This window comes from Sapajus apella, unplaced genomic scaffold (genome assembly GCF_009761245.1).
Source record: "Sapajus apella isolate SASKATOON/1434 unplaced genomic scaffold, GSC_monkey_1.0 scaffold75, whole genome shotgun sequence".
NCBI lineage: Eukaryota > Metazoa > Chordata > Mammalia > Primates > Cebidae > Sapajus > Sapajus apella.
In genome coordinates this window covers 5927750-5999838 of record NW_022437015.1, presented here as the reverse complement: position 1 = coordinate 5999838, position 72089 = coordinate 5927750, and the positions used below count along the sequence as shown (strand labels likewise).

Genomic DNA, 72089 nt, shown 5'->3' with positions numbered 1-72089 from the left:
AAATTAGTTCAGCCATTGTGGAAGACAGTGTGGCAATTTCTCAGGGATCTGGAACGAAAAATACCATTTGACCCAGCAATCCCATTATTGGATATACACCCAAAGGATTATAAATCATTCTACTATAAAGACACATGCACACATATGTTTATTGCAGAACTGTTCACAACAGCAGACTTGGAACCAACCCAAATGCCCATCACTGATAGACTGAATAAAGAAAATGTGGCACATATACACCATGGAATACTATGCAGCCATAAAAAATATGAGTTCATGTCCTTTGCAGGGACATGGATGAAGGTGGAAACCATCATTCCCAGCAAACTAACACAGGAACAGAAAACCAAAGACCACATGTCCTCACTCGTAAGTGGGAGTTGAACAATGAGAACACATGGACACAGGGATGGGAGCATCACATACCAGGGCCTGACAGGTGATGGGGGGTTAGGGAAGGGATAGCGTTAGGAGGAATACCTAATTTAGATAACAGGTTGATGGATGCAGCAAACCATCATGGCACATGCATACATATGTAACAAACATGCACATTCTGCATATGTGCCCCAGAACTTAAAGTATATATATACTGGGATACATTTTATATGTATATATATGATATCTGCACTCCTAAGTAACCAAGATTTGGAATCAACCTGAGTGTCCATCAGCAGATGAATGGACAAAGAAAATGTGGTACACATATACAATAGAGTACTATTCAGCTATAATAAGGAATAAAATTCTGCCATTTGCAACAGCATGGATAGAACAGGAGTTTATTATTTTAAGTGAAATAAGTGAGACAGAAAGGCAAACTTTGCATGTTGTCACTTATTTAAGCAAAAAATTAAAACAAATTCATGGGGATAGAGAACAGAAGGATGGTTAACAGAGGCTGTGAAGGGTAGTGGCAGTGTGGGGGTAAAGTTTTGTGGGCTAATGTACAAAGAATATTTAGAAAGAATAAATAAGACCTAGTATTTCCTAGCACAACTGGGTGACTATAGTTAAAAATAACTTAATTGTAAACTGTTAAATAACTAAGAGAGTGAAATTGGATTGCTTTTGAAACAAGGAATTAATGCTTCAGGTGATGCATTTACCTGTATATCTCATTTACTCTGATGTGATTAATATGCATTGCATACCTGGATCAAAATATTTCATGTAACCTGTAAATATACATAGCTACAATTTGTGGACCTGCAAAAATTAAAAATAAAAGAGAAAAAGAAATTATATATATATATATATATATGTATATATATATATATATATATACACACACACACACACACATATATAAGAAAAAATGGTAACATTATCTCTAGGTGCAAATGACACGATCCTATATGTAGAAACAAAAACAAAAAAAATTCTCAGAAATAATAAAATAGTAAAGTTATAGAATACAAAATTAACATACAAAAGTCAGCAGCACTTTTATACACAAATAACGAGCTAACTGGAAAAGAAATTTTTAAAAATCTCATTTATAGTATCATCATAAAACTATCTAGGAATAAATTTAACCAAGATAATGTTTCCAGTTTTTGATTGTTATGAATAATGTTAAATTGAACATTTATGTACAGGTTTTTATTTAGATATGTACTTTTACTTCTCTTTGGCAAATATCTAGGAGTAAAATCCCTGGGTCATATGGTAACTCTGTGTTAAATTTTCTGTTTCTATATTTTCTATTTTAATTATTCTTGCTCTAATCTTTATTATTATTTTTTCTTTTTTAAATATAAAGTATTACAGCTATGATGTCCTCTCTCCCTTCCTTCCTTCTCTCCTTGCTTTCCTCCCTCCCTCTCTCTCTTCCTCCCTCCCTCTATCCCTTCCTCCCTCCCTCCCTCCCTTTTCTTCCTTCCTTCCTTCCTTCCTTCCTTCCTTCCTTCCTTCCTTCCTTCCTTCCTTCCTTCCTTTCTTCTTTCCTTCCCTTCTTCTCATCTTCCTTCCCACCTTCTTTCCCACCTTCCTTCCTGTCTTTCCTTCTTTTTTTCTTTCAGACAGCATCTTGCTCTGTCACCCGGGCTGGAGTGCAGTGGCGCAATCTCAGCTCACTACAGACTGGACGTCCCAGTCTCAAACAATTTTCACACCTCAGCCTCCTGAGTAGCTGGAAATACAAGCACACAGTACCAAGCATTGATTTTTTTTTTTTTTTTTTTTCGTATATGTGAGGTTTCTCTATGTTACCAAGGCTGGTCTTGAACTCTTGAGCTCAAGTGGTCCTCCTGCTTCTGTCTTCCAAAGTGCTGGGATTATAGGCATAAGTCAGCGCTCTCAGCACTGCTATAATTTTTATAGCACTATTTTATCTGCACTCTGTAAGTTTTACATTTTGAGTTTGTTTTTAAAGTATTTTCAAATTTTCCTTGTGATTTCTTTATTTACTTATTGATTATTTAGTGATGGGTTGTTTTATTTCCACATATCTCTGATTTTTCTAATCTTGCCTGTTACTAATTTCTGTTTTAATTCCATTATGGTTATGGAACATGATTCCTGTGATTTCAAAAATTTTTATTTTATTAAAACATTTTGTGGATGAAACAAACATGTAGTTACTTCTGGAGAAAGTTTCAAGACTCTTGTGAAGAAGATATACTTGCCTATTTTTGGATACAGACTTCTATAGATGTTGACAGTGGTTTATAGAACTGTTTGTCTTCTAGTTCCTAGCTGATATTTTGTCTAGTTCTCTTCATTATAAAATATGAGATATTGGAATCTCCAACTATTATTATTAAATTGTCTATTTCTTCCTTCAATTCTCTCAGTTGTTTTATGCATAATTGCATTCTGTTTTCAAGTATATATGTGTCTATAATTGTTATATCTTCTTAAGAGATTGCCTCTTTTATAATTTCAAAATGACCTTTATTTTTTCTAGTAAGAATTTTTGTCTTAAAGTCTATTTTGTCTGATACAACTATAGCTAGCCCAGCTTTGGTTTTGTTACGGTTTGCATAGTATCATTTTGCATATAATTTTTCATCCTTTTGGTCTTTTGGCTTTCCTGGTTTCTGATGATAAATTATCTAGCACTATTACTGAAGAATCTTGTATATGATGAGTCATTTATCTCTTGCTGTTTTCAAGGTTATCTCCTTGACTTTGGATTTTGTTAAGTTTATGATGATTTCTCCCAGTGGTAGTCCCTTTGAATTTATATGACTTGGAGCTTATTGAGCTTCTTAAATATGCTGTGGCATGTCTTCAACACTCAGGAAGGCAGTTTACACCTCTGCGTTAGCCTTTGCTTTCTGCTTTGCATAGTTTAAGCATACATACAACCCTGGGCATGTGGATAGTCCCGCATATGTATATGAACATCTAATTTCTGACAAATATGTCCAAATTATTCAAAGCACCCTTTAGACATCTTTATTTCACAGGTTTTTCTTTTACATTTTTTGTTCAGCTTGCTGATTGCCCCAACTGTTATCTCTGCCTCAGGTAGCTGAAATATTAAACAATTGTCACTGATTGTTTTCAGCAGAAGACCCCAGAAAAGCCTGTGTCTACTCCGTGAGCTCTGAATCAAGTCAAATAAAGACATTGTTTGTGAATGGACCATTTTTATTTATTTCTGCTAAGATCAATAAAATGACAGAGCCACAATTTTTATTTGGATAATCTATATAAAATCAGAGATGGTCAGAGTTATAGGGACCTTAAGATTATTCATTCCACTGCCCTCATGTTACAGATGATAAAACAGGTCCAGGGAAGAAAAAGAGCTTTCACAAGACCATCCTTTAAAATGGTAACAAAAATACTGGGAGGCCTTTTTGCCTCTAAGATGGAAAATAGTGTGGTTCCTAGTGTTTAATTTTCATAATCAAAACCTACTCTGTCCAAAATCTATCTACCAGTGTGGCATATGTGCTTGGTGTAAAATGAAACTTTTAACTACCCACAGTATCTGGGACTCAGTTGGAGTTCCAGCTCTTATGCCTTTTTACTTCAATTTCTAGATGGGAATATAACATAGCTCACAGGTCATGTCTATGCTCTGACAAGTGGCTTCAAGCCCCAGGTGAACATACACAGGGTTTGCATGCTTTTCTAGTTCAAATGATTATGAAACAATTGATTATGAGGCATAAAAAAGAGAGCCAAATAGCCACATTTAGGATTACATCGTTTACTAAGGGCATAAAAGGCAACAGATACTGTGGAGTGAGATAGAAATATGAACACTGGGGAGGGATAACCTAAAAGTCCTGGCATCCTAAGGGCCTCCTGGCCTGTGGGGAAATCGGAAAGAAGCCAGGCTTAAAATCAGAGCTCACCCCCCTCTAGCTCCTTTATGTCCTTCCATCATAAAAAAAAAGTGGCCTCATAAACTCCGTTACTCTAAGAGACGAAGAAAAATATGTTTCTTTTTTGGGTGACTGACATTTGCAAAGAGACCACTGGGCCAGGACAAGAGGTAATTCAATGAAATGGCTCCCCAAAGCAAATTTTAGGCATTAGTCAGTGAGATGTTTGGAGGAAAGAAGATTTCTTTTTTTTTTTTTTTTTAATTGTACTTTAGATGCAGGAGTACATGTGCAGCTCATGCAAGCTTGTTGCATAGGTACATTCATGGCAAGGTGGTTTGTTGCCACCATCCCCCCGTCATGTATACCTGACATTTATTCCCACATTATCCCTTCCCCACCCTCCCTACCACTATCCCTCCCATAACCACCCCCAATAGACCCCAGTGTGTGATTCTCCCCTCTTTGTGTCCAAGTGTTCTCATTGTTAAACACCTGCCTATGAGTGAGAACATGCAGTGTTTGACTTTCTGTTCTTGTGTCAGCTTACTGAGAATTATGGTTTCCAGGTTCATCCATGTCCCTATAAAGGACACAAACTCATTGTTTTTTATGGCTGCATAGTATTCCATGGTGGATACATGCCACATTTTCTTTGTCCAATATGTCATTGATGGGCATTTGGGTTGGTATCAACTCTTTGCTATTGTAAAGAGTGCCACAATGACATACATGTGCATGTGTCTTTATAATAGAATTATTTAGAGTCCTTCAGGTATATACCCAATAATGGGATTGCTGGGTCAAATGGAATTTCTATTTCTAGGTCCTTGAGGAATCACCACACTATCTTCCACAATGGTTGAATTAATTTGCACTCCCATCACCAGAGAAAAAGTGATCCTATTTCTCCACATCCTCTCCAGCATCTGTTGTCTCCAGATTTTTTAATGATTGCCATTCTAACTGGTGTGAGATGGTATCTCAATGTGGTTTTGATTTGCATTTCTCTAATGACCAGTGATGATGAGCATTTTTTCATGTTTGTTGGCTTCATATATGTCTTCTTTTGAAAAGTGTCTGTTCATATCCTTTGCCCACTTTTGGATGGGTTTTTTTTTTTTTTTCCTTGTAAATCTGTTTTAGTTCTTTGTAGATTCTGGATTTTAGCCCTTTGTCAGATGGATGATTGCAAAAATTGTTTCCCATTCTGTTGGTTGCCAGTTCACTATAATAATTGTTTCTTTTGCTGTACAGAACCTCTGAAGTTTAATTAGGTCCCATTTGTCTATTTTGTCTTTTGTCGCCATTGCTTTTGGTGTTTTAGTCACGAATTTCTTGCCTACGCCTGTGTCCTGAATGGTTTTGCCTAGGTTTTCTTCTAGTCTTTTTATGGTGTTAGGTCTTATGTTTAAGCCCTTACTCCATCTGGAGCTAATTTTAGTGTAAGGTGTCAGGAAGGGGTCCAGTATCTGCTTTCTGCACATTACTAGCCAATTTTCCCAACACCATTTATTAAACAGGGGATCTTTCCCCATTGCTTGTTTTTGTCAGGTTTGTCAAAGATCAGATGACTGTAGATGTGTGGTGTTTCTCCAGAGGCCTTTGTTCTGTTCCATTGGTCTATATCTCTGTTTTGGCACCAGAACCATGCTGTTTTGATTATTCTTGCTTTGGAGTATAGCTTGAAGTACATCAGTGTGATGCTTCCAGCTTTGTCCTTTTTGCTTAGGATTGTCTTGGCTATGTGGGCTCTTTTTTGGTTTCATAAGAAGTTTAAAGTGGTTTTTCCCAGTTCTGTGAAGAAGGTCATTGGTAGTTTGATGGGGATAGAATTCAATCTATAAATTATTTTGGGCATTATGGCCATTTTCACAATATTGATTCTTCCTAACAATGAGCATGGAATGTTTTTCCATCTGTTTGTTTCTTCTCTTATTTCCTTGAGCAGTGGTTTGTAGTTCTCTTGAGTAGGTCCTTTATCTCCTTTGTTAGTTGTATTCCTAGGTATTTTATTCTTCTTGTAGGAGTTGTGATTGGGAGTTCCCTCTTGATTTGGCTCTCTGTTTGTCTGTTATTGGTGTGTAGCAATGCTTGTGATTTCTGCACATTGATTTTGTATCCTGAGACTCTGCTGAAGCTGCTTATCAGCTTAAGGAGAGTTTGGGCTGAGGCAATGGAGTCTCCTAAATATACAATCGTGTCATCTGCACATAGAGACAATTTGACTTCCTTCTTTCCTTATTGAATACACTTTATTTCTTTTTCTTGCCTGATTGCTCTGGCTAGAACTTCCAATGCTATACTGAATAAGAGTCACAAGAGAGGGCATCCTTGTCTAGTGCCAGATTTCAAAGGGAATGCTTGCAGTTTTTGCCCCTTATGTATGACATTGGCTGTGGATTTGTCATAAACAGCTTTCATTATTTTGTGATAGGTTCCACTGATACCTAGTTTATTGAGAGTTTTTAGCATAAAGGGCTGTTGAATTTTGTCAAAGGCCTTCTCATCATCTATTGAGATAATCATGTGTTTTTTGTCTTTGGTTCTATTTACATAGTGTATTACATTGATGAACTTGTGTACGTTTGAGGAGAGACAAAAGACAGCTTTGTTTAGTGTAAACTCCAAAGTCAGTATGTTCTAGGAAGGAGAGATAAAGTCATGCTTACAAACGTATGTCTTCTTTTCCCCTTACCGTTTCACTGCCCACTCCTTCTGCCCTCTCTACCACAGCTGCTGTGGTAATATCAGATAATAAAGCCCTCTTATCTGGGGATTATAATAATGCAAGCACAGCGTAGGTTGATAAAAATGTTTACTATCAACACCAGCACATGGGAAAAGGGTTGTCAGGTGGTATGTGCTAAATCAAAATAATACTCTCCATGTATAAATGTTTAATAGTGATGCTGTGCACTTCATGGGGGAAGATGGAGAAGGACAACTACAAACAACTCTCAACCTCTATCATCACTAATAACTTAGTCCTAGTCCTTAACCAGCAAATGCTCTTCAGCAGAACAAAAGACCTGCAGTTACCAGATCCACAATGTCAGATGTTAGTTTTTCTATATTTCTCAGCCTGCCTTGTTATTATATTGGGCTATGTGACTAGTTCTGGCCAATTTATTCTGAATGGGTTTGAAGGCTTTTAATGCTGGGCTGAGGCAGTTAAGAACCAATGTGCCTACTTAATCTTCTTCCTTCTCCTTCCATGGTAACTTTGGAGGTCACGTGTTCCAGATGGTACAGCTATATAATGGCTCATGAGGCTGGGCCCCTGATTCTGTATTGAGAATTTTGCCACTTACCACCAATGTCAACCTGTATTAGCCACTTAATGTGGGAATAAATACTACAGTGTTAGCATATTCACCATACTTAGAGGGCAGTTTACATTCATCTGTTGTTGTTTAACGTTGCCCCTGAAAAAAGTCCTTCTGCTTAAAAGACCTCTTTCTTAGCCTATCACATGTATGTAACATTAGAGACTCTCCTTAGATGTTTAATTTAGGCATTGTGTTATGTAGTTCATAACGCATTAACCATATTCACTTATCTCATTAACCCATAAAGCTACTAACATGTATCTACAAAACACAAGGACCCTGAGGAAAGCAGAGCTAGAAAAAACAAGTTAATTTTTTTTTATTATTATACTTTAAGTTCTAGGGTACATGTGCAGATCTTGCAGGATTGTAACATAGGTATACACATGCCATGGTGGTTTACTGCCTTCATCCCCCCATCACCTACATTAGGTATTTCTCCCAATGTTATTCCTCCCCAATCTCCCCACCCCCTGCAATCCCTGTACTGGCACCCCACCCCCAACAGACCCCAGTGTGTGATGTTTCCCTCCTTGTGTCCATGTGTTCTCATTGTTCAACACCCACCTATGAATGAGAACATGTTGTGTTTGGTTTTCTGTTCTTGTGTCATTTTGCTGAGAATGATGGTTTCCAGATTCATTCATGTCCCTGCAAAGGACATTAACTCCTCCTTTTTTATGGCTGCATAGTATTCCATGGTGTATATGTGCTACATTTTCTTTGTTCAGTCTACTATTGATGGGCATTTGGATTGGATCCAGGGCTTTGCTGTTATAAACAGTGCTGAAATAAATATACGTGTGCATGTGTCTTTATAATAGAATGATTTATTATTCTTTGAGTACATACCCAGTAATGGGATTGCTGGGTCAAATGGCATATCTATTTCTAGATCCTTGAGGAATGGCCACACTCTTCCACAATGGTTGAACTAATTTACATTTCTACCAACAGTGTAAAAGCCTTCCTATTTCTCCAAATCCTCTCCAGCGTCAGTTGTCTCCAGTTTTTTTTTAATGATTGCCATTCTAACTGGTGTGAGATGGTATCTCAATGTGGTTTTGATTTGCATTTCTCTAATGACCAGTAATGATAAGCACCTTTTCATATGTTTATTGGCCACATAAATGTCCTTTTTTGAAAAGTGTCTGTTCATATTGTTCACCCACTTTTTGATAGAATTGTTTGTTTTGTTTTCCTGTACATTTGTTTAAGTTCTTTGTAGATTCTGGATATTAGCCCTTTGTCAGATGGGTAACTTGCAAAAATTTTTTCCAATTCTGTTGGTTGCCAGTACACTGTAATGATTGTTTCTTTTGCTAGGCAGAAGCCCCTAAGCTTAATTAGATCTCATTTGTCTATTTTGGATTTTGTTATCATTGCTTTTGGTGTTTTAGTCATGATGTTCTTGCCTATGCCTATGGCCTGAATAGTATTGCCTAGGTTTTCTACTGGGGTTTTAATGGTGTTAGGGCTTATGTTTCAGTCTTTAATCCATCTGGAGTTAATTTTAGTGTAATGTGTCAGGAAGGGGTCCAGTTTCTGCTTTCTTCACATGGCTAGCCAGTTTTCCCAACAACATTTATTAAACAGGAAATCTTTTCCCTGTTGTTTGTTTTTGTCAGGTTTGTCAAAGATCAGATGGTTGTAGATGTGTGGCATTACTTCCAAGTCCTCTGTTCTGTTCCATTGGTCTATATATCTGTTTTGATACCAGTTCCATGCTGTTTTGATTACTATAGCTTTGTAGTATAGTTTGAAGTAAGGTAGCATGATGCCTCCATCTTTGTCCTTTTTGCTGATGATTGTCTTGGCTATGTGAGCTGTCTTTTGGTTCAAATGAGGTTTAAGGTGGTTTTTTTCCAGTTCTGTGAAGATCGATGGTAGCTTGATGGAGATAGCATTTAATCTATAAATTACATTAGGCAGTATGACCATTTTTACAATATTGATTCTTCCTATCCATGAGCATGGAATGTTTTTCCATCTGTTTGTGTCCTCTCATTTCCTTGAGCAGTGGTTTATAGTTCTTTTTGAAGACGTCCTTTACCTCCTTTGTTAGTTGTATTCCTAGGTATTTTATTCTCTTTGTGGCAATTATGAATGAGAGTTTGCTCATAATTTGGCTCTGTTTGTCTGTTATTGGTGTATAAGAATGCTTGTGATTTTTGCACATTGATTTTGTATCCTAAGATTGCTGAAGTTGCTTATCATCTTAAGGAGATTTTGTGCTGAGGTGATGGGGTCTTCTAAATATACAATCATTTCTTCCACAAATAGAGATAATTTGACTTCCTCTTTTCCTAATTGAATACCATTTGTTTTTTTCTTGCTTGATTGCTCTGGCTAAAACCTCCAATACTATGTTGAATTGGAATGGTGAGATTGGGCACTCTTGTTCAGTGGCAGATTTGAAAGGGAATGATTTCAGTTTTTGTCCATTCAGTATGATATTGGCTGTGAGGATTTGTAAATAGCATTTATTATTTTGAGATAGGTTCCATCGATACCTAGTTTATTGAGAGTTTTTAGCATAAAGGGCTGTTGAATTTTGTTGAAGGCCTTTTCTGCATCTATTGAGATAATCATGTGGGTTTTTTTTTTTTTTGGTTCAGTTTATGTGATGGATTACGTTTATAGATTTTCATTGTTGAACCAGCCTTGCATCCCTGGGATGGCACTTACTTGATCATGATGGGTAAATTTTTGATGTGCTGTTGCATTCAGTTTGCCAGTATTTTACTGAATATTTTTGCATTGATGTTCATCATGGACATTGGCCTGAAATTTTCTTTTTTAGTGATGTCTCTGCCAGGTTTTGGTATCAGGATGATATTGGTCTCACAACATGAGTTAGGGAGATTTGCATTTTTTTGTATTGTTTGGAAAAGTTTCATAAGAATTGGTACCAGATTCTCTTTATATATCTAGTAGAATTTGGCTGTGAACCAGTCAGGACCTGAACTTCTTTTGGTTGGTAGGCTATTAATTGCTGCCTCTACTTCTGACCTTGTTATTGGTCTATTCAGGGATTCAACTTCTTCCTGGTTTAGTCTTCGGAGGGTGTAAGTGTTCAGGAATTTACCTATTTCTTCTAGATTTACTGGATTATGTGCATAGAAGTGTTTGTAGTAATCTCTGATGGTGGTTTGTATTTCTGTGGAATTGGTGGTGATATCCCCTTTATCATTTTTTATTGCATCTGTTTGGTTCCTCTCTTTTGTCTTTTTTATTAGTCTGGCTAGTGATCTATCTATTTTGTTGACCTTTTCAAAAAATAATTTATTGATTTTTTGAAGGGTTTTGTTATGTCTCTTTTTCTTTCAGTTATGCTCTAATTTTAGCTATTTCTTGTCTTCAGTTATCTTTTGAATTTGTTTGATCTTGCTCCTCTAGTTTTTTTAATTGTGATAATAGGGTATCAATTTTAGATCTTTCCTCACTTCTCATGTAGACATTTAGCACTATAAATTTCCCTCTAGACACTGCTTTAAATGTGTCCCAGAGATTCTGGTACGTTATGTCTTAATTCTCATCAGTTTCAAAGAATATCTTTATTTCTGCCTTTATTTCATTATTTATCCAGTAGTCATGCAGGAGCAGGTTGTTCAGTTTCCATGAAGTTATATGGTTCTGAGTTAGTTTCTTAATCCTGAGTTCTAATTTGATTGCACTGTGGTCTGAGTGACTGTTTGTTATGATTTCCATTCTTTTGCCTTTGCTGAGGAGTGATTTACTTCCAATTATGTGGTCAATTTTAGAGTAAGTGTGATGTGGTGCTGAGAAGAGTGTATATTCTGTGGATTGGGAATGGAGAGTTCTGTAGATGTCTATTAGATCCACTTGGTCCAGATCTTTGTTCAAATCCTGGATATCCTTGTTAATTTTCTGTCTCGTTGATCAGTCCAATGTTGATAGTGGTGTGTTAAAGTCTCTGACAATTATTTTGTGGGAGTCTAAGTCTCTTCATAGGTCTTTGTGAACTTGTTTTATGTATCTGGGTGCTCCTGTATTGGGCACATATATATTTAGAATAGTTAGCTCTTCTTGTTGTATTGATCCTTTTACCATTATGTAATGCCCTTTTTTGTCTCTTTTGATCTTTGTTGGTTTAAAATCTGTTTTATCAGAAAGTAGAATTGCAACCCCTGCTTTTTTTTTGCTCTCCATTTGCTTGGTAAATCTTCTTCTATCCCTTTATATTGAGTCTGTGTGTGTCTTTGCACATGAGATGTGTCTCCAGAATGTAGCACACCAATGTGTCTTTACATTTTATCCAATTTGCCATTCTGTGTCTTTTGATTGGGTCCTTTAGTCCATTTTTATTTAAGGCTAATGTTGTTATGTGTGAATTTGATCCTGCCATTTTGATACTAGCTGGTTGTTTTGCCTGTTAGTTAATGCAGTTTCTTCATAGTGTCTACAGTCTTTACCATTTGGTATATTTTTGTAGTGGCTGGTACTGGTTGTCCTTTTTAATGTTTAGTGCCTCCTTCAGGAGCTCTTGCAAGGCAGGCCTGGTGGTGATGAAATCTCTCAGCAATTGCTTTTCAGTTTTTATTTCTCCTTCACTTATGAAGCTTAGTTTGCCTGGATATGAAATTCTGGGTTGAAAGTTCTTTTCTTTAAGGATGTTCAATATTTACCCACACTCTCTTCTGGCTTGTAGAGTTTCTGCTGAGAGATCCGCTGTGAGTCTGATGGGCTTCCCTTTATGGGTACCCGACATTTCTCTCTGGCTGTCCTTAGCATTTTTTTTTTTTTTTTCATTTCAATCCTGATGAATCTGATGATTATTTGCCTTCAGGTTGTCCTTCTTGAGGAATATCTTTGTGGTGTTCTCTGTATTTCCTAAGCTTGAATGTTGGTCTGACTTGCAAGATTGGGGAAGTTCTCCTGGATAATATCATGAAGAGTGTTTTCCAGATTGGATTCATTCTCCCCATTACATTCAGGTATACCAATCAAACTTAAATTAGGTCTTTCCATGTAATCCCATATTATGTGGCAGTTTTGTTTATTTCTTTTTACTTTTTTCTCTATTCTTGCCTTCTCATTTTATTTCATTGAGTTGATCTTCTTTCTCTGATATTCTTTCTTCTGCTTGATTGATTCAGCTATTGAAACATGGGTATCCTTTGTGAAGTTCTCATGCTGTGTTTTTCAGCTCCATCAAGTCATTTATGTTCTTCTCTAAGCTTGTTATTCTTGTTAGCATTTCATCTATTCAGATTTCTTAGTTTCTTTGCATTGGGTTTGAACATGTTCCATTAGCTTAGAGAGGTTTTTTATTACCCACCTTCTGAAGTCTGCTTTGTCAATTTGTCAAACTCATTCTCCATCCAGTTTTGTTTCCTTGATGGTGAGGAGTTGTGATTCCTTGGAGGAGGAGAGGCTTTCTGGTTTTTGCTGATTGTATTGTTTTTGTGCTGGTTTCTTCCCATCTTCATAGATTTGTCTACATTTTGTCTTTGAAGTTGGTGACTTTTGGATGGGGTCTCTGAGCAGGTGTACTTTCTGTTGATGTTGAAGGTATTTCTTTCTGTTTTTTAGTTTTCCTTCTAACAGTCAGGCCCATCTGCTTCAGGACTGCTGGAGGTCCATTCCCCACCCTGCTTGCCTGGAAATCACTTGTGGGGACTACAGAACAGCAAGGATTTGCTGCCTGGTTTTTCCTCTGGTAGCTTTGTCCCAGAAGGGTACCCACCAGATGTCAGCCAGAGCTCTACTGTATGAGGTCTGTTTTGGGATATATGGGGGCCAGTGAGCCACTTGAGGAGGGAGTCTCTCCCTTATCAGAGCTCAAGTGCTGAGTGCTGCACTGGGAGCTCTGCTGCTCCCTTCAGAGCTGCTGGGAAGAGACGTTTAAATCTGCTGCAGTGGAATCACAACTACCCCTTTTCCCAGGTGCTCTGCCCCAGGAAGGTTGGGCTTTATTTATAAGTCCCTGAAATGATGCTGCCTTTTTTCAGAGATGCCCTGGCCAGCAAGGAGGGAGCCTGGTTACAGTCTACCTATAGAAGCACTGCTGAGCTGCTGTAGACTCAATTCAGCTGCTGTGTAAACTTCCTTGCACTTTTGTTTACACAAGTAAGGTTAGAACTGCTTCGGCAATGGTGGACGTCCTTCCCCCCACTGAGCTAGACTATCCCGGATTGAGCTCAAACTGTTGTGCTTACTGCTGAACTCTCAAGTCAGAGGGTTTCAGTTTGTTGGTCTTTGTGGGGATGGGACCTGCTGAGCCAGATCACTTGGCTCTCTACCTTCAGCTCCCCATATTTCAGGAGAATGGGAGGCTCTGTCTCACAGACATTCCAGGTGTCATCCAAATGGCCACTCAGATTTGTGCTGAAAACCCACAGTGCCAGCTGAAATGGCTCTTTAATTCTGTGCTGGAAACCCATGGCACTTGTGGGCCTGGCAGAAATCTCCTGGTCTGTGGGCTGCAAAGACCATGGGAGAAGTGCAGGATCTAAACCAGAGTGTCGGAGTGGCTAGAAAAGTTCCTGATGGCCTCCGTTGGGTAGGATGAGGGTCCTCTGGCCAGTTACACTTCCTAGGTGAGGCAGCACCCCGTCCTGCCTCTGTTTGCCCTCCTTGGACTACATCCACTGTTCAACCAGTCCCATTGAGATAAACCTGGTACTCAGTTGGAAATGTGAAGATCACTCACCTTCTGTGTTTCTCTCACTGGAAACTGCACTCTGGAGCTGTTCCTATTAGGCCTTCTTGGCAGACCCCTGAATAATCAAGTTTCGTTGGAAGATTATGTGAATAGAAACCCTAAACATGGTGTAAGACAGACCAGTAGTGGGTAAGGGTAGGACATTAAGAGGCTGTGGATGCTCTGTGGGCAGTATGAGGAGGAACAGTTACTGAAAACGAGGGCAAGAGTTGGGCTGTACAGTGTGCATTGGCAGGGGTCCTCATTTCCCTTTTTCAAATTTCTTTTCCCTTGACACTGGCTTACTTCCTTTTTAATTTTATAGGTGATTGCAAGAGCTCCAAGGAAAAGGCTTGGTCTGGGTAGGGCTTGGGTTCTCCTTTACATGTCCTAAAAGTCATGAATTTCATGGCAGAGAAGATATCACCTTCTCTGGCTATCACAGGGCTATCAAAGCATAAGTACAATAATATAGGATCTAATCTTCTGTCAGGAAACAAATGGTAAATATGTGAACTAAAATGTGGACATATAGGTTTCATTTCTCATTTTAACATGAGTAAAAATTTTCAAAAGCAACACAAAACAGGCTTTGTAGGAATAATCAGAAAGTCTGACATCTACAAATTATCTACAGAGTAGCCAGTGATGATAGTGGTGAAGTGTATTTTCTCTATAATAAAGAAATTCTAGCAGGAAACCTGGGATGCCAAAGAGGAGATGAAGTAATTTGAATCTAAAGCTATAGATACCAGTGATTCCTCAAAGAGTTTGCTGGCCCTGATTAGTCAAGCCAATAAATGCACATGTTTTGTTTTGTGTGTTTGCAGCAATGGGATTCTATTTTTTGCAGTTTTTTTTTTAATAGATCTTGTGAGTTAACTACTTTTAGTGGTGACAGGTATCATTCACAGGGTTAAGTCTCTAGCTAGGCATAAACACTTTTCACAATCTGCCTCCAGCTGACCATACTTTCCTCATCTGCATTCACTTCTCTCTGGATCTAAAACTTAAGCCACACAAGATACTCATGGTTCCTTTAATATAGGTTTTGGATATCTTCTATTAATTACTCCAGCTCTAATCTCTACTCTGATCTATTTCATGCCCCCAGTAGATTGACCTGTATAGAATATAGCGAGGAATTCCTTTGACTTTAGCTTCCTATTGGCTTTAGCCAGTGGGAAGAACCAGCAAGAGATAAGAGGGAGAAAGAACAGTAAGTTTAGGACATATATTTTCACAGATCTCTTTTCATTAGGTAGCTGTTGCTATGTAACAAACTACTCCAAAACTCAGCTTAAAATACAGTTATGTGTTATGGCTCATATAATTGCACGTAAATGTGATTTAGCTTATCTGGGCTGAGTAACTGAGTGACTTTGTTTCTGACTGAAAATTTATGAATTATTAACAGAGGAGGTTCAGGTCCATGTTTGTCTCCTTTTCTTGGGTCAGCAAACCAGGCTTCTCGGGTTTCCCATTCTAATATCAGAAACACAAGAGAGCATGTTCAACCGTGAAAGTGTTTTTATGAATTTCTTTTTGTTTTTCTTTATTTTTAATTTTTGTTGGTATATAGTAGGTGCATATATTTATGTAGTACATGAGACATTTTGATACAGGCATGCAATGTGAAATAAGCACATCATGGAGAATAGGTTGTCCATCCTTCTAAGCGTTTATTCTTTGTATTGCAAAAAAATCCAGTTACACTGTTAGTTATTTAAAAATGTACCATTAAGTTATTACTGACCAAGTCATATTGTGCTTTCAAATAGTAGGTCTTATTCATTCTTTCCAAATATTCTCTTTGTAACTGTTAACCACCCCAACCTCCCTTCTAGTCTCATGTTACCCTTCCCAACCACAAATAACCATCTTTCTAAACCCCATGTTCATGAATTTAATTGTTTTAATTTTTAGATATCACAAACAAGAGAGAACACATGATGCTTGTCTTTCTGTACTTGCCTTATTTCACTTAACATAATAATCTCCAGTTCCATCCATGTTATTGCAAATTGCAAGATCTTTTTTTATGGATGAATAGTACTGTTGTGTATATGTATCACATTTTCTTTATCCATTAATCTGCTGATGAACATTTAGATTGCTTCCAAACCTTAGTGATTGTGAATGGTGCTGCAACAAACATGGGAGTGCAGACATTTATTTCATATATTGATTTCAATTTTGCAGCAGTGAGATTGTTAGGTTGTATTGTAGCTCTATTCTTATTTTCTTGAGAAACCTCTAAACTGTTGTTGATAATAGTTGTAACTAATTTGCATTCCCAGCAAAAGCATAGGAGACTTCCCTTTTCTCTACATTCTCGCCAGCATTTTTTACGGTTTTCTTTTGAATATAAGCCATTTGACCTGGGGTGAGACATCTCATTGTAGTTTTGATTTAAATTTCTCTGATGATCAATGATGTTGAGCACCTTTTTATATGCTTGTTTGCCATTTGTACTTCTTCTTTTGAGAAACACCTATTCAAATCTTTTGCCCATTTTTTCATAAGATTATTAGATTTTTTTCCTATAGAGTTGTTTGAGTTCCTCATATATTCTGGTTAGTAATCTCATATCAGATGCATAATTGGTGAATATTTTCTTGAATTCTGTGAATTGTCTCTTCACTTTGTTGAGTGTTTATTTTGCTGTGCAGAGGCTTTTTAACTTGACATAGTCACATTTGTCCATTTTTGCTTTGTTTGCCAGTGCTTCTGGGGTATTTTTCTCAGACCTCTGTCTAGGAGATTTTGCCCAATGCTTTCTTGCAGTAGTTTCATAGTTTGAGGACTTAGATTTAAGTCTTCAATACATTTCCACTTGATTTATTACATGGAGAGAGATAGAGGTCTAGTTTCATTCTTCTACTTATGGATATTTAGTTTTTCTAGCACTATTTATTAAAGAGACTGTCTATTTTTCAGCATATGTTCTTGGCACCTGGGTTGAAAATGAGTTCACTGTAAGTGTGTGGATTTTTCAGTTCTCTCTTCTATTTTATGGATAAATGTGTCTATTTTATGCCAGTACCATGCTGTTTTGTTTACTGTAATTCTGTAGTATAATTTGAAATCAGGTAATGTGATTTCTCCAGCTTTCTTCTTTCTACTTAGGATAGCTCTGGCCCTTCTGGGTCTTTTGTGGTTCCACATTAATTGTAAGATTCTTTTTTCTATTTCTGTGAAGAATGTCATTGGTATTTTTATAGGGATTGCATTAAACCTGTTGATTGCTTTTGGTAGTATGGACATTTTAGCAATATTGATTCTTTCCATCCATGAACATGAAATATGCTTTCACTTTTTGGTGTCCTCTTTATTTCTTCAGTATTTGGTAGTTTTCATTATGGAGACTTTCCACTTCTTTGGTTAAATTAGTTTCAATTTATTTATTTTTTGCTGCTATTATAAATAGAATTACTTTTTTAAAATTCAGATTGCTGACTGTTGGCATACAGAAATGCTACTGATTGTTGTATTTTAAGTTTGTAACCTGCAACTTCACTAAATTTGTTTATCCTTTCTAATAGTTTTTTCGACTAAGTCTTTAGGTTTTCACAAATGTAAAATTATACCATCTTCAAACCAGAATAATTTGATTTTTTCCACTCCAATTTGGATGCCCTTTATTTGTTTCTCTGGTCTGATTGTTCTTAGTAGGAATTCCAGAAGTATGTTACATAAAACTGGTGAAAGTGAGTAACCTTGTCTTATTCAAAATCTTAGAAGATATGCTTTCATTTTTTCCCCATTTGGTAATATACTGGCTGTTAGTCAGTTGTATTTGGTTTTTATTATGCTGAGGTATGTTCACTCTATACCAAGTTTTTAAATACTTTTTATTATGAAAATATGTTGAACTTTATTAAAAGATTTTACAGCATCAATTGAAAAGATCATATGATTTTTATTCTTCATTTTATTGATATGATGCATCACATTGATTGATTAGTGAATATTTAGCTATCCTTGCAACCCAGGAATAGATGCCACTTGGTGAAATGGCATCTTGATGCCATCAGTCATCTTGATGACTGATCTTTCTAATGTATTGTAGAATTAGGTTCACTTGTATTTTTTTGAAGACTTCTTTGTATCAACATTTATCAGAGATATTGACCTGGAGGTTTTTATTTTATTTTATTTTATTTTTTTTATGTACCTTTGTGTGGTTCGGGAATCAGGATAATACTGGCCTCGTAGAATGCTTTTTGGAGTATTCTTCTCTATTTTTCAGAAAAGTATAAGATTAAAATTAGTTGTTTAAATGTGTAGTAGAATTCAGCAATGAAGTCAACAGATTCCTCTCTCTACTCAGAAACATTTTATTATGGCTTCAATATCACTATTTGCTATTGACATGTTCAGGTTTTGAAATTCTCATTAGTTCAATCTGGATAAGTTGTATAAGTCTAATAATTTTTCCAAATCTTCTAGATTTTCCAAAGTATTGGCATACAGTTACTTATAGTAGTCAGTAATGATTCTTTGCATTTCTGCAATATCAGGCGTAATAATATTTTTTCAACTCTGATTCTTTCTTCTTAGTCTGACTAAAGGTTCATCAATTTTATATAAGATTTTAGAAAAACAACTTTTTGTTTTATTAATGTTTTGTGTTGTTTTCTTCATTTTGTATTTTATTTCTGCTCTGAACTCTCTGATTTTCATTATTTTTTTCTTATACTAATTTTGGGTTTTGTTTGCTCTTGCATTTCTAGTTCTTTAAGATGCATCATTACATTTTTTGAAGTGTTTCTTTCTTTTTGATATAGGCAATTATAACTACAATCTCCCTCTTAGTTCTACTTTTGCTGTATCCTATAGGTTTTGGTATGTTGTGTTTCTATTATTATTTGTCTCAATAAATTTTTAAATTTTCTTCTTAATTTCTTCATTGCCCCACACTGGGAATTCAGGAGTATATTGTTTAATATTTATTTATTTATATAGTTTCAAAAATTCTCCTTGATATTGATTTCTAGTTTTATTCCATTGTGTTCAGAGAAGATGCTTGATATTATTTCAATATGTTTGAAGGTTTTAAGACTTTTTTTGTGACCTAACATACATTCCATTTTTAAGAATGAATCATGTGCTAAGAAAAATAATGTGAATACTACAATCATTGGATGAGATAGTCTGTAAATAGCTATTAAATCAATTTGGTCCATAATGTAGATTATGTCTGATTTTTTGTTGATTTTTGTCTGGATAGTCTGTCCAATGCTGAAAATGGAATATTGAGGTTTTCAACTATTATCATATTGAGATTTCTCTCTCTTAATCTCTAATAATGTTTGATTTACATATATGAGTGCTCCAGTATTGGATGCATATGTATTTTAAGTTGTTATATCCTTTTCCTGAATTGACTCTTTTATCATATTAGTGTCCTTCTTTGTCTCTTCTTAGAGTTATTGTCTTGAAATCTATTTTTTCTCATATAAATATAGCTACTTCTAATATTTTTTGTTTCCATTTGTATGGAATATATTTTTTCATACTTTTATTTTCAGTCTATGTGTGTCTTTATAGATGAACTGTGTTTCTTATAGGCAATAAGTGTATAAATGGGTCTTGTTTTTTCATTCATTCAGCCATCTTATGTCTTTTGATTGGAGAGTTTAGTCTATTTACATTTATTGTTATTATCGATAAGTAAGGACTTACTTCTGCCATTGTGTTAATTTTTTTCTGGTTGTTTTGTGTTCTGCTGCTCCTTCTTTCTTTTCTTCCTATCTTCCTTTAGTGAAGGTGAATTTCTTTAGTAATATAATTTAATACTTTACTTCTTATTTTTTTGTGTATCCATTATCTGCTTTTTTGTTTTGAGTTACCTTGAGGCTACACAGGAGTTTTCAAGCTTCTTTATCACATCTGTTAATACTCCATTGATCAAAATAAGTCACATGTCTGAGCCCAAAGTAAAGGGGCAGGAAAACATTGTGTAGCTTTAGTGCAAGCATTTGAAAAATTAAAAGTAAAGAATATAAATACACGATGAGATGAAGCATTGGAGCTGAGAACACACTTACTTTACTCTCCCTCAAATTGTTCTTGGACTCTTGCTTCTCTAGTTCTTTTAATTGTGACAATAGGGTGTCAATTTAGATCTTTCCCGCTTTCTCCTGTGGGCATTTAGTGCTATAAACTTCCCTCTACATGCTGCATTAGCTGTGTCCCAGAGATTCTGGTATGTTTTGTCTTTGTTCTCATTGGTTCCAAATAACTTATTTATTTCTGCCTTAATTTCATTTTTTACCCAGTAGGCATTCAGGAGCAGGTTGTTCACTTTCAATGTAATTGTGTGGTTTTGAGTGAGTTTCTTAATCCTGAGTTCTAATTTGTTTGCACTGTGGTCTGAGAGACTGTTTGCTATGATTTCCATTCTTTTGCATTTGCTGAGGAGTCTTTTACTTCCAATTATGTGGTCAATTTTAGAATAAGTATGATGTAATGCTGAGAAAAATGTATATTCTGTTGATTTGGATTGAAGAGTTCCACAGATGTCTATTAGGTTTACTTGGTTGAGAGCTGAGTTCAAGTTCCAAATACCCTTGTTAATTTTCTGTCTCATGGATCTGTTTAATATTGACAATGTGGTGTTAAAGTATCCCATTATTATTGTATATGAGTCTAAGACTCTTTGTAGGTCTCTAAGAACTTGCTTTTGGGTTCATATTTATTTAGGATTTCACCAGGTCTTCTTGTTGCATTGAACCCTTTACCAGAATGTTTTTTTTTTTTCCTTCCATTTGTTTGGTAAATATTCCTCTATCTCTTTATTTTGAGCCTCTGTGTGTCTTTGCATGTGAGATGGGTCTTCTGAATACAGCACATCAATGGATTTTGACTCTTCATCCAATTTCCCAGAGAATTTTTTAATATGTTTGTTGGCCACATATATGTCTTCTTCTGAGAATTAGCTGTTCATATTATTCACCCTCTTTTTGAGAGCATTGTTTGTTTATTTCTTGTGAATTTTTCAATTTCCTTGTAGATTCTGGATATTGTACCTTTGTCAGATGGGCAGATTGCAAAAATTTTCTCTTATTCTGTAGGTTGCTTGTTCACTGTGATTCTATTTTCTTTTGCTGTGCAGAAGTTCTTTAGTTTAATTAAATCCCATTTGTCAATTGTAGGTTGTGTTGCATTTTCATCTTTGCCCATGCCTATGTTTTGGATGGTATTGTCTAGGTTTTCTTCGAGGCTTTTTATGGTTTGGAGTTTTACATTTAAACCATTTGAGTTAATTTTTCATAAGGCGTAAGGAAGGAATCTATTTTATTTTTCTGAGTATGGCTATAATCTCACTCCAGTCAGAATGGTGATTATTAAAATGTTAGGAAACAGGGCATGGTGCATGGATCCCAGTACTTTCAGTGGCCACCCTGGGTGAATTATTTGAGGTCAGGTGTTTGAGACCAGCATGGTGAAACCCTGTCTTTAATAAAAATGCAAAAAATTAGCCAGGAGCAGTGGTGCATGACTGTAGTCCCAGCTAATTGAAAGGCTGAGGCAGGAGAATTGCTTGAACCCAGGAGGTGGAGGGTGCAGTGAGCCGAGATTGCACCACTGCACTTGAGCCTGGGAAACAGAGTGAGACTCCTTTTTTTTTTTTTTTTTTTTTTTTTTAATAAAAATAAAGGTCAGGAAACAATAGATGCTGGTGAGGCTGTGGATAAATAGGAAAGGTTTTACACTGTTGGTGGGAATATAAATTAGTTCAACCGTTGTGGAAGACAGTGTGGTAATTCCTCAAGGATCTGTAATAAGAACTACCATTTGACCTAGCAATCTCATTACTGGGTATGTACCCAAAGTAGTATAAATTATTCTGATATAAAGACACATGCACATGTGTGTTTATTGTAGCACTATTTATAATAGCAAAGACATGGAACAAACCAAATGCCCATCAATGATCAAATAGATAAAGAAAATGATTTACATATACACCATGGAATACTATGCAGTCATAAAAAATAATGAGATTATTGCTTTTGCAGAGACATGGATGAAGCTGGAAGCCATCATCCTCAGCAAACTAATACAGGAACAGAAAACCAAACAATGCATGTTCTCACTCATAAGTGGGAGTTGAACAATAAGAACAAATGGGCACAGGGAGGGAAACAACATACACAGAGGCCTGTTGCAGGCTGGAGGCCAAGGGGAGGGAGAGCATTAAGACAAATACTTAATGCATGTGGGGCTTAAAACCTAGATGGTGGGTTGACAGGAGCAACAAACCACCACGTCACATGTATGCCTATGTAACAATTTTGTACATTCTGCACATGCATCCTGGAACTTAAAGTAAAATAATAAAGAAATAAATACATATTTTTAAATAAATAAATAAATAAAATGATGGAAAAAGGCATCCCACAGAAAGTATAAAGTGAGCTGCTGTAGCTATATCAATATTAGTAAAAATAGACTAAGTCACAAACTGTTACAAGAGAGAAAGAAGAACACTGTATATTAATAAAAGATCAATTTACCAACAGATATAATAATTATAAACAAATATTCACCAAACATAAGAATTCTGAAATATACAAATCAAACTTTGACAAAATTGAGGGGGAAAATAATAAGCTATACAATAATAGCTGAAGGCTTGAATGTCACACTTTCAATAATGGATATAACATCCAGTCAGAAGATCAATAAGTAAATAAACAATTTGAACAACATTATAAACTAACCATAGCTAACAAATATATACAGAACATTTCACCCCACAATAGCAGAATACACATTTTTCTGAAGTGAACATTTTTTCTGAAGTGAACATAGAACATTCTCCCAGTTTAGAACATACATTAGGCCACAATACAAGGCTTAGTAATTTAAAAAAATTACAATACATCAGCTATTTTTACTAATTACTACAGAATCGATGTAGAAATCAATAACAGAATATGAAGGCTAGAAAATTCAAAATTATGTGATAATTAGAAGACATACTCTTAAACAACCAATGAATCAAAGAATAAATAACAGAAAATTAGAATATATTTTGAGACCAATGAAAACAGAAACACAATGTATCAAAACCTATGGGATTCAGAAAAAGCAGTGTTAAAAGCTTTAAATCCACACATTATAAAAGAAGAAAGTTATTAACCAACAATCTTACTGTAGACATTAAGGAAGTAGAAATAGAAGAATAAACCAAATCTAAACCTAGCAGAGAGAATGAAATAATAAAGATCAGAGCAGAGTTAAATGAAAGAGAATAGGAAAACAACACAGAAAATTTGTGAAACAAAGCTGGTTGTTCAAAAAGTTCAACAAAAAGAATAAGGCTTTAGGTATATTGACTAACAACAAAAATAGAGAAAATACAAAAAAGTTAAATCAGATATTAAAATGGTGATATTGCAACCAATTTTACAGAAATAAAATGGACTACAAGAGATTAGTATGAACAATTATAAATCGACAAGTTGGAAAACCTAGGTAAAAATTCCAAATGTCTAAAAGCACACAACCTACCAAGAATAAATTATGAAGAAATAGATAATCTGAATAGGCCTATAGCTATTACAGAGATTGAGTCCATAATCAAACACCTCACAACAAAAGAAATTCCTGGACCATGTAGCTTTACTGATAAATTTTACCAAACGTTTAAAGAAGAATTTACACAAATTTTTATGAAACCCTTTCAAAAAGTAGAAAAGGAGGGAATATCCCCTAACTCATTGTATGAGGCCAGCATTAACTTGATACCAAAGCCAGACAAAGTAACCATAAAACTGAAAACTACTGAAAAATAATCTTTGTGAATATATATGTAAAATTATGTAACAAAATACTAGTAAAACATACTCAGCAACATATTAAGAAGATTATATGCCATAAAGTAATAGGATTTACTTTGGTACGGCAAGAGCAGTTCAACACACAATAGTCAATCTTTTTAACCAAAATGATCTACAGATTCAATTAAATCCCTATAAAAATCCCAATGGCATTTTCTGCAGAAATGGAAAAATCTGTGCTAAAATTTGTATGCAATCTGGAGAGATCCAAATAGCCACAACAATCTTGATAAAGAAGAACAAATCTGGAAATCTCACACTTTCTGATTTGAAAAAAAAAATTACAGAACTACAGTACTCAAAACAGTGTGGTACAGGGATAAAGACAGACAAATAGGCTATATTAGAAAGCTTAGGAATGAACTCTCATGTATATAATCAAATAATTTCAGAAAAAGGTGGAAAGAACACTCAGTGGGGAAAGAACAGCTCTTCAACAAATGGCTTTAGGAAAACTGGATATGTACACACAAAAGAGTGAATTTGGATCCTGATCTTATATAATATTAATATGTAAGAATTAATCCTAAATTGATCAAAGGCAAATACATGAAACACAAAACAATAAAACTCTTAGAATAAAACTTAATAGAGAAGCTTTGTGACATTAGATCTGGCAATGGTTTCTTGCCATGACATGGAAAGTACAGGCAACAAAAACAAAGATGGTCAAATGAGACTGCATCAAAACTAAAAACTTCTCTGCATTGAAGGACACATTTAACAAAGTGAAAAGGCAAGCTATAGAATGATAAAATATTTTAAAATCATGTCTGATAAGGACAGGCACGGTGGCTCAAGCCTGTAATCCCAGCACTGTGGGAGGCCGAGGCGGGTGGATCACGAGGTCAAGAGATCGAGACCATCCTGGTCAACATGGTGAAACCCCGTCTCTACTAAAAATACAAAAAATTAGCTGGGCATGGTGGCACGTGCCTGTAATCCCAGCGACTCAGGAGGCTGGGGCAGGAGAATTGCCTGAACCCGGGAGGCGGAGGTTGCGGTGAGCCAAGATCGCGCCATTGCACTCCAGCCTGGGTAACAAGAGCGAATCTCCATCTAAAAAAAAAAAAAAAAAAAAAAAAAAACCATGTCTGATAAGGGGTTAGTATACAGAATATATCAAGAATTTCTATAATTCAACAGCAACACAAAACTTGATTTAAAAATGGGCATAAGGCTTTAATAGCTGATATACAAATGGCCAAAAAGCATACAAAAAGATGCTCAACATTACTAATCATCAGATAATGCAAATCAAAACCACAGCGAGATAACACTTTACATCCCTTAGAATTGCTACTATCAACGAAACAGAAAAAGCAAGTGTTGGTGTGGATGCAAACAAATTGGAACCCTTTTGCACTATTGGTGAGATTATAAAATAGTGTAATTGCTATGAAAAGCAGCGTGGAAATTTCTCAAAAACAATTCACAGAAAAATTACCCTAATATTCAATAATCCCCTTTTTCAGTATATATCCATTTTAAGTACATATTGCATATATATGAAAGAGGTTATTTTCACAGCCATATTTAGTCACAATACTTAAAAGGTAGAAGCTGCCCAAATGTCCATTGATGGATGAATGGATAAACAAAATTTGGTATAACCATATAATTCAGCCTTTTAAGGAAAGAAAATCCTGTTACATGCTATGATATAGATGAATTTTGAGAAATTATGCTAAGAAAAATAAGCCAATTACAAAAAATTAATGTCTAAATCCATGTATATTAGGTATCTAAAGTAATCAAATTCGTGGAAACAGAAAGTTGATGGTGGTTACCAAGGACTGGGGGAAGGGAGAAATAGAGTTGTTGTTCAACGGATATAGTTTTAGTTCTAGAAAATGAAAATATTCTGGAGATGTGTTACTCAGCAATGTGAATATACTTAACACTCCTGAATTTTACATTTAAAATTATAAATTTTATGTTTTTACCCATAATTAAATTTGTATAAATATAAACTGTTTTTATTACATACCACATTAACAGAATAAAGGAAAAAATCATATGATAATCATAATTGATGCAAAAATATATATTTGGCAAAAGTAACCACACTGTTATTATGAAAACACTCAACTAATTAGTATTGGAAGAAGATTATCTGAAAATAATAACAGCGCTACATAAAAATACCACAACTAACAACATGCTCAGTGTTGAAAGATTGAAAATCTTTGTTCTAAAATCAGGAATAAGCATGCATGCTTTCACTACTTTTATTTAACATAGTACTAAAAAGCCTAGTCAGAGCAATTAGGCAAATAATTTAAAAAATAGTATGAAATGTGTAATGAAAGAAGTAAAATTATCATTGCTCACAGATAGCGTCATTTTATACATAGAAACCCTAAGTATTCCACAAAGCTGTTTGAACTAATAAATTGAACCACAGTGGCAAAATCAACACACAAAAATTAGTTTTGCTTCCCTACATTGGCAATAAAACATCCAAAAAGCAAATTAAGAACAATTCTTTTTATAGTAGTATTGAAAATAAGCATTACTTAGTAATAAATCTAGTCAAGGAGGCAAAAGGCTTGTACACAGAAAAAAAACATTGGTGCAAGAAGTAAAAAATACACAAATAAATGTGGAGATATTTGACATTCATTGATTTAAAGACTTAACATTGTTGTCTGTAATATTAGCAAAGCAATCTGCTGATTCAATTTGATCCCCATTAAAATTATGCATTTTGTAGAATAAAAAAAAATCAAATAGGTGAAACAAAGACCTTAATGTAAGAGCTAAAACTATAAAACTATTAGAAGAAAACATGAGGTAAAGAATCACAGCATTGGACTTGGCATTGGTTTCTTGGATATGACACCAAAAGTACAGGCAACAAAATAAAAATATGCATACAGTTTATTTTATAAAAATTTTAAAATTTGTACATCTAAAGACATTAGCAACAAAGTGAAAAGGCAACCCATAGAATGGGAGAAAAATATTTGTATTACATATGTCTGTTAAAACATTAATTTCCACAATATATTAACAACTTCTACAATTGTACAGCAACAACAAAATCTCAATTAAAAATGAGGGAGAGCCTTGACTAAACACTTCTCCAAAGAAGATATACAAAGCATATAAGAACATTGAAAGATGGTGTTAACATCAGTAATCATTAGGGAAATGTCAGTCAAAACCACAATGAGATGCCCCTTTAAAACCATTAGAATGGGGACTACGAAAAAATAATTGGAAAATAACAACAGTTGTAAAGGTTGTGGAGAATTTGGCACCCTTGGGCATTGCTGGTAAAAATGTAAATGGTACAGCCATTAAAAAAAAAAACTGTACTGTGTTTCCTCAGAAAATTTAAAATGGAATTATTGTATCAAGTCCATTTCTGAGTATGTACCCAAAATAATTGAAAACGGTGACTCAAACAAATATTTATTTATCAATGTTCATAGCAGCATTATTCTCAATGGCCAAAAGATCGAAATACCCCAAATGTCCACTGACAGTTGAAGAAATAAACAAATTATGGTATATACATGGAATGGAATATTATTCAACCTTAGAAAGGAGTGCAATTCTGATACATTCTACCATATAGATGAACTTTGAAAATATTGTGCTAAGCCAAACACAGGAGGATAAATATTGTGTGATTCCACTTACATGTGGTACCTAAATGGACAAATTCATAGAAGCAGAAAATAGAATTATGATTACCAGTGGCTGAAGTAAGGAAGGTATGGAGAATTATTGTTTAATGCATAGAGTTTCAGTTTGGAATGACGAAAAATTTCTGGACCTGTACAGTGGTAGTGGTTGCACAACAACATTAATGTACATCATATCATTGAATTGTACACTTTAATATAGTTAAAACAGTAAGATGCATGTTATACATATTTTATCACAATACAAAATTTATTTTTTACTTTTATTATTATTATTTGTGTTGGCTCACGACTATAATCCTAGCACTGTGGAAGGCCAAGGTGGGTGGATTACCTGAGGTCAGGAGTTCAAGAGCAGCCTGAACAATATGGTGAAATTCCCTCTCTGATAAAAATACAAAAATTAGCCAGGCATGGTGGCAGGTGCCTGTAGTGGCAGCTACTTGAGTGGCTGAGACAGGAGAATGGCTTGAACCTGGGAGGCGAAGGTTGCAATGAGCCAAGATCACGCCACTGCACTCCAACGTGGGCACCAGAGTAAGACTCAATCTCAATAAATAAATAAATACCATGACTAGAAATGAATAAAAATAATAGCAATTTTAGAATAAAATTTATTTTTACCTTAAAATATAAATGCATATATAAATATAAATGTAGTCGTCTCTTGTTATCCATGGAGAACCAGTTCCAGGACTTCCCCACAATGCCAAAAACCAAGGATACTTAAGTGCCCTATGTAAAATGGCATAGTATTTCATATAAACTATGCACACATTTCCATGTAATTTAAATAATCTCTATATACTTGCAGTATCTATTATAATGTAAATACTACGTAAAATAGTTAACTGTGTTTTTATTTGTCTTAATTTTTATTGTTATAGCATTATTTTTTATTGCTTTTTTCCTCAAATATGTTCAACCCATGGTTGGTTGAAACCAAGGATGCAGAAACCACAGATACAGAAGGTTGAATGTATAGTTAAATTTGACTATGTGCGATTTAGATGGTAAGCTCCCAGTACCTAACTAGTACTTGCCATTAACTGATGTTCAAAAAACATTTGTTTGTTTATGGATGAATGAAAAATACATGAAATAGTGACAGAAAAACCAGATTAACATGTGCCGAGAAGTAAATGCGATTTAAAGAAACAGAGACAGCCTTACTAAGCAAACGCTGTAGTTATTATCTTCACATCCTGTTGCCTAACACAAGGATGTTACATGGTACTTACTTAATATTTAACTATTTGAGTAATTAACTAGTAAGAAGAGTGGACATAAACAACTTTTTCTATCCCAGTTAACGTTGAACATAATGTAGTTTATCATAAATATGAAGTCTATTGCTTTATTGTATATTTCAGTGTCACTTAACAACAGTGATACATTCTGAGAAATGCATCCTTTGGAAATGTCTCTGTGAGAACACTGTAGACTGTACTTACACAAACCTAGATGGTATAGCATCCTACACATCTAGGTTATATGGTATAACTATTGTTCCTAGTCTATAAATCTTACAACAGGTGACTGACAATATTGAATGTTGTGGGCAATTATAACACCACAGTAACTATTTGTGTATCTAAACATATTTAAACTTAGAAAGATGAAGTAAGAATATTATAATCTTATGGTACCACTATTGCCTATGTGGTAAGTCATTAATTAAAACTCTGTTATATCGCACATGACTGCATTTTCATAGCCAGAAAAAGAGAAAAAAAGCATAACTCTTCAAATGATACACAGTCTATTATATTACTAGAAATTCTTCTTTAAATATTTATATTTTTCTAGCAGTTTTAATAATCCTCATTTTGCCTCTAGTCTCCCAAACACACATTTCTGTCCCCATCTTTTTCACACACCCATTTTAGAGGAATCTGCTTAGTCATTCTCAGAGGTCTCTCTAACTGAAAATCTAAAATACAGCCAGTGACATAGGTTGTGATGAGGTTAACCAGCAGGCAAGAAAACTGAAAAGGGCTTACGCCTCAGTCTCATCCTATTCTGACTATATTGCTTTACCACACCTCTCTTTAGGTATGAACTACCTCGTCATACTGCCAAGTAAAATTCAAATTATCCTTTCAGAGCTATTGCATACAAACTACTGATGTGGGGTAAACTATCTCATTAGATAATTTGTTAGCAAATGATCACCGTGTTCAACTCAGAGGCTGAACTGGGCACTGGCAGAGGTAGTGGTGAGAAACTCCCTGTCCCCACCAGTTCAGGTTCAGGCCTCAAACCCTGTAATATGATATGTAATACGAGAAAAACTGAAGTATTTTGTAATCACTAAGAAATAAGGCATTAGAATTATAGTTGGTAAAGAAAAAACCAGACTGTTATTTAATTTCTACCCTAAGTCCAGCATTGACTGGATTTTTTTATTATGATTTTTACGTGCTTCTGGCTAGGCCCCATAGGAATAATAGCCAGGCTGGATGGATTGGTAAGGAAGAAATTAATTTCTTTCCTGGGCAATACCTTTGAGAAAGCCAATTCTCTCTTTCTGTTTGGGTTTCTGTATAATATTGGTAGGTAAATCATGATGATTTTCCTAGGCTGATTCCCCAGATCACAATTTTGGCTCAGGCTTGAGCTTTAACGAAACCATCCTTACATAGTTTTGAAATACAAACACATGCGACAGCTTAAAACCAAGACAAATGACTAATTTTCATTGAAGGAATAATATGTTTTTAAAGTATATAAAAGTCAAGTATGCTCCTCTTTTGAAAGACTAGCATTTTCATCCTAGCTGTGCCTATTGCAAAAAAAAAAAAAAAAAAAAATCAAATTTTGTTGCTTAGCACTGAATCAACTGGTAGAATTTAAACCACTAGTTACTGGTTAAACTACCAGTTTCATCATATTTCTTTCATCCATTGACTTCAGTAATCTACTGGCAATGACATGATCAAATAAGTTAACTCTTTTAATTTTTACTTTCTGTGTTAAAAAGACTATTTACCTAAGAAAGAATACAGAAGTTGATTTATAACAACCTCTCTGCTGGTTTTAACAGACACATGAATGGGGATGTTCTTGCTATTTTTAAGTCCTATTTAATTGAGAGTGAAATAAATAGTAATATTGAGATTTCCTTGCTGTGACACCAATTCTGTAACACCAACTGTATGCCCTGTAATTCAACTGAATTCTGACACTATCCAGAGTTAATACAGACCCCACAGGGGCAAGTCCTTCACAAGACCACTACCATCTCAGATGCCAGCTGCAAGTTTCAGATGTGCCCAAACCAATTACACTCCTCCTTGGTTACAAATCTGGGGCTTTCTGTAACCTCCTTGGGTTATATAATTCACTAAAATTACTCAGAGCTCTTGAAAGTGCTATGCTTGCGATTACCATTTTATTATGAATAATAAAATGAACAGCCAGATGTAGAGCTATATAGGCAAGGTCTGGAAGGACCTTAGTCCAGGAGTTGCTGTGTCAGTGGAGACACGGTGTGCCAACCTCCTGGTATATTAATATGTTCACCAACCAGGAAGCCCCTCTAGCCTTGATGTCCACCATTTTATCTGGGTTTTATTATGTAGGCATGAGTGACTAAATGATTGGACATGTGATTGAACTCAATCTCCAGCCTATCTCCCTGCCTGCCAGGAGGTTGGACTAACTCTCTAATCACATGGTTAGACTTTCTGGTGACTAGCCCCCATCCGGAAGCTATCTAGCTGCCCTCTTTTTCTTGAGTTACCTCTTTAGCATAACAAATACACTGCTATCATTCAGGAAATTCAAGGAGTTTTTTAACTTATATGCAGAGAACTCTGAGCAAAGACCAGACATATTCTTTATTATGCCACACAAACAGAAGGAGGCACATATAACACAAAAAAGTTTAACATATTTCTTCTTAGATATGCTTTTGATGGCACCTGAACATTTTGTAAGACCTTAGGTTAGCATCATAAATCTGAACTGTTATTGTATACTATAAACCATAAACTATCCATTGACATAGCATTTCATGCAAGGAATGCTGGATAACAGATTTCAACTTATTTAGATTTATTATCTATGTATGCATTCAACATACATTTTTTGTATGTTTACTATGTTGCAAGCAGTGAGCTAGGCATTGCAGACACAAAATGAACAGGTCTAATATTCAAGTGGGGCAGACATACAATAAACACATTTTAAAAATAAATACAAATTAGGAGTCATGAGGGAAAAATTCAAGCTAACATATTATAAATGAACTTATGCCTCTAGGGGTGGGGAACCCTTTAGCTAGGGTTGTCAACTTTGAGAAAGAAGGACTTTTAAAGCCAAAGGAAGAGACAAGATAGCTATTGGAAGAACATTCTAGGCAGAGGGAACAGTTACTGCAAAGCACTTTTGAAGTGATTTTAATTCCTTTGAGTAATTAAATTTGGGGGAAATGCTATGCTATATATCTGAGTTGACTCACAGGTGAGAGGTTAGAAAGAGAGTGTTGCTTCCTCTCTGGGAACAGAGCAAAGAAAGCATGGGTGGGACACCGACCAATGCGGTTATTCCACATATCCTCCTCTTTGATGTCCCATCTTGCTGATGTTAAACCTTGTTCATACACTGCCAGAACACTGCTATCATAACATTTTTTTAGAAGCTACTGCTTTTTTTTTGCTGTAAGTATAGGTGACATTGGATGGTTTGGATAACCCCAATGGGGAAGAAAAGGTGTGGCTTTATTAGAGGAAAGTGGTGTTTTGAAAAAATGGAATGAACATTCAAAGATCTACTGAGGTTTGTAGTTTAGATGGCATTTTTAAGGCAGATTACATTGCTGGTGCCTTTGATATACCTAGAATGATAGGGACACACTGTGTCCCCATATTTATTTTTCATTTCTTCCATAAAAAAGTAATATCTAATAGCATATGGCCACCTGAATTATGACTATAATTTCTAGCCTCCCTTGCAGCTTGGCAGGGCCACATAACTGATTTTTAGCCAGTGGCTTACAAGCAGAAAGAATATTCACAATTTCTGGTCATCCACTTAAAGGGAAGAGGCATCCCTCCTCTTCCCCATTTATCAATCATACTAGCTACAGTGTCAATGTGATATGATTAAAAGAAAACCATACACAAATTACATTTATCAGAGTTTGAGCAAAGAGCAATCTGTGAATTGGGCAGCACCCAGAAACAGAAGAGGTTTAGGGAGCTTTGCTTTAGTAGTGTGAGTATTAGGCTTTTATAGGTTGAATGTGAGGCAAAGTAAATAAATCACTTTGATTGGCTATAGATAGGAATTTGCTTTATTTGGGTTGAAAGTCCCTAGTTAAAGGGTTTTGGCAGTTTCTGATTGGTTAAGTTTAAGTTTCATTTTGTTGTTACATTAGGCTTCACTTTGCTTATGTAGGAACCCAAGGGACTAGAGCCATTTCTACACAAGGACCTCCCATTTATTTATTTTAATTTTTAAAAATATTTGTAGATGGCCAGGTGCAGTGGCTCACAGCTGTAATTCCAGCACTTTGGGAGGCCAAGGCAGGCAGATCATGAGATCAAGAGATCGAGGCCATCCTGGCCAACAGAGTGAAACCTCATCTCTATTAAAAACACAAAAATTAGCTGGGCATGGTGCTGCACACCTGCAGTCACAGCTTCTCGAGAGGCTAAGGGAGGAGAATCGGTTGAACCTGGGAGGCAGAGGCTGCAGTGAGCCGAGATCGTGCCACTGCACTCCAGCCTGGTGACAGAGCAAGACTCTGTCTCAAAAAATGTATATCAAATGGCAAACAGTCATATGAAAAGGTCCTCAACATTATTAAACGTTCAGAGAAATGCAAATCAAAACTATGATGAGGCATTATTTCACCCCAGTTAAAATGACTTGTTTTTCTGAAAGACTGGCAGTAACAAATGCTAGCAAGGATGTGGAGAAAAGGGAGCCCTCATACACTGTTTGTGGGAATATTTGTAGGTACATAGTAGGCGTATATTTTTACGTGATACATGTGATGTTTTGATACAGGCATGGTATGTGAAATAAGCACATCATGGAGAATGGGGTTTCCATCTCCCTGAGCATTTATCCTTTGAGTTACAAACAATTCAATCATACTACTGAAGTTCATTTAAAATGTACAATTAAGTTATTGTTGACTAAAATCAGCCTGTTGTGCTATGAAATAGTAGGTCTTATTCAATCTTTCTATTTTTTTGTACCCATTAATCATCCCCACCTCCCCAAAACTACCCCCATTACACTTCCCTGCCTCTAGTAACCATCCTTCTACTCTCAATGTCTATGCGCTCCATTGTTTTGATTTTTAGATCCCACAAGTGAGATCACACGATGTTTGACTTTCTGTATCTGGCTTATTTCACTTACTATAATGATCTCCAGTTGCATCCATGTTGTTGCAAATGACAGAATCACATTATTTTTTATGCTGAATAATACTCTATTGTGTTTATGTAACACATTTTTATTATCCATCCACCTGTTGATGGACACTTAGGTTGTTTCCAAATCTTAGGTATTATAAACAGTGCTGCAACAAATGTAGGAGTGCAGATATCTATTTGACAAATTGATTTCCTTTCTTTCAGGTATAAATCTAGCAGTGAGATTGCTGGATTTTATGGTAGCACAATTTTTACTTTTTTGAGGAACCTCTGAACTCTTCTCCATAGTGGTTGTACTAACTTGTATTCACACCAAAAGTGTACAAGGGTTCCACATCCATTTCTCCACATCCTTGCTAGCATTTGTTATTGTCAGCCTTTTAGAAAAAAAGTCATTTTAACTGGGGTGAGGTAATATCTCAACATAGTTTTGATTTGCATTTCTCTGAACGTTCAATAATGTTGAGGAACTTTTCATATGACTGTTTGCAAACCGTATGTCTTCTTTTGAGAAATGTCTATTCAAAATTTTTGCCCATTTTTGAATCAGATTATTAGATATTTTCCTATAAAGTTGTTTGAGCTTCTTATATATTATGGTTATTAATCTCTTGTCAGATGGGTAGTTTGCAAATATTTTCTTTCTTTGAGTTGTCTGTTCACTTTGATGATTGTATCCTTTGCTGTGCAGAAGTTTTTTAACTTGATGTGATACCCCAATTATTTTTTAAACAATATCTTGCAACATTGAGATTAGAGGAACACCCAAGAAATGTTGGTGTTACAATATAGAAGTCTAGGTCCAAAATATCTTGCAAAGAAAAGCCACCATGCTGGCTAATACTTTTCCATGAAAGAGAAATACATTTGTGTGTAGTTTAAGCTACACTTCTGTTAACCACAGTTGAACCCATAGCCTAATTAATCTATTCTTATCAGAAGAAATTGAAAGGCAGAAAATGTGGAATTATTGAGGAAACTTTACAAAGTCTACCCACCTAGTTATGAGCAGTATTCACAGGGTTCACATAACTATGACATAAGCTTCAGAAACATTTAGAGTGCATATTTACATAGATGCATTCTAATACTACTCTATGAGTATTGTTTAGTGGACCATTTTGTCTACAATGTAGAAATGTAGTCTGTTAGCATTGGTATTTTTATATTCAGTAGAGCTAAGTGTACTGGTCTCCTTCTCATGGGAGCCATAATTTGAACCAATGAATCCCTGAACTGAATTCAGCATTAGTCTTCATTACATTTCTGAAACAGAAGAAACGACTACTTAAAGAAAACAGACTCAGGTTAATAAATGTTATAATCTGAGTTGAAGCTTGTTCAGATTAATCAAAGGGAAATTCTTCTACTTTTTGGAATTTAGTGTTCAATGTCATTACTGAAAACATCTATAATCAATTTTATTCCTTGGCACCTTTTGATCATACATTAATTAGTTCATTTAAATGATACTGTGACTTACTACACTATTCATAGATTAAATTATATAATGGAAATGCACTTTAATATAATCTGGAGTAGGGGATTGGAGGCAGACATACAAGAAAAAAAACTGGGCCATGTGTTGATATTGGTTGAAGTTAAATAATGGGCATTCATTATACTCATTGCTCTGCTTTTGAGTATGTTTTAGGTTTTTCATAGTAAAAAAGTTTACCACGTTACTTTTTTCATGGTATTATCTCCTTATATGCATTTTAGTAAAAAATTTAAGTTTGTTTAATGGCAGAGGGCAGTAATGTGATTTCAGAACATTTTAAAACTGTTATTATGTGATTTATGTCATGCAAAGATGGTGTGGATAATTTATAGTATGACTACTTCCTCTATGCTTCCACGCCAGTGCCATAACTTGAACCATCATTTCTTCAAACTCTTTTTGTTTATTTTTGTCCTCTTATTGGGGTAGCATTTTAAAAGATAATGAATGCTACCAGTCTTCTTACAAGTTGTAGATACTCAGCATTGTTTAGAAAAATATGAAAAATCTCACTACTATGGGCCAGAATAAAACTTGAAGAGCTCCTGCAATAAAAGTATATGCTGAGTTCAGAAGGGCAGGCCTAATGACAGCCTTCCTTGTGGAGCGATTGTCTATTATTTGAAGAGATACAAGAAGGCAATGGAAGGCTTTGGATAGCACTATGCCTATAGCTAAATCAGAAGATATGCATTGCAGTAAGAAGTAGAATGAAGATAATTATTCAACAAACAATAGAAAAAAATATAGTATTGGCATATTTCTATTACTTGAATTATTTGGCTGAATTAGTGGTTGAGGCTGAAGAAGTCCTGAAGAAGAGGAAATGGCCTGTGAAGTTTAGTAAAATTACAATTAGCTCTCCCCCTCCCCATACCACATCCTTTAATAACTGATAAATCAGCAAGTGGAAATAGCCACATTTGCTTGAGAGTTTATCTCTTACTCCCTCTTCCCCTATCTCCACCACTCCATCAAAATATGTTGGTAAAGACGGTGAAGTTGTTTCTGGATGGTCTTCAGGAGGGAACAGAAGAGGTCTCTATGAGTTTTGAGGGCATCTGAAGCATGGGGCCTGTCGTATTTATATCCCATTATTTTATTCCGGTTTACCAAAGCATCAAAAATTCTTCCTTTGGAAGCCCTTCACAACTTCCTAGGAAAATATTTTTGCCACAGCCAAAATGTGTAATTCCTAAAAATTTGGTTATGATAGAAGATATTTGGGGTCCTGAACATACTAGGGATATGGGTGAGATGAGGAGGTATTGAAATAGAAGAAAGAGAGCCACGCTGAAGGAAGAGTCAGAGACAATTTTTCTGACTTCACACTTTTGTTGCTGTTGTTGTTTAAGTAGATCTGTTTTGAGAAGAGTAGAGAGGGACAGTAGAGGTTGAGTTCTCCCCACCCCGACAATCTAGAGAAAAAATCAGACTGCCACATCTTAACAACCCTTAAGAATAAGAAAACATTCTCTCTGTCCCATCATTACAAATATAGAGCTTTAAGTAGTTCCAATAAACTTTGTCCACAGTGAGGACTGGGAATAATTTTTAGGAGAATATAAATAGTAAAATGTCTACAGACGAAATGGGTGGCAAGAGTGGGGTAAAGTTGGGGGTGTGGCTTATCCTTCCTTTTGAGAATACAGTGCACCTAAAAGAGAAAAAGGGAGAATAGAGTCTTAGAGACTTCTATTCATGCACGTGACGACACTAACAAAAATGCTCGTCTATCAGTGTGTTGAAAGAAGTGACTAAGTACATGTTAACTTCTGAAGGCAGAAAATTTCTATGTAATTACAAAGACAATCTTTATTATTAAAATGAATATTATAAGTTATGGCCATAAATAAATTCCAAGTGCGACATTTTCACATTATCTTGGGAGTAAAACCAAAAGGTGACATAAAATGTAAGTTGCGCAAGAGTTCCACAGATGCACCCTCTCAGACCAAGGCGGCTTGGTCTGTTGCTCCTGGGGCAGATGACGTCTCTTTGTGGAATTACCAGTTAATAGAATTGGCTGATTAACTGAGTGACAATGAAAACATATAAACCATTTGAACATAATAATATTAACAACAATAATAATGACAGTATTATCACATAGAAATCACTACAACTTCAAAGTTTTTCTTATTGGAATAATTATGTATGGATTTGGGAATCAAAATTCAACAACTTTATATATAGGAAATGTGGCATTATTTATCTTGAAGTATACATTAGTATGGTTGAAGGTGTTTACTTTTTGCACCACAATTTCATGGAACCCAGAGAGTGATAAATGAGAAGTCTGGAGAAAAGATTCTCTATAGAATGGAGAAGCTCAGAGAGGAGGCTGCTGTCTGGATAGCAGCTGCAGCAGTACTCCTAAATTAGGAAGCTACTAGTTTAGACTTCCGCTGAGAATCGGGCCCAAAGTAGGAAAGGAGAGAGGCAAAATGAAAAGAAGACGAGCAGACATCTGAGAAACTGACAGCCATGTTCATGGATACATTTCTTAATTTCTTAAAAGTTAGCATCTCCATTATGGTAAGCAAAGTAGGTGTCCGCTTACTATATGCAATATGAAAGGCAATGTTGTAGGACCCACTTTCTTCAAAATATCTTTCCCTCCAGTCTGTCTGCTTCAATATGTATTAGCCCTCCTTTGAAAGTCACCACTTTGGTTTAATGCCTAGTCTTAAGGCCTGGAATTCAGATATTCCTGGGTAAATTAATAATTAACCTAACATTAGCTATTAGCACCATGGCGTGAATGAATTGATCAGGTTGCTGTCTGGGAGAGCAAGGGAATAAAGCAGAAGACAAAACTTATCCATGGGGTAGGGGTGAATAAAGTAAATCAGAGCACTGAATGCAAACTTAGATGGGCAGGCCTGGGGAAAAAGTGTGTCCTTATCTAAGCAGCATAAGAACACTTAAAATTGTCCTTTTTTGGAATGATGTAATTGGGCTGCCTAACAAATGGGCCCTACCCTCAACCATTCATTTAAGAAGGTCAATTGTCTCCTGAAAAGATTTCCCTTCTTCTTTAAAAAAAAAAGGTAGTCAAAGTGAAATCAATGTTAATAAAATCAAATCATCTTCCAAAGTGACCTTAAGAAGTGTAATTCATGCTAATCTAGAAAATAGTAAGTACACATAGTATAGATAAGACTCTCACATTACAAGTACCCACAGTTATTTCAAAATTCCACAAAACTATTACTTGCAATCCCATTACCACATTAAATTATAGTCAAACAAAAGACACTTTAAAGCAAAGAGACAAGACACAGTTATAGTAACCCTTTTAAAAATACAATTTAACACTTATTGAAAACATACTTAACACATCAAAACATATACCTTACAATGAATAATTAGGAGACACATAGATACACTATTGCTAGCAGCACAAAGTCAGTTTTCTAATAGGGCATTATCTTAATAACAACGTATGTGTAAAATCAACACTTGTCCAAAGAAAACTTTAGAAAACTTTCCAACAGTCTTACATGTTAGAATTCATGTTTATGTCACCAGTGTTCCCCCTAATGTATTAGTATCATAACTGTATGCCTAAAACAACCCCTTTTCTCTAAATATGATAAAGTCTTTGATTGGGTTCCACATTCCTTCTATGAGACATAGAAGGTATCTTCATTATATAGCACACAAATTTTAAGTAGAACTTTCTTAACGTTAGAGCTTTTTGCTAAAACATGTTTCAAAGTATTCTAATACTTACAACCTAAGATTTAATTATGACTAATATCCTGGGTCTGTTTCCCACACAGTAGTACCAAACAGGAAGCAGGCAAGTCATTGGTCATTGGTTGCCCAAGGCTGACCAAATTAATCTTCTATACATTTTTCATACGGTAAAATAATTGCCTTTCCCAGCTGCTAAGGGATAGGATTTGGAGGCTTTAGAATGGTATGGCTGGGACAAAGCTAGACCAAAGCAATCAACATGGATTTTAAGGTCCATGTGACTGACTGTAATATGTATGTGATGATGAGTCACAGAGACTTACTCTGGCTTGTGTAGATGACTTGGCAGTCTAAGCTAAGTGTGCTTACCTTAGAGTAAGAGATACAACGTGATGAGAATTTTAAAAGGATTACTCAACTTCGCTTCATCTTTTCACTCTGGCCTAAGTTTAGTGATTTATTAGTGCACTACTTCTTCCATAGGCTCAGAAAGTGCAGGAACCTGTCAACATTAGCTGAATGTCACTCTAGAAGCATGATAAAAACTTCCTCTACTAGGCAGGTCCATATATCTACAGAAGTGTTCTTTAGAAAAATTATAAGGGAGCTGGAACAGCGATTGTCACCTTTCTGCTTTTTGCTTTCTCCAAGGTCTAGAGGCCATTTGAGTCACTTTGAATGGACTTTGACAAACTACCTGCCCTAGGTGGATGCAACATGGCATCTTTTACAGACACAGAGGGTTATGGTATGGAAATATGTGTATTGTTCTTAGTTTAAATATAACAGAGGCCTGAGTTTGGATTTTCATTCTATGAACAGGTGTGACAAATGATATTTCATGTTGACACAAAAATGAAGAAAATAGCTATTTTAGTCTTCAAACTTTGAAGTGTAATCACACTTAAGAGATAAAAATGTTATGTTTATAACATTTTCTTTAAACAGGGTAATATATCATCTGTCCTACTAAAATATAACCAAACATATTAAAATGGCATGTATACTGTGATTATTAATATAAAAAAAACCTACATTTCCTCTGCATATAAAGACTCAGTATCTGTTGAAACAAAACTAAATGCTTATGGTAGCTCCAAGCTAATAGTTTTTTTTGTGTCTGAGGTTTATAGGTAGAACTACTGACGATAATTGAGAGCATATGTGTATAGGATGTCACAGAAATTTGATATTTTAAGATTTACAGACTTGATGAAAAATTACTACATGAACATGTCAACATCAATAGTGGTGGATCATAATATTCCAGATAGGTCCTGCTTTGAAGACATGAATTCCCCATAGCAGTAAGATAGAGCAGAACTGAAAAGCTGTGTTTTTTTTTTTCGTGTGTGAGTTCTTCCCTGTGGCTTGGGTATTGCAGATATGTTCTGATGTACTTGCATTTCAGGTCACATTCAGTTTGTTTTTTCTTTCTTTTTTTAGCATAATTCAGTTGTCACAGTAGAAGTTGTATGGTTACTCACAAAGGATTTTGCATGGAGTTGGATACTGTCATGCAAATCTTGTCTTGAAAGCCGTCTTCGGAACTCATTAGTGGAAAAGTAGTATATGACTGGGTCAAGACAGGAATTCAGACTAGCAAGACACAATGCCACAGAATGAAATATTAGAATCACCCTTCTAGCTAGGCAGCTTTTAATTTCATTGGACTTCACCAGGAAATCTAAAGGAAAACTAAAATGATAAGGTGCAAAGCAAATTAAGAATACCCCTGCACAGGTTAGAATCATCTTCAAGGCTTTCTGTTTCTCTCCAAGATCTTGGGCCATGGGATATTTATCTTGCAGTGATAAAACCGTCTTCCAGGTACAATATAGGACAATCAGAAGCGGAGTTATAAATCCGATCAGCTCACCAATGGTCATCATAGCAATGGACTGGGCTAGGTTGACATTTCTGGTAGGAAGATCCACAAAGCATTTGGTCCTATTGCCAGGGGTATCATCACTGGTTCTGAGGAGGGGGAAGAGTATACAGGCAAGGCAGATGATCAGCCAGCCAGCAATGCTGATGTACAGGTCATATTTCTGTTTGCAGTCATGGAAGCGAAACGGATACATGAGAAACCAAAATCGTCGCACACTGATGCAGACCAAGAAGTAGATGCTTGCATACATGTTGACATACTTCAGGTAGAAACAGAACATGCAGAGACCAGGCCCAAATGGCCAGTCATGATTCAAGTAGTAAAAGATCCTCAGTGGCAAGGAAAGAACTTGTAGTAAGTCAGCAATGGCTAAGTTTATCATAAATATCACAGCTCGTTTGGTTTCTTTCATATAACCATAGAATACCCACAAGGCCAATATATTCCCTATAAGACCTGGCACAAGAATGACAGTGTATGTCACTGCATAAATAAAGTACCGAAAATCTGTATTATCTCCATCTGGCCCGGTACACGTGTAATTAGCAGGCATGATTCTCTCTAGAGAAACTATCTTTGCCTAATTGTGGTTCAAAATCTAAATTCACAATCAACTGCTGCTCCTTCTAAAAGATTGATTGCCAGAGGGTTGAAGATACCAAGTATAAAATAACCCTCCTCCTTTTACCACATCTGTCTGAGTCTTTACATATGATTTGGGGATTTTTCAAAGAACTGTCTGCATATTTGCTTTGGATTTGTCTATAGTAACTATATGGAAGTCTAGTGTACAAGCACAGATGACAAGCTGCTACAATTTCCCCTCTTGTTTATTATAAGGTTCCCTGGGACATCATGAGAGCTGATTCTCTCCCATTTGGATCAAGAATGTGTCATATAGCAGTTCCTCAAATGCCTATATGTTGATAGCCTTCTCTTTACTGGTGTCTGGCTGGCCGTTTTTCTTTTTTTGGCTCACACAGAAGAAATGTTTGCTTTAGTGCACAATGAGTCCGTCACTCTTCAGCGATGACAGATCAGCTTTCTGGGACTTTTTCAGCTATATGTCAAAAGCTAAAAAGTAGGAAACAAAGGCAGACCTGCAAGCAAAAGAAAATAAGTCAATTATTTCCTGGCCCAGCTTTGAAAAAGGAAAGAAACCTATGTGCAGAAAAATATTCTAGTTTGAATGAAAAATTCTTATGTAAGGGAAGAGTATATGATGCAATTTCTACAAGGCACTTTATAATCACAGAAAAACATAGCTTGAAAGAACATGAGAAGTAATCTAGCCCCTTGTTACTCAAAATTCATGAATGAAGGACACTTGGGAGCTTGTTACAAATTCAAAATCTCAGGCATCACCCTGGACCTGATGCATCAAGATCTACGTTTTAAAAATGAACTCAGATGATTCTTCTGCATATTAACACTTGAGAAGCTCTGATTTGAACTACTGCTTTACTAACTTTACTGTCAGATTCATCTGGGGAAGGTTAAAGAATAAAATAAAAGCTTCTGGGTGTTTCCTCCAGAGATTTTGACTCATTACTCGTGGGGTATAGTATGCAATTTGTATCTTTTCAAAGCTCTCCATTTGGTTTTGATATAGCGAGCCCAGCATTTGTCCTTGAACCATCATTTGAGGGCCACTGATTTGATCCAAATCATTCCTATGTATCTAAAAATAAGTGCCAACCAGATTCTCTTTAAATAATCCCATTTACACGAGTCATTTAGTCACCTCTTAATTATCTGAGAAAACAGACTGTAGCAACAGAGCAGAGAATCAAAATCCATAGAAAGTTGACTCAGCTGGGTCTATGGCCCTTGTTCTGAAGTAAATAAATTTTAGCTTAGGGACCTGGATAGTTGCCTCAAGGCTGCTGAAATCTAGGAGGAGGACTTAACTAACTTTAAAGATATGTGTGGGAAGAACAAAAATGAAATGGGAATTACAAAACATCCTGCTTTGAATGATCAAATCCATGTGGTTTGAAGTGTGCTTCATCGAGCCCCTGAACAAATTATTATTGTTATTTTACCTCAATTTCACGGTAAATAAAACAGCATGTTTTATTCAAAGATATGATGTTCACTTTACTTGAAAGCCTTGATGAGTGATACTCATTATGCCTTTGGATTGAAGAAATTAATACTTGAGATTTCTCAGATAAAGAAGATGTAGAAAGATGGTGTTATAAAACACAGTGAAGCACAACTGTAAACAATACCACTTTTCTTTGAGATTGTCCTTTTGCAAGAAAGAATCCATATTTTAACAGGGAATAAAACAGATTCCAATTTTAAATGAGACACTTATTGGAAGGACATGCCAGGCTCCTTAGGCAGATTTATTTTTTTTTTTTTGCTTCAGTACACTATATTTCCTCAATTGTATTTACATTCTGGTACAAGGAAAAAGGAAGAGAGAAAGGGAATTGATTGCCTGAATTCAGCTTGCTAATTTTTTAGCCATATATAAGTGAAAAACTCTTTCATATGGAGTTCTTATGGGAAATTATTATTTTTTATATATGAATATGTATATGTTCATTCAATTCTGAAGCTTTACAGAGTTTTACTTATGTTTCAAGAGTATTTTCCAGCAATATTAGGTCTCTGTTTGCTTGTCCAGGTGAAGTCCGGTTCAAATGAATATTAGAAACAGCATTTTGTGTCATTTTACTGAGACCTACTTTATGCAAGCTGCTTTTATCTATGAAGATGTTAGTTAATAGCACCTTAAAACTCCCCCACCAAAATGCGCATCTGGGTTTTAATTAAATAAAGTGAATCATTAAAAATACTAGATTATCAAATTACTTAATTCCTTTTTTTGGTGTTGTTCTTAAGTGACAGAGCCTTGCTCTGTCTCCTAGGCTGGAGTGCTTCAACATCTTCTATGAGTTCCCACATATATCAATTTCATTAAGAGAGGAAATACATATGTGCAGACAGACAATGCAGTTATTGTGAACATTGCCTTTCTGCCAGGAAGTTATTTTACTTAGCTAAGTCTAAACCTCTCTACTGAGATCTGAAAGCCATTTCCTCTTCATCAGACTGTGTTTTGTCTCTGCTTTGAGAAGTACTCTTTTAATTACTTGGAGACAGCAAGAAGATTGTCACTCAGCCTCACATCACAGTCACATTGCCTTTTCTCAGATATCTTAATTTGCGATCATTTCATATTCTAGAGACTAGGGCAGACCAATTGTTACTGAAGACCCCACAGGCTATTCAACCTGTACTGAAATTAACAAGACTTTTAGCTACTATTTGTTTCCCTGCTCCTACCATCCATTAAAAAAAAAAAAAAAAAGACTCCTTATTCTTACACTACATTTACCTTTCAGGATCTATTTGTATTCTCCTTTTACTTAGTCTAAGTTTCTCAAAATTTGGCACCTAGGCTAACTGGAGTGCTTATTAAAAATGCATATTCCCAGATGGACAAGTGAATCTTATTTGTCAAAGAGTGGAGCCAAAGGATTGACATTTTAATAAGCTTTGCGGATAACCAAATCAGAGAGCCTTAAAATATGAGAATCCTTATTGAGTGATAAATTAAAGGGCTATACCAAAACCAATTCAGTCATTTTGTTAAGCTACATGACCAAACTGAAGTTTCTGCAGGAATGCACTGTGTTTTCCTATCTTCATTGCCTGTGTTATTGATTTTTTGTCTGCTTAAATTGTTTTATCCCATCTTTACCTGTTGAAATCCTGCCTGTCCTCCAAGGCCCTATCTTAAAATGCTGCTTTTTTCATGGGGCTTCTTAATTTCTTGCCTAGTTGTGATCATACCTACCTGTGAACTCCCAAAGCACTTTATTTGTATCAGAAATATGTCTCTTTCTTATTCATTCCACAAAATTATGAGCAACTTGCCAGGAAAGACAGTGTTTTAATGACCATTATAATCTTCCATCTCCAAAGTCCAGAGTTACTTTGCATGTAGAAGAAACTCAATTAGATGCAATTAAGTTTAGATTTAAATCAGAGCCTAATGTAATGAGAGTATCCCTTTAGACCAGGCACGGTGGCTCACGCCTGTAATCCCAGCACTCTGAGAGGCCAAGGTGGGCAGGTCACGAGGTCAGGAGATTGAGCCCATCCTGGCCAACATGGAGAAACCCCGTCTCTACTAAAAATACAAAAATTAGCTAGGTGTGGTGGCAAGTGCCTGTAATCCCAGCTACTCGGGAGGCTGAGGCAGGTGAATCGCTTGAACCTGGGAGGCAGAGATTGCAGTGAGGTGAGATCACGCCACTGCACTCCAGCCTGGTGACAGAGCAAGACTCTGTCTCAAAAGAAAAAAAAAAGATCCCTTTAAGTCTATAAATACTATTGTATTTTGCAATTTGTATACAGCTCCATTTTGTTGACTACTGTTTAACTTGTAATTCATAGTAGTTCTCAAACCTTGTTTATCTATACATGGTTAAAAGACTAGTGAAAATATTAAATCACTTTTGATGGATACTATACGACACTGAGCAGACAGTTTAGGATTACATGTAGTCAAAGCTCTAGGTGTGTGTACTCCAACTCTTAAAAGACAAGTCACAATTTTACAAAGTTCCATTTTACACATTAAATTTCAAATATTTCCACTTAGTAGAAGTGATGAGAAGATCACAAATTAGTATGTTACAGTGAGGAAGCTGTATGTTTCCTGTTCTCGGTGCTGACAGGGCTATGGGGATTTTCCTCCACTTTTCTGAATGTTCACCTTGTGCCTTGGAGAAAACATGAACATTTGGACAAGAAACAAGATTTTTTAAAGGAAAGTTATGGGCTTCCAAGCTTACATAAAATAAACTGAAGTCCAAGATAATTGGATCCTTCTGGCCCTTTTCACTTTTTTGCAGTCCTTCTCTGGCAGTGTTCTCCTTGAGAGTGTGCCCTATCCACTACTCCACACGATTAATAGCCTGTGAAACGGGAGGAGTAAACCAACCTTATGGGGTCTGGTAGAAAGAAAGACCAAGTGTGGAACGGAAAATAAAACCAGTTTTCAAAGCCTCACTCCAGGTTATACCAGAATTTTTGGTTTAGGTGGCTGCCCCATATGGTGTGATTTTAAGGGAACAAAAATCCTTGTTTTAAGAAGAAGAAAGGAAAATATTCTTTCCCACTCGGCTTGGGCCCAATTTCCTTTTTCTGGAGGTCAAGACTTTTGTCCTATAGACTTTAGGCTGCAAATGCCAAACTCCCACCTTTAAAGATGGGGCCCAGGAACTTAAACCTGGCAAGCTTTCCCTGGAAATGTCAGTACATGTCAGTACTTTACACAAACTCAGAATTTCTGGAGCATGAATAATAGGTCCCAGAGTTTTGTATCCTTGGCCTTTAAGCTCAGTTATTATGTCAGATTTTCCTTCCTCCTTCTTTTTTTTTTTTTTTTTTTTTAATCTTAGTGCTTAGTTTTATTCCTCTACAGTTACTTGTGCTTTGCTTATATTTGGGAGCCATTTTCTTCACAATACATTGTCCAAAATGTATAGCATTTTTATTTTAAAGAACAACAAAAATGCAGAAGCATCTAAGCAGACATTAGGGTTTTCAGTAACTTTAGAAAGAATCCTAATGAAAAATGATTTAAAATTTAAAAATTTAAATATTAAAATACAAGGAAAAAAATGAATTTTTTGCCTCTCAATAGTTACTCTCAAAAACGCACATGGTGATTTCAGTAATTACACAAAAAATGCTGATAAAACATTTTATGTCTCAATAACTACACAATTAATTTACAGTATGGGTATCTCCTTATATTTTAAATGACAGACACTAGATTCTGTTCTTAGATTAAGTTTTGAGGGAGGTATGGGTGAGAGGTGCGAAACATTGACCACTATTATTCCAGATGATTGAACATAAGTCTCCCCTAGTGGCACCGTTTTATCTTTTGCTAGACTTTTATTAATTTTCTGGGTCTTTGTAGACTATTTCCTCTGTTACTCCTACTAAACAGGATTCTGGTTCACTATATCTCAATTTTCTACCATTTTTCCTCTGCTTTTAGAGTGGATATCATCAATTAGAAAAAACTTTGGAAGAGTTTGCTTTATTCCTCTATTCAGAAAATAAGCCTCAGTAGTCACTGAATAGTGACAACATGCAAAGAACCAGTATGATGGTCCTATATTTCTCCTTACAGTGGCATAACCCTCCTGTTTAGTAAAAGCAAACCAAGCATTTTGGCAACTTGTGGCTCTCAGAAACATCCTTCTGGTTAGTGACACTGGAGTGTCATTAAAAATAAAGATGGCTGGACTCTTTAAATAATCTTCCACCAGTGATGACAACTCTGTGTCTGGCATAAGCCACCTGGCTTTGGTGGAAGAAGAGGATGACGCATAATTTCCAATGCATCTCCTACATGATCTTTCTATTTTTTATTTTTTGTAAGCTTCTACATTTGAGAACAAGGCTATAATTGTAAAATGTTAGAGTAGTAGGTGGTACCCTGGAACTATCTCCCAAGGAAGGTAAAGGGGTGTGGTTGGGGAGATTCCTAGATTAACCTTAAAGAGTTGTGGCACATCTATTGTACCCATGATCCAAGCACCCAGGTAATGACATATGCATTTGGAGCTCACTCTATTCCAAGTCTATAATAAGGATGCCCCAAGTATGAAATATCGAACATCAAATAAAAATGTAGGTCCTCATCAGAACTATTGTTACATTTTTCTCAGATGGCATCATACATATTGATTGAAAGGAAGTGGTGACAATTAAGCGGGACCATTTCATATGGCTCCCTCTCTTCTTCTCACAATAATCTTTTAGGTACTAGATTCACAAAGACCCACACAGTTTGCTCTCCAGTATGACATGTATAAATTGTCCTAAAGGATAGCAGACTTCACCCATCTCTTGCCTGAGATCATATAAGGCCTGAAATCATATGAGAGCTTAATGCATGGATAATATTTGAATGGAATGTTACATATTTGTGTTCACTGCATAATATTCTGTTACTAAATAATTTTTCAGTAATTTACATTATTTGCAATATTTGGTTCATTTTTGGTGACTCCTTATCTCATAGGGTAAAAAGTAATACAATCTGATATTGGGATCTAATGAAGGAAAACTGGCTGGTCAATGTTGTCTGCTTTTGTTTTTTGACTTTAAAAACAGAAATATATTATCCCTTCTTTTCTTGTAGTCTATAGTTTGAGGTACAAGTATCTAAAAAACTGAGAAAAATTCCTTCTTCTCAATCTTTTCCAGATGTTCTTGCAGAAAGACTATGGGCTTCTGTTCTGGGTTAACTCACAGGACACAGTGTTGTCTCTTACCTAAAATTAATAGACAAGTAAATATCTGGCTGACAAAAGTAAACTTTCTGTACCTTTTCAGCATAATATCAGTAATACTCAGCAGTATTTCAGAAGGCAAAAACAAATTCGTGTTTTATCTGTGTTTTTAAAATTTTGACATGAGCAATCACCCTACTTCCTTTTGAATATGTTAAATAGCAAGACTTTCTTATTTTAGACTGACATATTTCTGCAGTTGCCTTTATCAGATACAGGCTGAACAATCTCAATAAGTTGTATAAAATTGTTCAAGTCTCCACACTGCAATCACCTACAAAGCTTAATATTCTAAGACTTGTTCTGCCTTCCAGCCTGATTTATTATTATACCCTTTCAAATGCCCTAGGCTTCCACCATGCCAGACTGTTCTAGCATACAGCATGTTACCTGGATGTCCCTGTCTTTGATTTAAACTTGAACATCCTTATTTTCCAGGCTCCCAGCCTCACTTTCTCACCTTGATGGGTGGGAAATTTCCTAATGGGAGAATTTCGATTCTCTAATTTCCTCCCATAAATCTTCCTTGAATCATTCACATTGGAACTGGCCGTTCTTCCTTTAAATTCCCATAGTGTGTTGCATGTACCTGTACCATAGTCTGATATGGTTCGACCTGTCTGATGATAGATAGTTGTCTACACAAACACTAGATTGTAATCTCTTTGAGGGTAGGGACACTGTCCTATTAATTTATTCATTCCTCACAATAGTTAGAATAGACCTTTACTAAATGTCCATTAGTATATCTTTAAAAAACACTTGTTAAACAGATACTATATCTGTCCTTGTATGTTTACAGAACCATTATTTTAAATAGTCCAATTCTATATAAACTTTGCAGTATAGCATTTAAAGACCATTCAAGTTATAAAATCTAGAGGCATATTTAGTAATTTTTAGTTAATGTTTTACTTATTGTCATTGGCTACAGAAAAACATTTGAAAATTCCAAAGCTACTTTCTAAAAAACTTTTGTTTTAACTGGCAATTACATTCAAATTTTTTTTTCTTTACACGCTGTCTCTCTTCTCCCCTCAAGCCTATCTGCTGGAAAATTTGTTATTCCTTACTGGTCACCTGCCAATGGATAAAAATAAGTGCTTTGAACACTGTTCCACTTAACTGATTAGGATTTCCTACATGGTTTCTCCTAAATAATCACAATGTGCTCACTTATGTGTTTGCGAAACAAACTGAAATAACTTTAGTAAAATGCAAAATAAACCACCTCCTTTGCAGGAACAATGGCCCCTCTAGCTTCATGTCCATTTAGCCTTTAAAAAAATCATCCAACTAGAAAATTACCATCTTTATCTGCAATCCATGAGCTAAAGGACACAACTCAAAACACAGTCACTGCCTCATTTAAAAAAATAGGAACACTTTTACAGTGTTGGTGGGAGTGCAAACTAGTTCAACTATTATGGAAGACAGCGTAATGCTTCCTCAAGGACCTAGAAATAGAAATTCCATTTGACCCAGCAATCTCATTACTGGGTGTATACCCAAAGAATTATAAATCATTCTATTACAAAGACACATGCACACGTATGTTAATAGTGGCACTGTTTACGATAGTAAAGACCTGGAACCAACCCAAATGTCCATCGATGATAGACTGGACAAGGAAAATGTGGCACATATACACCATGGAATACTATGCAGCCATAAAAAATGATGAGTTTGCATCCTTTGTAGGGACATGGATGAATCTGGAAACCATCATTCTCAGCAAACTGACACAAGAACAGAAAATCAAACACCACATTCTCACTCATAGGCGGGTGTTGAACAATGAGAACACATGGACACAGGGAGGGGGGCATAACACACTGGGGTCTGTTGGGAGGGGCCAAGAGAGGGACAGCGAGAGGATGGGTAGGTCGGGGAGAGATAACATGGGGAGAAATGCCAGATGTAGGTGACGGGGGTATGGAGGCAGCAAACCACATTGCTATGTGTGTACCTATGCAGCAATCCTGCATGATCTGCACATGTACCCCAGAGCCTAAAGTACAATAAGAAAAAATCTCAACTCTTGTGGAGATACATTTATGCAGCCACATTGTATTACAATCAAAGAAAGTAAAAACAAAAACAAGTCAGGTTAAAAAAAGCATCACCTCCTCTCCACACACGTGTACCAAAATGGAGTAGAGCACGCTTCTTTGTGGCAATGTGGTGCTATTTTTACTTTCCCTATCATAGCCTGCTACCTTCATATGGCAGGAAATGACAAGCCCCTGCTCACCATAGGTAAGAGACTTGACAAGTACCTAAAAATATGTTGAACAGGCACTGGCCACCAAAACCTGCTTTTGAGAAAAGATAATTTTTTATTAAATTTACCTGCTGGTTTGCTCACTTTTATTTTTTCCACAGGCTAATTGCTTAACCCCTACGTCGTTATTCACTCAGAGAGTAAGGCTAGACTCCTAAATATTATTGGCCTTATGGAATTAATTAGGGCTAGAGTGAGGTTATATGTAAGTTAAGCATTAGCTTGCTATTTATTTATTTCTAACTGCCCTCCCTTATGTATGTTGTGAAAACCTAAACAGAGAAAGTATTTCTAAGCCATAACTGATGACTATAAATAAAAGAATTTTTAATAATATTATTTATAATACTTGGTTGGTTTTGATGATTTTATTTCATTAGAGTGAAAACTAAGCAACTAGCCACTTCTTGAGATAGATTTAAATCAAGTTCAATGTATTTTTTGCCTGTTTCCTTTGTAAAATTTAAACAAGTGTTAGGGTAATGATGTTTACCTCTAAGCCATGGCTAACAGCTTGAGTTCAGATGCCCCTTCACTGTACCTACCAACATGAGTATGTATCAGGTGCAAAGAGATTAGAACATAACTCTGATAGTTTGGAAAGCCAGTTGTTTGTGTCAGTGACTCTGTCAGTGACAGTTTAATTACAAATATGCAAATTCTGGTTATTTTTATTTTAAGATGACCATTAGGTGGTTATGTACTTTCATTATTTGTTCTGTGATAGGCCTCTGGTCTACTTATCTACTTAACTATCTATTTATCTGTCATTTAGACAAGCTTTTCCAGATGGGATCAAGGAAGGTTAAAACAAATAGCTAGCAATCTTAGGTGGAAATTTATCTAAAACTGAGACACTTTTATTTCCCTGCCCTTCCTAATATTGGGAACATCACTGATGCCACAAATAGTGCCATGTTTCAACACTGACATATTCTTTAATTCCTCCCTTCTCTCTCCTCGGCCTTCTCTTTAGGCTTCTACTGAGTTTGTCTGATCTTCTCTATAATATTATTCCGATTTAACTTGTGTTTTACCTATTTTCTTGCTCTATTTACCTGAATTATTTAACTCTCAAAACCTCTGTAGGTACGCTATCATCATATTCTATATATCACACCAAGGTATACATCTTCATGAAATCTCTTTTGCCTGAAAGGATGAATAGTCATCTTCATTTGGAGCCTCTAAATCTGAGAAAAGTTACCCAAGAAACACATCCTACACACCACGCACACATAGTACTTTCTATACTTCATCAGTGAGTCGAACCCTTCAGGACATGAGATTCCCCATAGTGATAAAGTTTCTTTTTAAAATAATAAATTTATCAAAAAGCAGAAATCCAAATGAATTTGTCTCTCCTAAGTTGTCACTTTGAAGGGCTACATGCATATTTCAATTTTTGGAATTGTCTTTTAGAATTACACTCATAACATGCATCATGTTCTTTAGAATAATTTTACTGGTAACAAATCTTTTTTTACGGGTAGGTAAATTATTAGAAACAATCAAAAGCCATTCATAACCAGTCTGAACAGTGAAGTTAAAGATTAACTAGAAAAATGTCATTTTTACTCACAAGCATGGTATGGTCACACTGTTTAAAGACTCATTTTTCTTGATCAGCTCAAACCAATTCCAATGGCAATTTCAAAATGTATGAGAATATTTGGTGAAACATGGCGTCATTAAGATAAGCATATAGCCTTGTGAGTTCACCTTCAAAAATGACATTTATTTGAAAATATAAGTTGTAGTCTTTACTTAAATTAGTCATAGACAGAGTGAGAAGTCTTGAATTCTTGTTCTACCTCTGCAATTGAATGCCTGTGTGACCTTGAGAGTATTACTTAATTTCTCCAGGTCCCCATTTCTTCTCTAAAATAAGCATGTTAAGCCACATAACTTTTAAAGGGAACTTTAGATTTTGTCATTTTACTTCTGGGTTTTAAATGGCCTTTGTTCTCCACACCATATACATTTATTCATATGTATGGATATATAATATTACATAATATACAAATGTTTGATAAATAATAAGGCATCATTTATAGTAAGCAAGAAAAGCAGGGACTCTGGAGCCATTTTTACTGGATTCTAACACTGTCTCTGCCATCTCTTGGCTGTGACGCTTTGGGTAAGTTATTTAAACATTCCTGTGCCTCAGTTGCCTCATCTGTTAAGCGAGATGATAATAGTACCTACCTCTATGAATATTTAAGAAGTTAATACGTATAAAGATCTACAGTATGTACTATATAAATATATAAAATAAAATAAACAAATTCTTAGCATTTTATGCAGTGGAGACAACTGTATGCATACACAAATGTTGTGGCCAAAGACTGAATGCTAACTAATGTATCTAGGAAAAAAATAATTCAATAAAGTTTCATGGATGTCTTTATGCATCTATGAATAAAAGTTTTGCTATTTTTGTATTTTTTGTTTCTTGGTAGTAGTAGTGGTTGGGTCTCTCTTTTACTCTCTCTCTGTCACTAGAAATCATACCTTGATTATGGATTTTCATGTCTATTAATAAATTAAAATGCATTTGAATTCCCCCCCCCCCAGTGAATTTGAATTTTGTATCATAAAAGGATTGCAAAGACGAACCGGTAATTTCACCTATTAATATCTCCAACAGAGATATAACACTTCATTTTAAACAATAGATGATTACTTTTTTCTATTTTTAATCGTTTTAATTTTTTGTGGGTACATAGTAGGCATACAAATTTGTGGGATGCATGAGATATTTTAATACAGGCATGCAATGTGAAATAAGTACATAATGGAGAATGGAGTTTCCATCCCATTGAGCATTTATTCTTCAACTTACAAACAATCCAGTTGCAGTTTTTACATTATTTTATAATGTACAATTAAGTTATTGACCATAATCACCCTGTTGTGCTATAAAATAGTAGGTCTTATTCATTCTTTTTAAGTGTTTTTTTTGTATTCATTAACTATTGACAATAGAAATATGCCACTGTCTGTGTAGGCTACCCTACATAACATGAATCACTAAAATATGAATGTCACAAACAATATACCTCAGACAGGTGCCTAATTATTTATCCCTGTCTCACTGAGCTTTCAACTGTACTCATCCTGATTGCATCAGGGAGAAAGGCTCAAGTGGTCTTGAACAGAGGCTCTTTTCCCTTTTACGAGAAAGTCTCACTAGAAAGAAAGAATGGGGTGGCCTAAAACTTATAACAAAAAAAGAAAAAATATGGAGTGGCTTTAATTTGGCTTCCGGATAACCATAAATCTATATATTAGTTTGATGCAAAAGTAATTGTGGGTTTTGTCATTACTTACATTAATTACAAAAACCACTATTATTTTTGCATCAAACTGATATTAAATACTTGGGTTAAACATGAAGGGGATATGTGCACTACAGGAGTTGTATTAGTTGTTAGAACTCTGACCTCCTGGTCAGAAGTACAACATAATGCTACAATGGTTGGGGTGTTTTTCCCCCATGTTTAAGTGAACTGTGTGTTTTGTTCATGATTTTTCAAACTAGGCTTAGACACTAGACATGTTCCCTTACAATGATTAGATATCAAGATTTGTGCTTGGGCAACACATTTCTTCTAAGAACAGGCATCCAGACAAAGAACCAAAAAGCAAACACAATAAATATTCCCTGCTCTGAAATCTGCATCTTTCAAGTCTTCCCCTAACCCGATTCTTACCAATCAATGAATAGAAATTTGCCAAACATTCAAGTGATTCACCTACGCCTACTGTAATTTTTTCTTTGCCACAAACAGCATCTCCTTTCTCAACATATACATGTATCACCCTATTGTATGCATGTAGAGTAGTCAGTGTGTGCTGCGCGAGATTATATTGTATAAAAGTTTAACATTGAAAGCATTTATTTAATCTGTGCATAGACTTACTTTCAAAATGGGAATCAAGGCTGGGTACCCTAGTTTCCCACATCCCCTTTTGAAGCCTAAAATGTAGGTCAGACCGCCCATAAAAATCAGAGCCAGGGATAGAGTTAGATGAGTGAGGCACTTTCCTTGGACAAAATTTAAGGAGTTGAAAAACAACTCAGTAATGAAGAGAAATAATATTTCAATGCAGTGTTTTTTAAATTGAAATGAAATATTCACAGTAAACAAAATGTCAAGATAGTAAATAAAGACAGGATCAGCATGACTCATTTTTTCTTTGTCTCAGGCAAAAAGGACTCAGCAGAGCACTATTGAAAACAATGTTACATTTTATCAAATACTTCAGAAAGTACAGCTTTTCATGTCCTGTAATATTGTGTATCTTGATTATTAGAATCATGCTATTGCTTCGTAATTTATCAAGCAGATCAGCAAATGTGCAACAGGTGGCTATCAAAGGCTGTCGTTATCTGTCCAGGACCCACAGGATTAAACAGTATTGTTTTTAGGAAAGAGGCCCAAATAGAAGCCAAGACCATATTTGACTACCTGCTGTTTTCTTCAGTGCTGTTGAAACTTCTTAATCAGAGCAATAGGGTCTCCAGAGGAAGCAGTGGAGAATCTGGCTTGATTAATTCATTCATGCCTTAAAAAACATAGAAAAGCAGTGGTCAGATGCAGCACGGAGAAGATGCTCAGAGAGGGCTGGAAAATTTCAAGAAGTGGATACTGAGATCCCAAAACCAATTACCACAGGATAAGGAGAGTATAGACAGTTACACTTAGCCATTAATGGTAGCAAAGCAGAGTGAGTGAGAATCCCTTTACCATCTGACAACTCTTTTTGACATGGCAGCTTTTGGAAAGAGTGAGAGAAGGTAGGAATGTTGGTGGAAGGGTTTATGTGTCACTCTCTGGTCACAAGGAGCCCTTAGCTAGGGTTAACTATGTTAGAAAAATCCCACAGCCTCTGTTTAAATTCACAATACAATTGAAGGGTAAAAACTGTCTTTTTCAGTTAGTATCTTTTCTAAACAATTGCCATGATCACAACTGTTTCATTGATTATTAAATACATATAGAGGGAGGACAGGGAATGAAATACAAAGAATACATTTTTTACTTGGTAGAATGAATTAAAGGAACATAGAGGGGGACAGCCTTAGGTGGGTAACATGGTAGGATTACCTGAGATGCCAGATCATAAGTGTTTGCAAAGGATTCCACAAAGGGAAGAAGAAGGCAGGAAAGATAAAGGGAAGGCAACCAATGCAATATCTTCCACCTACACAAATTTGCTTCAAGCTAATCCTCTTAACACAATGATTTTTATCTAGAATGATAGCTTTTGGGGGAATCCTTTGAAAGAGACTCGCATTCTAATGCCAGCTTCAGTTGAGTAATCTTGAACTACTTGTTTTGCTTCTCTCTCTCTTTTTATTTCTTCCTCATGTAAAATGAATAAAATAATAATGCCTACTCCTGGGGAACATGGTTAAGATTACATGAGATGTCATAAGTAAAAACCAATAAGACAGGGCTTGGCGCATAAAAAGTGCTCAGTAAATACTATTTATTTTTTTCTTGTTTCCTCTAGCACCTAGTAAATAGGGTACTAGACACATTAAAACTCCATAATAAATCCTTTCAAAAAGACCTGATGAGGAAAAAATAATGATGAGGATTAAATACACAGTAACATTCTTTTTAAATTATTTTTGTCTTTGAGAGAGGATAACACAGTGGGAGAAACAGACCAAGTAGAAAAAGAGTAACCAAAAGGCATGTCCAGAAGCCCAATAATTCAAAGCAGTTTGTCATGGGAGCTAGGAGAGAAAACCTAGGCAATAAGTTACAAAGCGACAGTTATATTCCTTGCTGGTATGTTGTTTGTGAAGACAGAACCAGAACAGCCCAAGCACCACTTTAGTGTGTCAGATATGTGAGGACAAACTAGAGTAATAGTCTGCAGGGACAGAGTTTAGTGAATGAGCAGGGTTATAGATTAATCATAAACACTAGCCAAATTTAGCTGACTAGAAGCAGATTCTATTGAAATAGTGAATATTCTTAGGCACTTTTAAATTTTTAATCATTTAATTTATTACGCTTTATGGACAGGAGTCAGGTAAGATATCAAAGAATGGATTTTGGTTTAAAGAGTCACTTCATCTTTTTTTTCCAGAATAGACATATACTTTAAAATTATTCTGCTTTACTTGCAAGCTTTTTCATCTCCCAAGACAGGTCATTTAGGCTGAGAGAAACAGAGTGTATGGAAAAAAGTACTAATCAGAGACATATGACACCGACTTTCTAGTCTTGGCCTTATCACTAACTAATGGTGTGACCTTGGGAATGTCCCTTCTATCTCTTAACCTCGGTATTTCATCTGTGGAATGAGAGAGTGACTAGATTATCTCTAAGGTTACTTTTAGCACTGACAAGTCTAGTAGAAAGTTTGATTAGGCAGATAGGCCCAATTCTTGATAAATATTGGAGGAGATGTGAAGAAACCCTGTGTTCTTCCTCCCCAGTGTATTATCCTTCAGGCCTGACTTAATCCTCATACCACAACTTTAATTGCCTGGGCCCCATATCCAAACCAAGACCCATAGTCTTAAGCAGACTTTTTTAGTTAGCACAGATTTCTTCCTCTCACAAACTACTCCCAATTAAAATGTCCCATATAACCATGTTTCTGCTTTTATGCTTAAAACCATTAACATGTGATAAGTGGATTTGAGCTAATGCTTTAATGAGTGAGAACTATAAGATAGTATCCAGGACCTTCACAGGGAGTGTTCAGGGTTTTCCTGGCAGCCTTTCTTAAATAAAAACATGGGGACTGTTGCAGGTCTAGACCAAAAGGAGCACAGTAGCATGAAAGACTAGTAGGAGAGGGGCTATAGTCAGCTTGAATCCCTCATGTCATACACTGGAGCCCTCTCAACAGCCGATGTATGGGGTAACTCAACAAGTTCAATCAGCAGATATTTACTGAGCACCTTGGTTAGCATGTCACATACATTGATAAGTTCAATGGTGATGTAGATAATGATTAATGAGCCTTATAATAATTTATCATTTTGTGGAAGACCTGATTCAGCATTTTAAATAAAAAATAGACTTTATTAATCTTGATTAAACCTTTGCTAATTTTGTATTAATCTCTTTGAATGCTTTGCTTTTACAAACAAGGTAACTGAGGCCCAAAGAAAGTAAATAAGACTCATCCTGAGTTATATAACAAGTTAATGGCACAATCAGAACTAGAATGTAAGCATTAGTTTAAACGGCTTTTGTTCATTTCCTCACATTACACTTCCTCCTTCTATACATTGTATATTATGTGTGTAGCTATTTTTCTTTCCATCATGTGGCCAGACCATCTAAATGTAAGATTTATGTTGCTAAGAACTGTCAATTTTTTACATCAAACACCCAGTGTGCAATCACCAGAAACAAGTTGTCCCCCCCCCCTTTTTTTTTACAGTGGTGTAGAAACCCATACTCTTAACTATGCGGAAAAAAACCACAACCTATTCCTGTCCGTTCCCCATATCTCTCTCTAACTCTATCTTATCCCAGACAGAAACACAGATAGTCTTTTTACATTGAGTTCATTCATTTCTGCCAGCATCCAAGACTGGAAGAAAGTGACTAAAATGAGAGAAATGTTATTTTTCCTCTTTGGCCCATTTCCTGCTTCTCCAGTTTGCTAAACTATCAAACCAGGACAAAAGAATGAAGTGATGAGACATGCAACACCTTGCTGTAAATCACATCATCATGCTAGATATCACAGAAGATTAAAAGAAATGAGACATGGTCCCTTCCCTGGAAAACCTGGCAGAAGTGAAATAAGAGAAAAAAAAAGAGATGTGTAAAATCAGTTATTAAATTGGGCAGGTCAAATGCTAAGCTCTATAGAAGGCTGCTATGTATTTAGGGTAAAAACCCACAACAGACCTTAAAGTGGTTGGACTTCACCATACGGCATTTCTAAAAACAGTGATTCGCTGATCCATAAAAGTTATGCCTCTCTTTTTCATTTATTCAGCTGCAAGCCTTAGAACTATTTTGCTCCTCATAAGCACTTCAAGCTTCAAGCTTAACCAAGCATAATGCTGACATGTGCCAAGGGAAATTTGTCAGGTGAAAGGCAAATGCAACTCAATGTTCCCAGTGTGATTTCAATCCAGTAGCACAAGGTATTTTGCCAATTGTACAGAGGAGCTCTGGCAAAAGAAATACAAAGTACCTGTTCAATATCTGCATGGTAATCCATACCCTTATGAGAGAAGTGTCCTCAATTATACCATTTTCAGAGATAGAGAAACTGAAAAATGAAAGAGCTTAGTATCTTGTTCAGGTTTATGTGTCTAGTCAGTCCCAAAGTAGCATGACTTCAAGCTTGTGATTAGTGCCTGCTGAAAGCATAATTTAGAACAGAGTTTAAGAATTGGTGTCCCAAGATTCTTCCTCTATTTCCTCTTGGATAGGGAGCACAGACAGAGGAGGTGAGTCTGTAGAGAGCAGGAGAATGTGGTGGGAAAAAAATTAGCATTATCAGCAGACAGGCTGGCCTAAGATTCTGTTATTGTGTTTTTGTTCTTTTAACTCAAGATTCGATAACTGACTGGATCAGATGGTTACCACACTGAGCTCCTAAACTTAAGTATGTGATTAGATTCCAGTTAATTCTCTCTGTAATGTAGGCATAGAGTATTCTCTGAACCAAGAACAGACATCCTATAACTCCAAGTCCTTGATCATAAGGAAAAAGCTTACTCACAAATATAAAAATAGCTCTATCCTCTTTTCTGATGGTTGATGTGTAAACTTGATTTTGTGCATGAAGGGTCCCATGTTTCCCCCAAATTCTAATGCCTTATAGCCAATATAGAATGCACTAGGAAGCCAGCAAAAAAGTTAACACATAAATTAATCTATGCTCCAGACCTGTTTAGGAGAGCCTCTGTGTAAAATTTTCTGAGCCCTTTCCTTTTGTTGATTTTAACTTACATTTAAAACCACACATTTTGTTCTAATCTCTCAGAGCCTTATATCTGGAGTTCAGAACCTTTGCTCTTAAACCTTAGCATGTCATAGATTAGATTATGTATAAGAAAGCAAAAGTTCTAATATGATTTTCTTTTTACGTTATGTCAGCTTAAGTGTAGATGGATGGTGACTGTTCAAGGCAAAAAGTTCCTTGAAGTAACATACCTTCTTCCTAAATCTCTTTTGTATAATCAGATTTAATATGTGCTAGTTTATTCTCCTCAAGTAAATAAGCTCTAAGAGGGCAGAGGTTATATTTTGTAAAAATAGTAAACACATCATAAAGACTGGTTGATGATAACTAAAGCATTTAATTTTTGCTTTTTACAATTCTGTTTTATTCATTTTATTCCCTATTCCGCACTTCCTTATCCTTGTCCACCTAGCCTAAATCCAATTAAAGGACATTCTGTTTTGAAATGAGTTACATCTTGATTTCTTCTATTACCAACTCTATTCTCAAGTGGAAAGGGACAAGATAGTGAATTATAGCTTTATCTTATAGAGACAGCATAATATATGGAAAGAGCTTTCACAATCAACAGAACTGGGTTTAAAATTCAACCAAGAAAGATATGTTTATTTCATAGATTGTGGTGGTGGTTTCCCAGGTATATATTTATCTCCATACTTGCTAAGTTATATATATTAAATATACCCATCTTTTTGTGTGTTGATCATACAAAAAGTGGTGTTGAAAAAACAGTTGTATATCATTGGGAAAGTTATGTAATTTCTTGAACATTAGTTTCTCAATCTGTAAAATGGAGAAAATAAATCTACACTTATTTATTGCTTAAATAAATAAATAATGTACATTTATTGTTGTCAAAATGATGTAAGGCATCTTGCCCCATCCTTAGTATATTTTAAGCATACAATTTAAAAATATGTATTATTTTTGATGATAGAACACTAAATATAAAAGAGCAAATGGTAGATAAGTTCGAAAAACCTGCTAAGTCTTAGATCCTGAGTAGCTGCTTAGATGTTTTATAGCTTTTTCTAGAGTTATTACTACAAATATACTTGATTTAGAATAGAATATAAGCTCCACAGGGAGATAATTAACATATCAAGATGGTCTGAATCTGATGTTGACCCTTAGTTCATGGTGTGACTTTGGACCTGCTTTGCAACTCATGTATGGAGCTGTGAGAAGGCTCTGAGAACTAAAAGTAAGTCCAAAATCCAAAATCATATTAGAAAACTATTATTTTTCCTTTGCCAAAGAAACTAGACTGAACTCCCAGTGATGTGGGAATAGAACAAAGCCAAAGGCTCAGTATTACCCATGAAGAAAATAAAATCAGTATGCTTATGAGTGAGACTGAGCAAACCAAACCTAATTTTCATTCTAAAATAAATTATTACAATCTAAAAATCATTTGTCACCCAAGAAAAGGTTATATGAAATTAAATCTTTATTTTGAAAACAAATTTTTACATATGAAACCAAATCAATTCTATCTTTTCAACTAATGTGCTGAAATTTTGCAGAAAAATATAAAGAACTGATCACCACTTCTTAGAAGTATTTCATGTTATTTTACTCAATATGACAAGTCGGTTAATGCATGCAAATGTTAAATAGGTTAAATTTAAAATTTTCAAAGCAACATCATACAGTCTTTAGAGGGGAATATATTAGGGTGATTTACTATCAATTTTCATTTCTATTGTGTGTCCAAAATTTTTCCAATCAGTATCCAGGTGCATCACTAAATGAAAATTACGGGTAGAAGACTGCATCTGGATGTATTGTATTCAAGTAGCCCACATGCAGAGGTTTCATAGCATTTAAGGAGGGGCCAGCATGATTAACCATCATGCCCATATTCTTCAGATATTGATTTAGCCTGTTGTTTTACTCTGGCCATTCATGTTTGGCCCAAGTCCCAGTCAAGGAATAACTTATAACCTGGGGTGATTAACTTTAATATTTTTTCTCTATTGGACTATGTCACAGAGGTTTTCAAATGTAATTATTCCCAGAGGTCAGCTAGTTTTAAATTTTCTGAGTAATTTTTCCCCTGGAAGAGACACAAACAGACACAAAGATAATATTTCATAATGTAAAATTCTTAAAACTGTAACTTAGAACTAAAGCAGTCATTAACAAATAATTATACATCAAATATAATCCAGGTTACAGTCTTCTGAAAAGCAGCCCTTTTCTCTCTGCAAATTGCAGAATGTACTCAGAGTGTTTGCTTAACCAAATTTCATGCCAAAAAAACTGAAGGAGGTTTAATCTATTCTCCATGGTCAAAAGAGCCTTTCAGCAAGATGTCAGAGACAAACTGGGTATCCCTAAATCCAATATATGATCACTTACTCAGAATAACTTGGGCCCCAAATCTGCCTTCCCTAAATAATCCAAATGGATTATTTAGACCAGCCACTTTACAGTCTAGTGTGCTTTATTCATAGTCTGCTTCAGCTAGGTAGAATTTTCTTTTTAACCCAAATAAGCTTTTAGAAATCATAGCATTTCAGAGAGAAAGGCATTACCGTACCAGATTCCTTGAAATGCACTGTGACTTTTTTGGATACAAAACTCTTTTCTACAGTCAGTAGTTCTTCCTCAGAGACACTAATGCTAGACCAAATTACTGAACTTTCCTTTGTTAAACTGAGTTAGTTATAGGAAGTATTGCAACATTAGCACTACCTAGTTTTAACCCTAACTTTTTTAGAAGAGAGAGCAATCAACAGGTACATTTATAAGTAGAAGGTGTAAAAATAAAGGGAAAAAAAGGTAAAAATAAAAACAGATCCCAATCAAAACTGGACCAAAGAATACAGAAGCAGAACGCTATTGCCATAAGGATGTGGGAGAACAAGTTAAAGCAATATGTCTTTAGAAAATTAAATGAGTAAGTCTTTCTGTATCAAAATTACTAGGGGCCAGGAAACTACAGATTAAAATAAAATGTAAATTTAAAAAAATAGACTCTGTAGGGTTTTTCTTCTCATAATATACTTTGCTGATAGTATTTAATTGTAAAAACATATATGAGAAATAATAAATCAGTCTATATTCTACATGTTATTCATTTTTCAGCACACCATTTGGTCTGACACTTCAAATGGAGTACATACCAAAAATAACACACTTTTAGTTTTAAATAAGTAAATTATAAGTCATCAGTATTACCTAAAAAAGATTAAATACTTTGAACAGTAAATTATTTCATCACTGTTATCCTATGCTTATATTGTAAGAATCATTTTATCATACAGAAATATGTCATTGGGGTCAAGTTCAGGGGCTCATGCCTGTAGTCCCAGCACTTTGAGAGGCCAAGGTCAGGAGATTGCTTAAGGCCAGGAGTTCCAGACGAGCCTGGGCAACATGGAGAAACCCTGTCTCCACAAAAAAGTACAAAAATTAGCCTTGTGTGGTGGTATGTGACTACAGTCCCAGCTCCTTGGGAGGCTGAGGTAGGAGAGTCATCTGAGCCCGAGGAGATCAAGTTTGCAGTGAGCTATATTCATGCCCACTGCATTTCAGTCTAGGTAACAGGGTAAGGCCCTGTCTCAAAAAAAAGTCATCAATGTATAAAAAATATCTGGTAACATGTGATTAGCTTATAAGAAATACTTGAATCTGATCTGCCAAGTAAAGCTGAAAAAACATTTAGCTAAGTAATAATAACAATGTTAAGGTCTTTCATGTGTTTCTAAGAATGTAGAGAAAACCTTATTTTCTTCTCTAAGTAGTGTGACATTTTGCAAAAGCTTTTTGAAGAAGCAAATATATGTCAGGGAGTAGGATAGGAGTTGATGGTTTTTTTGACTTGGTGACAGATATTTGCATTTATTTTAGGTTTCCAGTGACATAAAATTATGCTATCCAAGATGCAACTGAGTCTGAATTGGCAGCCCTGCCTCCCACAGTGGGCACAAGTCATGCTTCTGCATGACTGATCCCGGTAATGGTTCAAATTGTAGTTTCCTCACTATATATAACTAAATTTAGTGAACTTCTTGACCCATAACCAAGTTTTCAGAGTCTATACAGACTTGATTTGGGCTAACATCTTGCATATCTGATTATTTGTTAGGAACTCTGTCTGCATCTTGTTCCCTAGCTGCTGTTAATGCAGTTGTTGCTGCAAAGAAAAGTGATGCCTCTGGAGCATACTCTTTGTTTACCTTCCAAAGACTATACCAGAAGAACCCACTTTAATTTTCAAATATCAGATAGCACTTAGTTATATGACAAACAGTAATAGTCAATCCACTAATTACTGTATCCTTTTCAGGATTCACATACTACCACTTACTGTACATATTTATCTTCCTCACACTCTAACCTTAGTTAACCGGCTGCATAGGCCTGTTTATTTCAGACAGAAACCATAAAATCTTGACTCCTTTCTCAAATCTGGAATCTTCTAGACCTCAGGACCTACTAAATACTCTCTCTTGTCTAATAAATTGGCCATAATATTGCTCTGACATTCAATACAGCACGTAAGCATCCAATATATGTCCTGGTCTGTGTTAATCTTGTATTACAGCATGTAGTATCAATTTGCATTTTTTTTTGTTAGCACAGTGGAAAAAACTCTTTCCTATTCTTGGAAGGAAACAGTGGTAAAGCCCAGAAACTCAAGGCCTGTTACAATATTAGGGCCCTTAGGAGAAGCCTGAAGTATGCCCTGGTATTGAGAGATTCTTGAATGCTCTCAACATGAAATCTTTTAGTGTTTCCCAATGAATAATGCATGTCTTTTAATCCACAAATCTTGATAGTCAGCAAGGAGAAATGAACAGAGCACTGGACAAGGTATGAAAAAGCCTGGATTCTACCTTTGTCTCTGTCACACACAGAGGTACTTGACCCAGTCACTTCACCTCTGTGAGTCTCAATTTTTCCAACTGCACAATGTATGCTATGAATCTACTTTATTTCCCAAAGTATAAAAATCTCAGATGTTTGCCATTGCTCTGAAGTGACAAGAGTTGAATCTGTTTCTGATAATTTCTTATTCTCAGACTTGGGATCCAGAGACTGATTCTTGAGACCTATGGCATAGAAAGAAGACTTTAGGGGGATCAATGTCAAGGGCAGTGGAAGGGGGACTTTCTGTGCTCCCCTTTTATCAGGATTGGATAGAGATCAGGAAAAGGAGTTTACTTCCCTTTCTAGTTCTGTGTAGCTGATTGGTGCCAAAAGTATCTATGGGTAGAATGCAGAAGATATGCTTTTTTGTCCTCTTCATTTCAGTTACCTAGCACAAAGGGAGATCATGAAGTGCATTCATTCCTAGGGCTCTCCAGGTGAAATTCAGTGAGATGTTAGGATCAATTTATTACCCACTTTGTGTTTATTAATCTTTATAGTATTCAGCATCATATTAAACTGGCCCCAACAAAATAGATACACTAGGTGGTTCCTGTCTCATAAAAATATTATTACAAACATATAGCAAAGCAGAGCAGTACATGTATTCACAAGTGCAAAGCACATGATCTGTAACTAAAAGTATATCCTCCTTGGATACAAACTTCTTGGCATATCCAAATGTTTGCCAGTGTGACTGGTATAATCTTACCCTGGGTGGAATAACTTTAATCCTCTCTATAAGTTCAATGATTTTTTGTTTTTATGCCTGATATGTACAGAAGCTAAAAGAAAAATAAAATACTTTTTGCTGAATGACCCAAAGCTCTCTAAAGCATATAGTTCTGCTTATTGAATAAAACTATAACTTTTTCTTTTATGGAAAATTTAGAGCAGTATAAAATAAAGTCCATATACATTACTGATGACAGTAGAGGAGGGAGCAGGAAAGTTATTTGAGATTTAATATTGGGTCATTTTGTACCACATCCCTCCTCATTTCCAACTCTCTCTCAAGCAGGAATTCATGACTTTGTTTCTTTTATTCTTTGAATGCAGCTCCTGGCAGTTACACATGATTGATAGTGTCATTATATGGTTTAAAGCCAAAAGGTACCATCCTAAACATTTTCTCTTGGAGCACAAAAAAGAAACAACAGGCAAACAAGGAAATAATTGCACTTACATTTTGTCAAAATAAGTCAATTTTGAGTATCAAGAAATGCAAATTAAATTTAAAATCATTTTAACCATTGTCGATTTTTTAATGTGCTGATTACTTACTATTATAGATAGAGCTTATCTATGAAAAACAGACCAACTATGCCTGTTATGTTTCTTATTTTCCCTTTCTTTCATTATAAACAAGTTTTCCTAAACGTGTTTAAAAACAGAATGTTTATATCTATCATTAATTGCAACAATTAACTTTTACAGTGAAAATAAGTAACTTACATAATCTTATAGGAACATGTATATATGTTAGCTAAGGTCCTGAAATATTATAGCTCTCATTTTTTAAATAATAGCTCATTTTGAAAAGGACACAAAGTTAACCAGTTTAATTATGCAGAAGATAAAAATAGCACTCCCAAAGTGTAATAGCAACAAGTAGATAAAAATTATCTTGCATCTTCATGTAAGCAACTCTACTTAATACAAAACAGGTTAAATTACAAATGTTCATAGGAATGTTTTACTCAATATCAATTGAGCTAATCACATTACTAAAAATCTCTCCATGTCAAACTTATATTTTCTCAAGTTTAAAGTTGCCTCCCTCCTCTGGCAGCCCACCACACAATTATTTTTGTTTGTGCAAATACCAAAAAAATAACATTTAAGGATGGTCCAAGTTCATTATATCCATAAATGTCCTTAGACTTGACAAGTTGTACAGATCTTGCATGAAGAGTCCAATTTTAGATATTAAGGGAAAAACGCAGATGAGAGCTAATGATGCATAAATAATTAGAACCTACCGTTTCAGTTTCTTTCTGTTTTCTTCAGAGATCTCCAAAGAATTCATGTGACGGCCACTCCAACAAGGATGCTGCTGATCTGTGCATCAATTTAGGCTCCCTGTTCTGAAAATGACCAATCCAATTCTCCTTCACTAGCAAAAGAAAAAAAAAAGAAGGAGGAAGAAAAAGAGAAAGAAAAAGAAGAGAGGAAAGGAGAGGAAAAGAAAGGAAAGGAAAGGAAAGGAAAGGAAAGGAAAGGAAAGGAAAGGAAAGGAAAGGAAAGGAGAAAGGAAAGGAAAGGAAGGGAGGCAGGAGAGATGGAGGGAAGGAAGAAAATAAATAAAAGTAAAAATAATACAAAATAAAAGAAAGCCAAAAGGAAAATTATGAAAGTAAAAGGAAAAAAAAATTATCAGGAATATCTAACCGCTACCATGTTGAAAAACATAGTAGTAAGATGTCAGAGTGAATTATGCAAGCCACTCTCTATTTACACTGAACCTTTCCGTTATCCAGGGGGCAGCCAGCGTGCTCTTTTGCTTTCATTCTCTCCACCCCCCGCCCACCCCTGTTAATGATGCAGGGCTACACTACAGGCTGTATGTAGAGCCTGCAAAGCTTCACACTTAGGAAAATAAATTTTCCTTTCTATTTCTAGGGCCACAGTGCATTGTCTTCTGTGGTTGCACTCAGATTTGAGTTCATGATAACACACAGCCTATTTGTCTATGGAGTCCTTCGCTGAACCTGGGATCCCTCGAGTTGCTTCCATAGATAGTGGACCACTGCAACCTTAGGGCGATCCTTTCTCACAGCCTCTCACTGTGTTCAGTTACCAAAGTGAACATTCTCAAGAATGTTCCCTAGAAACCTCCCAGTAGGTGAGGTCAAGGTGAGCATGATCTTTGCCTTGAGCATTCTTGAATACACAAACCTCTAAAATTCTGACATTGAATTAAATACACCACTCCTTAGGAGGAATTTGGAGCTACAATCCACTTTCCACTTCCGGTCTACCCATTTCCCATTGGCCTCAAGGTCCCTATTACCAAGAAGTGCAGGTAAAGCCCCCGTTTCCTCTCAAGTGGTTAGGCAGGATCCGATGAAAAGAAGTTGGTTTTCTGTAGCCCAGACCCCACTGCCACAGGCTCTTGAAGATTGTGTTCCAAGGAGCCCCAGAGTTATAGACCCTTGAGACCAGTGCCACACTGTATTAGGCACCTAATGTCCCCCTCCCCCACTCTCCCAAAGGTAGATGAACAGGAAGCAGCTGGAGGTAATACCCATGACTTGGGTAATACCTCTAGATCAAAGTAAAGGGACTTTTGACATAGGCCATGGAAGAAAAAAATATATTATTGCAGGTTCAGCCTCGTGCCAAGACATACCTGTGTAGTATGTTATAGGGAATACCTGGAGGGCTCTTTACCTCAAAATATTGCCTCCACTATGCCTGAAACGCAAGTCCTGTAGGGGCAAGAATTTCTTTCTTTCTGAAGTCTTGATTTGAAAATTCTCATTCTCCTAGAAATATACTTATTTGAAAACCTTGGTGTGAATGAGTTTAGAACTGTAAAAGTAGGAGTACATGTTGAGAACAGAATATAAAGGAAAATTGAAGAGATCCAAGGATAGGAAAACTGAACTGCTAAAAGCAAAATAACGATTTTGTCATAAGCTAGCTTTAGTGAGAATCGCCTTGAGCAACTGGAGAAAAATATAAGAGAGAAAAGAGGTTTTGGTGTTTTTGTTTTGTTTTTAAAGACAAATTCTTGCTCTGTCACTCAGGCTGGAGTGCAATGGCCCAATCTTGTCTCACCGCAACCTCTGCCTCCTGGGCTCAAGCAATTCTCATGCCTCAGCCATCTGAGTAGCTTGGGGTTACAGACATACGTCATCACATCCAGCTAATTTTTGTATTTTTAGTAGAGATGGGTTTTTACCATGTTGACCAGGCTGGTATTGAACTCCTGGCCTCAAGTGATCCACCCGCCTTAGCCTCCCAAATGGCTGAGATTACGAGCATGAGCCACTGAGCCCAACCAAAGAGTAAACTAACCTAAATGTGTATTAGACCAGACATATTGACAACAGACAGAAATATATTGCACTGGCATTTTCTTTTGATTCTGTGTTTTGGGGTCTGGCAGATGATGTGGATAATATTATGCTTGTTTGTTTAGAGAAATATTTTTTCTTCTTGCTTGAGTGTGTCTAGAGTTCATTGTGATGCTCTCTTTCCTCACACAGTCTCAGCTTCATTCAGCAAACATATATTGAATAACTCCTAAGGGTAGAGCAGTGGATTAAATTCAACTGAGGAGGTAAGAATAAAGGGCAGAGTGGCAGAGGCCTGATGGCAAAGGAAAGGATACCATGTCCCAGCAACTCTTTAAAATCCAATTAAACAGATAAGACATATATATATGGCAATAATATATATAATGCAAATATATATAATGAAATTGCCCCAAATATAAGGCAACATGAATGTAATAAGGGCCCAAGAATGTCATATCTAGTGCTGTAAGGTTTCAAAGAAGGCAAGGATCTCAGAGAGCTAGAGTAATGGATACAATACTATTATAGACGTCAGGCAAGTCTTCCAGGAGGCAAAGGGTTTGGGTTGGGCCTATTAAGAACCACAAGATTTTAGTAAGTAAAGAATAGAAATATTACTTGGATTTCTGAAAACCCATAGCTCTTGCCACTTTTTACTGGCTCACCTCTTGATATCCTCACTTTCCACCTACCTGCTTCCACCAAATAAGCTTTGGATGTAGGCATGTCTTTCTCCTTTTGTAGAACAAACATCTTTGGAATTTTCAGCTAGAAAATTCCAAAGATGTTTGTTCTAGATGTTTGACTAGAACCAAAGAAAACAATCCTATAGGAACTTCTGAACTTTCACTCCCAATTGGTCCAATAATAGCATATCAGAGCTGAAGGGGATATGAGTGATGGTATAGTCTAAGCTCTCATGTTAAAGATGAAGAAAGTAAGAAAGAAGGAATCTGGTTTAAGTCTCACAGTTAACTAATGATAAAGTTTGGATCTGAAACATGGTTTTTTGACTCTTAAGACAATGTTTTTACCAAAATAATTTCCGCCTGGCCAGTGTCTTATGGCACCTATGAAATAGGTGATTTATTTGTAGTTACATTATCTGTAGCAAGGGTTTCTCTTGTTTAGTTACAGAGGCAAGGTCAAATATTAAATGGACTCAAAACTACACTTCATGGCTCTGCCTATATATACATACATATATATATATGATCTAGAAAAAGAAAAAAAGAAAAAGGTCAAGCCTTCTTAAATTAAGAATAGAGACCCAGATCATGCTTTTATTCTTTCCCTTAGAGCAACTCTGAAATATCAAATATATTAAAGTGGAAGCAAAGTAAAAGTTTCAGCTCTTAATATAGATTTGAGGAGATAATTTCCTTTATAATGAATGTTTCATTATTATTTAATGTTTACCTGTGATTCTAAAATTACTAGGTCTCAGGTTGGCTTCTTTGTCATACTGTAAATAAAAGATTACATGGAACAGTATAGATTATGATTAATGTAGTTTTTCTAAATGTATTCATACCATCAGGCCTACGGTTTTAAATACAAGGAATCCTCACATTCCAATGATTTTTAATATTTTTAATAGTTATGATTTAATCGTGACTAAAATTTGTTTAGTATTCTATAATATGTAAAGTGCTTTATGTCTGGCCATGCACTTGCACAGAATTAACTCATCAACATCAATAAAATATAAAGTGCTAAAATTAGAAGATTAAAAGACATTTTCAAACTCAGTTATTCAAATTATTTTGGGGTGGGAGTTATGAGTTAGAGTATTAATCTTATTAATTCCTTGTTTAAGTAAAATATTTTTTGTGGATGCCAAAGGTATTTGATGGCCTGACAGTTGGCAATGTGCCAGGCATTGTGTTTTATATGAATGGTTTTACAATCATTATTTTATTTACTCATCAAAACAACTCTATATTTTAGGTATACTGTTGATCTCATTTTATAGTCAAAAAAACAGGCTCAGAGATGTTAAGTAATTTTCCCCAAGTTACACTGCTTTGATAGACAATAAAATGCTCAGTATGGATTTGGTGTTTTGAAATTAAGGTGTTTTCAAGCCAAAGAATGTTACTGCCGATTCTCAGGTTATAATGGTACCTTCGGTAAAGTATAATACTGCAACTGAATTTTATTAATCATTATTTTTTTAAATCAGAAAATAAAAGAAGAACTTATTAATATAAATTCAGGGAATACACAGCACTAATGGAAAAATCCCCAGTCTTGGGGTGATGGTGTTATGGCAACATTAGGGAGATCCTGTATTTCTCAGTACCACAATTTCAAGCAGTTATAGGGTCGACCACTTGCTAAACTCCTTCCTACCTTGCCAGAGTTTTCTGTTCTATCTGCTACCAGTATGTTTTGTTTGTCCTCGGGGGATAGTCTCTGAACTGATTATGGAAAATGGTGGGAAATAGAATTCATTTTGCAGAAATATACTGAGTCTAGGAACAAAGTGAAGGGGAATGGGTGGAAAGTTGTTTCTATACAAGATCAATCCTCCAGTGTCAAATGCAAAATGCCACTTTACTCAAGATCATGATTCTTTGCAAAACCAATGTAGTAAATTTTAACTTGCTAATTGAATTTCTATTCTTTAGGCATAAGATAAAGAAAGAAATAAATGGTTCAAAATGTAGTGCCCAAAATAAAACTTAATGATGTGACTGTATGTTAGGGCAAGTTTGCAGCCTGAAAGAAACCTAATTTGTTATTGGAAAAATGTCCAGAATACATTGTACTAAAAATTATAGTTTGGATGTGAATAAACACTGGATTTTCCAATCAAACGTAGTACTCAGGGAAATCGAGCAAAGGAGTGTTGTTTGGATTTACGTACTAAGACAAGAATCCAAACCAGGAGTGGTTTTATTTTTATTGATTTTTTAAAGTTCTTACAATTAGCAACAAGCAGAACTTGGTGACAGGAGATTCAGCTAGGGCCCACAAAAGTCACTTTATATAGCCTGCATTCATGTATGCACATGTGGGCAAAGCCCTATAGAGAAAGAAACACTCTTATGAATAGACAGAGCGGAAGGTCACCTATCACACACAATAAAATATTCATTGAACGTATTATAATGCACAAAAACCCACTCACATACCTGCCACTGGTTTGAAAAACTAATATTTCAAGGGTGTTCTTATTGGCTATTCCCCCTGTGCCCTTTTTGCAGAAGCAAACTCTATTGGGAAGGGTAAATGCGTCGCCTCAAATTCCTTATTAGGGTTTTATTTTACTAGGAATTAGTGTAATCTTATCAGGTAAATCC

At 35.7% G+C, this 72089-nt stretch overlaps 1 protein-coding gene across 5 annotated transcripts; it reads right to left on the bottom strand.

Moving 5' to 3' along the window:
• Positions 1 to 37480: 37480 nt before the first annotated feature.
• Positions 37481 to 67424, bottom strand: GPR174 (G protein-coupled receptor 174). 5 transcript variants are annotated; one of them, XM_032251374.1, is made up of 4 exons: positions 66739 to 67424; positions 59099 to 65144; positions 55384 to 55480; positions 37481 to 42387 (listed from the first exon to the last, which is right to left on the bottom strand). In XM_032251374.1, exon 4 carries the CDS (start codon positions 41838 to 41840, stop codon positions 40839 to 40841), a length of 1002 nt encoding a protein of 333 aa, XP_032107265.1. In that variant the 5' UTR covers positions 41841 to 42387; positions 55384 to 55480; positions 59099 to 65144; positions 66739 to 67424; the 3' UTR covers positions 37481 to 40838. The 5 variants fall into 5 exon arrangements, with proteins under 5 accessions (XP_032107265.1, XP_032107262.1, XP_032107264.1 ...); XM_032251371.1 differs by lacking the exon at positions 59099 to 65144 and adding an exon at positions 58606 to 58683; XM_032251373.1 differs by having other exon boundaries at positions 59099 to 67424.
• Positions 67425 to 72089: the final 4665 nt, after the last annotated feature.

Coding starts and splice junctions, on each gene's coding strand:
- GPR174 (XM_032251373.1), bottom strand. CDS start 41,840: ATGCCTGCTAATTACACGTGTACCGGGCCAGATGGAGATAATACAGAT.